Source organism: Globicephala melas, chromosome 3 (genome assembly GCF_963455315.2).
Source record: "Globicephala melas chromosome 3, mGloMel1.2, whole genome shotgun sequence".
NCBI classification, from domain to species: domain Eukaryota; kingdom Metazoa; phylum Chordata; class Mammalia; order Artiodactyla; family Delphinidae; genus Globicephala; species Globicephala melas.
In genome coordinates, this window is record NC_083316.1 from 155,997,009 (window position 1) to 156,066,872 (window position 69,864).

At 46.9% G+C, this 69,864-nt stretch overlaps 3 protein-coding genes across 6 annotated transcripts; 2 read left to right on the forward strand and 1 right to left on the reverse strand.

Moving 5' to 3' along the window:
- The first annotated feature begins 4,767 nt into the window (after positions 1-4,767).
- Positions 4,768-13,339, forward strand: ZNF692 (zinc finger protein 692). Of its 2 annotated transcripts, none has more exons than XM_030844699.2 (12): positions 4,768-4,893; positions 5,570-5,757; positions 6,040-6,071; positions 6,415-6,678; positions 7,220-7,268; positions 7,361-7,486; positions 7,829-8,050; positions 8,138-8,215; positions 8,313-8,391; positions 9,845-9,959; positions 12,619-12,718; positions 12,861-13,339. In XM_030844699.2, exons 2-12 carry the CDS (start codon positions 5,582-5,584, stop codon positions 13,156-13,158), a joined length of 1,539 nt encoding a protein of 512 aa, XP_030700559.1. In that variant the 5' UTR covers positions 4,768-4,893; positions 5,570-5,581; the 3' UTR covers positions 13,159-13,339. The 2 variants fall into 2 exon arrangements, with proteins under 2 accessions (XP_030700559.1, XP_030700563.1); XM_030844703.2 differs by lacking the exon at positions 4,768-4,893 and adding an exon at positions 4,992-5,069.
- Positions 13,340-13,839: 500 nt separating this feature from the next.
- ZNF672 (zinc finger protein 672) lies at positions 13,840-22,482 on the reverse strand. Of its 2 annotated transcripts, XM_030844704.2 has the most exons (4): positions 22,331-22,482; positions 18,525-18,680; positions 17,707-17,810; positions 13,840-16,404 (listed from the first exon to the last, which is right to left on the reverse strand). In XM_030844704.2, exon 4 carries the CDS (start codon positions 16,164-16,166, stop codon positions 14,766-14,768), a length of 1,401 nt encoding a protein of 466 aa, XP_030700564.1. In that variant the 5' UTR covers positions 16,167-16,404; positions 17,707-17,810; positions 18,525-18,680; positions 22,331-22,482; the 3' UTR covers positions 13,840-14,765. The 2 variants fall into 2 exon arrangements, with proteins under 2 accessions (XP_030700564.1, XP_030700565.1); XM_030844705.2 differs by lacking the exon at positions 22,331-22,482 and having other exon boundaries at positions 18,525-21,917.
- An 8,595-nt stretch (positions 22,483-31,077) lies between these two features.
- Positions 31,078-45,491, forward strand: SH3BP5L (SH3 binding domain protein 5 like). Of its 2 annotated transcripts, none has more exons than XM_030844795.3 (7): positions 31,078-31,249; positions 31,956-32,570; positions 37,597-37,659; positions 37,829-37,957; positions 39,435-39,596; positions 41,057-41,230; positions 41,797-45,491. In XM_030844795.3, exons 2-7 carry the CDS (start codon positions 32,388-32,390, stop codon positions 42,241-42,243), a joined length of 1,158 nt encoding a protein of 385 aa, XP_030700655.1. In that variant the 5' UTR covers positions 31,078-31,249; positions 31,956-32,387; the 3' UTR covers positions 42,244-45,491. The 2 variants fall into 2 exon arrangements, with proteins under 2 accessions (XP_030700655.1, XP_030700654.1); XM_030844794.3 differs by lacking the exon at positions 31,078-31,249 and adding an exon at positions 31,401-31,510.
- The last annotated feature ends 24,373 nt before the right edge of the window (positions 45,492-69,864 follow it).

Here is a 69,864-nt window from a genome sequence, read left to right on the forward strand (position 1 = left end):
GAATAAGAGAGAACAGAAATGAAAGGGAAGGAATAAACCCAGGAAGTGGAGCAGGATGAGAGGTAAGCAGCAGGGAGTTCTAGGTGGGGAGTCCTAGCTTGCCAGGAAATAGGAGAAAAATGTAGGGGGCCTGTGTGGGAACGGGAAGGACTCTTCCTTACCCTTCAGTCCTCATTTCAGGCTCCTCTTCCCCTAGTAAGCTTGGTTTGGGTGGCTAGTGTTTTGTCAGCACTCTCTACTTGCCCTTCTGGCTTCTTCACCTCTCATCTACATTTGAATACACAAGCAAGACAGTGCAAAGACCTGGTACAGGGGATGAAGATGACTAAGAGGAGAAATACTGAACTAGGGATGGAGGAGAGGAGACAGGACACTTCCTCTACTGGAGGAGCCCTATCTTTGTCTGAGCTTTCCTCACCCATCACATACACCCCACAAAGCAGCACATTAAGAAGCCAGGTTCTACTGAGAGCAAATCAGATTTCCCTTTATTTCCATCTTCACCAGGGGGTGAGGCATAAGGAGTGGTCCAGGTGCCTGGATTCTAACCTCCCACGTTTGCGTGGACCTTTACCGGAGCCCATGACATCCCTGCCTGATTTTAAATGTTTCTTCCTTTTCTGGGTATTTACTCTGCAAACACCTTCATTTCTTCCCCAACACACCAAAGGCCCAGGTGCACGTATCTCTGCTACAGCCTGGATGATAACCTAGTTGTATCTGTAAATCTGCGATTTTCCGCAAGCATTCGGCAGCAGGGCCTGTCCCAGGGAGACCCCAGGCGGAGCCCGCTCCTCCGGACTCGAGCGGGCAGCGCGCGGAACACCCTCCGGCCACACGCCAGGAAGGAGGACGTGCGGGCACGAAACGCAGCTCTCGCGGACAAGAGCGACGGGAGGGCGGCACGGATCTCAGCAGTCCCGGTGGCCCGACGCTCGTCTCGTAGGTCCGCGCCCTCCCGCCTGAGCCGGGTCACCTCGCGCGCTATCTGGTTGAAGAGGCCCCGTTCCACCACGTGCAGTACGACCACGGCGTCGCTGGACAGCTGCTGCTTCAGCACCTGGTACACAATGTCTCCCTGCGACCGGCGTCCTGTGCTCCGCCGCGCCCCCTGCCGCAGCGGCCGAAAGCACCCCTGCTGCTGCAACATTCCCGACGGCGAAGTCTCCCGGGAGCCGGCCTCCTTCTCCGTCATGTCCTCCGCCCTCCCGGGCTGGGACTTGGGTCTCCAGACGCAAGGCGGGCGAGCTATCCTGCCAAGAGCAGAGGCGGCCCGCGACTCTTATCTACAGTTCCGCCTCGCCCGCATGGCGTCAAGGAGAGCAGTGGCGGGCCATACTCGGGTGTGATTGTCCTCAGAACGCAGGCACCGCCCACTGATGGTCAGGGGGCGAAGACAAACGGGACAGGGCTCCTCGAGATGGTAATTGGCTGGAGAAAACAGATGCCGGACGTTGATTGGATGAGGGGGAGACAAAGGGTGGGAGGAAGGACTCGTGCATAGACTTGGGGCCTGAAAAGGTCTAATACTGTCTGTGGGTCTCATGAAATTTGGGGCATAAACTACCTGTGGAGTGCTCCTTCTCCACCTCAAATGAGCCTTCTCAGGATTTCGGATCACCGGTTTGTTACAACGCTGTAGCAGTTTGGCTCTTCTTGGACCAGGGGAGTGGAAGGTGGTTTTTCTATTTAGAGAGAAGATACTGAGAACTAAGAGGATACAGCAGTATTATTAGATATGGCTTTTCCCAAGGCAGGGGATAAGGAGGAAGCTAGGTTACCATCTGGAGTCCAGGAAAAATAAATGTCATGAGGATAAATGTAATGCCCCCCATGGATCCCGTCACCTAGCTCACAAGTTCTTCATAGGGAGACTTACGAACTTCCCGTGAAAAAAAAATTGGCAGTTTCAAGAGACTGTAAACTCTGTGTAACTCAACAGGGCTAAAGCTACAAAAAGCTCAAATTTAATCTTAACCTTTGCAATGGGGTGAAAGAATGGAACTCTTAAAGTCTCAGATTGGGCTAAGGTATCACTAAAGGCAGAGAACAAATATAGAGAATCCCCCCTTCCCCTCCATGCCAAAGAAGTTAGTGCTTCTCTTCAGGATTTATTACAAAGGATGAGGCTTGGCTCATCCCTTACTTCAATGATGTAAGAAATGGAAGAGAGGCTGAGAGAAAAAAAGAGGATTTCTTTGGAGAGGGTTACTGGAGGATTAAGGAGTTTAGAGCTTTATTATTTTGAACAGTATCAGACTGACGGAACCAAGAGTGTTCTTGGGTCTCAAATCAATAAAGGACTTTTTATTATCTAAGAGTAACCAAGAATTATGGAACTCGCTTGTGATTTCATCCATGGGACAGAGAAATCAGGATTTTGCAGATGTCTAGTAAGGGACCATGAAGGGAAAGAATAAAGTCTTTTTTTCTGTTTGTCCCCTGTGGAGTCCTGTTCTTTTGATTAATGAAAGATCATCATTAATTAGTAAAGTATCTGGAATAAGGTGGGTGATCTTTCTTCCAAACTTATACTGGGCAGACAAATATCATGTTGAGTCATTGGTACCACAATGCAAGAGTATGATATCGGCAGGACATAGTGGCTTCATCCTAAAGGGTAGCTTATGATCGGACAGCATGTCATTTGGGCTGTTTAGGCCACAGAGGAGAAGCTTGGGATAGCCGACAATCATCATATACGAACAACAAACACACAAGCAAATAAGTTCCTAAACTGATTTCAGAGAACTATGAGTGCTATGACGGAGAAGGAAGAAGACACAGTGGGGCAGAGAATGACAAAAAGGATCTGAGTAGGTGATCTTGGAGCTAAGATTTACGTAAGAAGGAAACAACACCATGAAGAGCTGGGGAGTGGATGATCCGGAGAGAAGGAACTCCCTCCAGCATGCTTGGTACATTTGAGAAATAGCAAAAAAGTGGGAATAGTAGGACGGAGTGGACAAAGTGAGGAAAGGTGGGGTGGCCGAGAAGCAGCCAAGGGCCAGACCACACAGGCCTTGAGGCCATAATAAGGGTTTGGGATTGTACTGGTAAACATGAAAGGTTTTAAGCAGGAGATTTGCTCCTTCCTGCTTTGTGAGGGTGAGAGTGAAAGAAGCAGATCAATCTGGCAAACACTTTGCAGATGTGATTATTTTAGGATATTGAGTTGGAGAGATTATTTGGATTATCTAGGTCAGTCCAAATACCTTCACAAATGTCCCTATAAAAGAGAAGCAGAGGGAGATTTGATACAGACAAAAGAGGAGGTAGCAATGTGACCAGGGAGACAGAGATTGGAGTGATGTGGCCACAGGCCTGATAATGCCAGGTCATCATTAGAAGCTACAAGAGGCAAGGAAAGGATTTTCCCCTAGAACCTTTGCCGGAAATATGGCCCGGATGACAGCTTGATACGAACTTCCGGCCTCCATAACTATGAGTGAAAAAATGTCTGCTGTTTTTAGCCACCAAGTTTGTGGTGATGTTACAGCAACCACAGAAAACTAATACAGGTGACTTGGAGTAAGGTTTTAGCAGTGTAGAGGGCCAGAAGTGATTGGATTCAAGATATATTTTTACAGATAGTATCAGCAGGACTAGCTGATGTATCAATATATGGTGTTGGTATTACAGAAGAGTCAAGGATCATTCCCAGGTTTTTGTTCTGAACAAGTGGGTGGATGATGGCAACATTTACTGAGATAGGAGACGGGCAAGGATTGTTAAGTGTTATGTGTTAGCCACACTCATGTTTGAGAAAATATCAATTAGCTTTTGTCACTGCTCTCTATGTGCCAGGCACTGTTCTAGTTCTTAACTCAATTATCAGTGTAAAGTGGGCAGTTAGATATGAGTCTGGAGCTGAAAGAAGGCTAGGCTGGAAATATAAACTGGGAGTCATCAGTGTACTGTATTTAAAGCCATGGGGCCAAATACATCAAACAAGAAGAAATATGAGAGAGGACTTTTTCCAGGGCCAAAGCCCAAACCAGAGGACACTCAATCTGTTTTGCCTAGACAGTGGATAAAGATCCAGCAAAGAAAAGGAGGAGCCGATGAGGAGGGAGGAAAACCAGGAGCGTGTGAAGTGACAGAAGCCAACCTGTAGTGGAGGTTGGGGCGTTGCATGGAGGGAAATATCTACATTGTCAGATGTTGCTCTAGGGGTAGAGAGGCAGAGAACTGACCGCTGCCTTTAGCAAAGTGGCTATCCCAAGTGGCCTTGACAAGCGCCATTCCAGTGGCTCGGTGGAGAGAAAAGCTCCATGCGAGTCAACTGAAGAGGGAATGAAATGCGGAATAGTCCGCTGCAAATCTAGGCAACTTTTCGGATGACTTTTGACGGGAAACAGAGGGAATGGGCCGTAGGTGGTGGTTGCCTTGGGGGTCTGGAGAGGGCTCTAATTGGTTTTAAAGGTATCTGATTCTGGGGCTTCCCTGGTAAAAGTGGTTGATTCTGCAGCACGTGTTTGCTTCTTGGTGGCAATTGGGTGGGGGCGGGGGAAACGAAGGTGAAGTACAAAGTAGGAACAACTGCAGAAGCCACGTCCCTGGGCAGGTTGAAGGGGCTGGGGTCGGCGCACGGGAGGAGGGCTTCGCCCTACTTATTCCATTTCCCCATAACTTTGGTCACCAAGCACAGGCGGTTGCCGCGGAAGCGACCCGTCCACAGCCCCCGCAGGGCTCAGCGACAAAGCTGAACACTTTGTGTGGGAATCAAGGCTCCCAGCAGGCGTTGCGCTGGGCGGTTAGTGCGCAGGCGCGCGCAGCCAGCCTCCGACTCTCCCCTCCCCGGCAAGCCCCGGCCCCAGTTCCAAGCTGGAGCCACCGACGCGAAGGGGGACGGGTTCCTCTTAAAAGAGAAACGGAGGCGGCGCGCGCTAGGTGGGCCCCTGTCCTCCCGCCGCTCTCCGGGCCTGCGCGCGACGCTGGGGAGGCGCAGGCGCAGTCGGGATGAGGGCGGGTGGGGGCGCTCAGGTAAGGCCGGGGTGGGAGTGGGCCGCGGCGGGAGCTCTGGGCGGCCTGGGAGCTGCCTTAGGAATTGGCCCATCCGACGCAGTGTGAGTGTTCAGTGGGGCGGCCCGAGACGGAGTGGGCCCCAGACCCCCCCTTCCCCGCCCTCCTGTCCCGGCTCCACCCACAACGACCCAACTATGAGGAGCTCTCCCAATGCACACGACCTCTCCTTCCCTCATCAACCAGTGAAGACCCATGCCCTTTTGAAGATGAAACTGTTACCTTACCCTCTGCCCCTTCCTAGTCGAAATTTCCTTACCCATAGCTCCAGTTCTTCACGTCAGTGGGCCCAGGATCAGGCCATTCTGACTTTGATGCAGTACCCCTGCCTCCCACCCCCAAGATACCCACCCCATAGCGCTAATTTACACGCCCTGTAATGGAAGCAGAAGTGGTTTGGACCCAGTGGCAGCGAATGCTATTGCAGTGGTTTAGTTCTGCCCCAATTCACCGTTGAGGAAACTGAGGCCCCAGCGGTGGGTGGAACCGGGGCCTCTGGCCTCGGATCAGGTCGGCCCACACGCGTGTCTCCCCGACCCCGCAGGCCCTGGTACTCATGGCTGCCTCCCCTGCGGACGCATCCCGCAGGCGGCGAGAGAAGCGGCGGCAGCTGGACGCGCGCCGCAGCAAGTGCCGCATCCGCCTGGGCGGCCACATGGAACAGTGGTGCCTCCTCAAGGAGCAGCTGGGCTTCTCCCTGCACTCGCAGCTGGCCAAGTTCCTGTTGGACCGGTTAGGGGCCGGGTCAAGGGTTCTGGCGGAGGGCACCCAGGCTGCAACACCCAGCACCCTACCCGCCCCCTTTCCCCCACATCAAGTGCTGGCCTGCTGCTCCTTCCCACTGGCAGATTTATCACTTCAGCAGTAAGGCCAGTGTGATTTGTGGCCTCCCAGGGTCTCCCCCCACCTCTTGGTCCAGGAGAATAGGGGACCCCGTAAGTGTGTGAATGCCCAGAGCTGAGGGCAGTTGGCCACATGGGCCCCCACCTGACCTGCCTCTTGTCCCCCTGGCAGGTACACTTCTTCAGGCTGCGTGCTTTGTGCAGGTGGGTAGGGAATGGCTAGGGGTAGAGGATTAGGAGCCAGAGAGAGAATAGGGGCAACAAGGAGTTGTGTGACCCAGAAACACCCTCCCTAAGGGGATTGGATAAGAGGGAGCCTTGAGTGAGTTTGGGAAGAGATGGGGGAGTTGGGGAGCCCAAGGAGGCAGCCTGTGGAGAAGGGAGCAATATCTCAGAACACTGGGGTTTGGGCTCTGAAGAATGGTAAACTGGATTAGGGACCAGGGTTGCCCAGGGGGTGGGGGTACAGGGCTGTCTGAGTGTGGATCTCCAGGATGAGAGGAGAGGACCTCCCAGCTCACCCTGACTGTTGCCTTCACTGCTCTAGGTCCTGAGCCTGTGGCCCCCAAGGGTCTGCAGTATCTGGTGCTCCTGTCTCATGCTCACAGTCGAGAGTGCAGCCTGGTGCCTGGGCTGCGGGGACCTGGGGGCCGAGATGGGGGGCTTGTGTGGGAGTGCTCAGCCGGCCACACCTTCTCCTGGGGCCCCTCTTCAGGCCCCACATCTCCAGAGGAGCCCAATCCGGTCCCCCTTGCAAGTACTGGCCAGAGAAGCTGGTGCCCAGAAGCCAGGAGTGGGCCAGAGCCCGCAGGTAGGCTGGGGGAAAGAAGAGTTATGGAGAAAAAGGAGGGAAAAGTGTTCTTGTCCCTGTAGCTCAGAACCCCATTCTTTAAAAATGATCCTTTCTCCGTGGAAAAACTCTATGGTGACAAGGAAATACATCCTCAAATATACTTTTAGGTATGAAAAGCAAAATACAGAATTGGATGTATGGTATATTACCGTTGGTGGAAAAATAAGAGGAGAAAGGAAAATATTTGTATGTACTTATGAATGTATAGGATATTTCTGGAAGGGCATGTAGGAAACCAGGTTACCTGTAGGAGGAATGAGGTGGCTGGGGTATAGTATTGGAAAGGAGACTTTTCACATGGTTCAAAGAAAAAACCCTGTTTTTTGAACCATGTGAATGTACCATCTCTAAAATAAAACAGCCCCTCCCACTCCAGTAGCCTCTGCCCCCTCTTCCTCCTTCCTAAGAGTCTTCCTACCACTTCAGACCTTAGAACTCCACCTGTCCTCATCCCTCCAATACAGGGTTCCTTCCCCTTTGACCCTACCTATGCCAACAGGTTTGGAATCTAAGCATGATGAGAGGACTGAGGAGGCCAGGTTGCCCAGGTGAGTTTGGGGTTGGGGGGGACAAGATAGACCTGGGTGGACAATGGGAGTGAGGGAGCACGACCTCCTGCTTGCCTTCCTTGGACCTGCAGAGAGGTGGGACCCCCGCCAGAGGCCTTCCCATCCCTAGGAGAAGAAGACGGGGAAGAGGAAGATGAGGATGAAGAGGAGATGCTCAGTGATGCCAGCCCATGGACCTACAGCTCCTCCCCAGATGAGCAAGTTGGGGCTGAGGGAGGGTGCTGAGCAGAGCAGGAGGAGGGAGGGGGTGACTGGCTGGGGAACCCAGAGCTCTGCAGACTTGAGGGAGGGGCTTGTTGGTGGAGAGGGCAGGGTAGGCTTTGGAAAAGGCAGAAAGAACTAGAGGCTTTGGATTGGGTGGAAAGGAAGTTAGGCTCTGGGGGAAAATGAAAGCTGAAAGTAGGTATGAACAGGGAGCCTGTGGTAGGGGTAGGGTTGTTCTGAGTTTGGGATCTTTGCAGTTTAGGGGTTGGGGTTGGGCTGGGGCTGGCTGAGAATCCAGGGAGATAATGCCTTCCTCTTCTTCATTCTCCTTTCAGCAGTGAGCCAGATGCTCCCAGACCACCCCCTTCCCCTGTCACCCATGCACTTAAGGATGGGGAGATACCCCCGGCCCCTGCAGCTGTCCCAACTCCTCTTGCTTCGCCATCCTCATCAGCATCCTCATTGGGTTCTGGAGCTCCTCTGCCTGTGGAAGTCAGGATACAGCCAGAGCTCAGTGGGACCCCTCAAGCAGACCAGCAGACTGAGCCCCTGGCCAGGTAACCTGATGGCTGAGACAGAGGGCAGGGGCATCCTGGGACATGGCCCTCCCTCGAGGCCCTCTGCTCCCTCTTTGCTGCCCGTAGCCCTGGGAGTCAGGCTCAGTCTGCTCTGGCCTCGGCATGGGATGAGGACACTGCTCAGATCGGCCCCAAGAGAATTAGGTAGGACTGGGGGAAGTGGCTCTGGGTGGGGAAGGGAGCGGAGCGAGGTGGAGGAGAGCCTGCACAAGTCCTCATGCTTCCTATTCTCCTCCCCCAGGAAAGCTGCCAAAAGAGAGCTGCTGCCCTGTGACTTCCCTGGCTGCGGAAGGATCTTCTCAAACCGGCAGTATTTGAATGTGAGGATGTGAGGGGTACAGGTTGGGTTCTGTGTAGCCTCATGGGTGGAGGAGAAGGGCTGAAGGAAAAGCTGAGGCAAAGAAGCCTAGGGTGTGGGGGGAGTTCAGAGCCAGGGAGAGAAGAGTTGGGATGGACGTGCAGAGCTTGCCTATAGTTAATAATCACTAATCCAGATGACCGGTAGATAAGGCAGAAAACCAAGCCCCAGGTGCGCAGCTGCTGCCCACTACTGCTTGTTACACAGGCCCTCTGATGACCACATGGAGATGATGGTGGCATTCCTCAGGCTTTTGGGGTGCTAGTGACTATTCTAAGCACTTGATATGTGTCAAGTCTTTTGATCTTCTCGGCATTCCTATGAAGTGGGTGCTGGTACTACTCCTGCTTTGCAGATGAGGAAACCAAGGAAAACAGAAATGCCAAGCGTTGCCCAAGGCTTCTCAGCTAGTGTGTCATGGTGTTCGGTTCCTCACTCCATCGGGCTGCCTCGCCCTGCTGTCTCATGTGGGTGGTCCTCACTCCAGGAGGATTAGGGGACAGACCTGTCCCCAGCCTCACTGCAGGAGAGGTTTGAGGCACAGAGAGAGAAGAGTCCCAGTCCCACACTCAGCCAGAGCCCTCACAGGGCTCTGAGGCCGGGAGAGGACCCAGACCCGAGGGATGGTGAAGCCTGGGTGGATGGGATTTGGGAGAGGGGGAAGGTCCCCAAGTGGTGGTGAAGCTCTGGGCTTCTGAGAAGAACATTCAGCAGGGCTGGTCAGACATACTTGAGTCTATTAATGGAGGAGACTGAAGTAGCCCCCAGCAGCAGTTTAATTATGGGAAAATAGGATTATGGAGAAAGGGAAAGCGCATGCAACTTAGTGAGCCAGGAGGTGAAATTAGACCAGATAAAAAGAGAAATATTTCCCAGAAATACTTGGGGAGTTAAGGTTGAAGAACACACTATCCTTAAAAGTGTTCCAGGTTGAGAAGGAGTGTGTGTGTGTGTGTGTGCTTCCAAAGCAGATTTAGGAGAAAATGATATAATCCCATGGTGAGCTATTAATAAAAAGTAGGCCATCTGAGTGATATTGTTGTACATTGATATTGATATCAAGGAGAATAATCATACCCACCAAAAAATGTGTTCCCATCCCTGGCAGATGGCAAATCCATAGTTAGGGAACCAAGAGTGTCACCAGAAGTGCACTTTTTTCAAGGACCTGGGCATTGCAAGGTGAGGTTGTGACAAAGAGGTGAGATAATGGAACTTGAGGGCAGGATAGGGTGAGGGCAGAGTTTGGGGTCAGGAAGGGATGGGATTGGGGTGCTTATGTATAGGTGAGGACTGGCCAGGATGATATGAGCTGGCGGTGACAAGGAGAACTGTTGTGGGAGACGGCAGAAGAACCTGCCTGCTGGGTCAGCTCTGGTGGTTGCCCTGAGGAAACCATGTGCTTCCTCCCCTAGCACCACAAGAAGTACCAGCACATCCACCAAAAGTCCTTCTCCTGCCCAGAGCCGGCCTGTGGGAAGTCCTTCAACTTTAAGAAACACCTGAAGGAGCATGTGAAGCTGCACAGTGGTGAGTGGTGGAAATGCATCCTCACCTGCCCCTGTGGGTCCCTTCCCCTCCCCCTGTGGGTCCCTTCCCCTCCCTCTGTGAGTCCCTTCCCCTCCCCCATGAGGCCAGTCATCTCCTATCTGCAGGTCTTGTCACACTGCTCTGGGATAACTCTCACTCACACACTCATCCTGCACTCTCTGTGTGTTTAGATCCTCCCTGCTTGAAACTGTTCTAGGTGCTGGGCTACAGCAGTGAATAAAGCAGGCAGTACTCACCTAAGATGTCCACTCTAGTGAAGGGCTACAAAGAGCTGTGAAAGGTGCTTTGAGCAAAGACCTAAGTGAAGGGAGGAATGGAGGCTTCGCCACATCCACATGAGAGGCAGCACATGAGAGGACCCTAAACTGGCATCTGCGGGCATGTTCCAGGAATGGAGAGGAGGCCAGGAGATTAGAAAGGAAGGAAGAGAGGTCAGATAGGTGGTAGGGGCCTTCAAGACCACCATCGGTTGGCAAATGTGACGGGCACCAGTGCGGTGGAGGGAGGGACAGAACTGATTTTAAAAGGAGCATTGTGGCTGCCATGTGGAGAATAGGGGATAGCAGGAATGTGCAGTGCACAGTGATAGTGACCTAGACAGTCAAGTTGATGAGAAGTGGCTGGAGACTGACAAGAGAGTGAAGTTGGAGCCAGGGCTACTGTGGGAAGAACAGATTGTCCATGGGTAGGACTGTGGAGTCAGGGGTGACTTGGAGGGTTCCAGCCTGAGCCAACTGGGCAGAAGGTGATGTGACTTCCTGAAAGTGAGGGAGAAGCAGGCCTCAGAAAAGGCACATGACATTTGATTTGGGACATGCTACTTAGGTATCCCAGAAAACGTGAATCTCGTGTTCAGGGGAGATGTTGGGCAAGAAAAAAGTGTTCATCATGAGCATATGGGTGGTGTTTAGAGCCATGGGTGGAGTGTTCCTACAGGGAGAGAGTGAACATAGGTAGAGAAGAGGTCTGAGCAGGGCAGGTAGGAAGGGCAGCTGCAGAGGTGCTGTTGGGGCAGGTGAAGAGAGCGGTATCTGAGGAGCCAAGTGGAGAAAGTGCTCCAGGGAGGAGGGAGGGGTGAGATGTGCCGGTGCTGCAGAGCTGAGTGAGATGAGGATGCGCACAGGCCACCAGGCAGGGCCATGGGAAGCCATCCTTGACCAGATGACAAAATGGCATGTGACAAGGGAGATGACAGCCAGAATGGACTGGGTTCAGAGCAGAGACGAGCTAAGGAAGTGTAGACAGCAAGTATGGACAACTCTTCAGAGTTCTACTGTGAAGACAAGCAGAGAAATAGGTGTAAGTTGGAGGGCTGTGAGCCTGAGCACAGAGATGGGAATGATCCCACAGAGAGGAAAGGCTTGCTGATGCCAGGGTGGGTTGAGCAACCTTAAGTCGTTGAGGAGGGGTGTATCTGAGCACAGCTGGAGGGCAGCCACAGGGAAGCAGGGACTATTCACATATATGGGCACAGAAGCAAGTTGGCTGGTAGATTAGGTGGGGGGAGGATGTGGGCATTCTCTCCTGGCTCCTCTTCTTGGTGACTTATAAAACGAGGTCACTGCTGAGTGAGGTTGGTAGAAAGAGGAGGTCATGTGGAAAATGCCCTTCTGAACTCTAGAAAGTGGGAGAGTGAACTGACCAAGGAGATGCAGAGGCATTGTGTGTGTGCGGCGGGGGTGAGGCTTGACACTTGTAGTTGTGTATGAAAGTAGAGCTCAAAGTGGGGTGAGGGTGGGGTGTTGTAGGTTGTGTTTCCGCCCCCCTTGGCGTACGTGTGCCGGCCTGGATCAGGCCAAGGGTTGTATTTATCCTGAGTTGGGCTTTAACCAAGCAGGCACAGCTGAGGAAGAGCGGGACAGGTGAGTTGGTAGTGTGAGTGGAGGAAGGCTACAAAGATGCCCTGGAAATGAACTGGGCAAAGAGAGGGGAGGGGGACAGTGGGAAGGCAGTGGGCTGCTGGACCGGCAGCCTGGAACTGTGGGATAACTGTAACAGGACAAGGTAGGGGGCCCTGGCCGGAACTGGGATGTCTGAAATTGTGATTTCAAGGTGGTGCAGTGATGGGGCATGACCTGGGAATGGTGGCTGAGAAGGGTTGTGGGGGGCGGCCAGGTCAGTGAAGGTCAGGGAACAGGGGAGGGGAGTGCGGGACATGTAGAAAACAAACTGACAGCAGTGGTGATGGCTGAGGAGAGGGCCTGGAGCCAGAGCTGTGTGGAGTGCAGGAGCGTGACGGGGATGAAGGCTGTAGGGGTGTGTGTGGTCTGATGGCAGGGTATACAGAGCAGCAGTGGTACAGAGGTCTACAGGATGCCATGAAAAGCAAGGCTACCTCCTCTGCTGCAGGAGGTGTAAGAGAAAAACCACAGCAGGCCTGTGAGAACTGCTGGAGATGGGCGATGGGCAGGTGCTGTTAGAGCTGGCAGGGGGGCAGGTTCAGGGAGGAAGGAGAGGGGATTGGCTCTTGACACCCACAGGGCATCTGACAGGTCACACGGCACTGTTGGGGGGTGGTGGGAGGAGTGAGATATGCAGGCTGAATAGGGACAGTACTCCTTTGGGGGACAGTGGGGGTGGACCAAGGAAGGGCCTCAGCTTGGGGATGGATGCTGGGCTGTCCCCCATGTGCCCACAGATACCCGAGACTACATTTGTGAGTTCTGCGCCCGGTCTTTCCGCACCAGCAGCAACTTGGTCATCCACCGGCGCATCCACACTGGAGAGAAACCCCTGCAGTGAGTGTGGGGAAGAGAGCCCAGGGTGGTGGGAAATGGGGAGGTGCTGGCAGGACATCGGGGCAGTTGGGACCAGGAGGAACCCCTGGGGAAGTCAAGATGGGCTGAGGCCCGTTTCTTCCCCCTGCTGTCCCTGGCTCAGGTGTGAGATCTGCGGGTTCACCTGCCGCCAGAAGGCGTCCCTGAATTGGCATCGGCGCAAGCATGCAGAGACGGTGGCTGCCTTGCGATTCCCCTGTGAGTTCTGCGGCAAGCGCTTCGAGAAGCCAGACAGTGTCACAGCTCACCGCAGCAAAAGCCACCCCGCCTTGCTCCTGGCCCCACAAGAATTAGCTGGTCCATTGGAGTCCTGTTCCAGCATCTCTGCCCCTGCATCCCTGGGGACCGACGAGGGAGCCAGGCCCTCTCTGGCTCCTCAGGCTCCCACACTGCTCCCTTAGCAGTGAGCACTCCCCAGAATTTGGGGAGCCAGGGACTGGAAAGGAGCAAGAAGGGCCAGATGACTGGGCCCTGGGGACTAGGGTGATGGGGAGTGCAGGGCAGGGGCAAGACTGTGCTCTAGGGGAGCCAGGCTACTTTAGTCTTCCTAAAGGACAGAATAAACCCAGTATTTTACATGGACGTGTGTGAGCAGAGCAGCAGAGCGAGTGTTTTGGCACCTGAGGTATAGGAATCTTGATTCCTTTGGAAGCAGGCTCTCCTGGAATGTGCCTGAGTGCACCCTAAGTGCAGGCCTTATTCTTCTCTCTGCAGACCCCCACCTGCACCCACCCTGAAGACCCAGCTTTCTTTCCCAATTCGCTTTGGCACTCCTTCCACTCTTGCATTCAAGCAAGGCACTAGGTAATTCCAGAGGGTTGGGCTGGAGTAGGATTAGAGGTATGTGTTCCTGGGCCACATTTGTACTCTCCACTAACCAAGAGAACCAAATGTATAGGGGCCCCTAAAGAGTCTTGCCTTCCAGTGCAAAACTGAGGGGCCTATATGTGCAAGATTGCTGAGCTAGCTTGGGAAGAGACCAGAGACCTTGGAATTTTGAAAGGGCCTGTCTCTTGGGTGACTCCTGAAGTCTGCAAATACAGCAGCCTCAGGTTTGACAAAGGGAGCTCTTGGCATCTGGAACTCAAATAATTCTTTATTTCACCACCTGCAAGCAAAAAAATCGCCGGCCAATTACAGGGAATTTTCATCCCTGCACTGTGGCCTCTGTGGAGCTCAGTTTCCTCATGGCTGCAAGCTTAATTTGTGTATAGCGTTCTTACTGCACTTGGCAGTGCCCAGCTTTGTGGACCCATGTGGTCTTGACTCAGGTCCCAGGGTTGATGTCCCCCACCTGGAGAACACTGTCCTGAGAGGCACCTTGATCTGTACACCAACAGGTCTGTCCCATGGGACAGGTGGGCAGCCACGCTGAGAGCTCCTGCCCACCTTTACATGGTGTGAAGCACTTCTCCGGGTGCTTCTGGCGTGGAGATATCTTTCAGTGAAGTGAGCTTTCCCACTATCTCTCCACAAATTTCCCATCTCTCAGAAGCTGAGGGAGAAAGCAGCAGAGAGACTAACAGTCAAGTGAAAGGAAGAGTCAAGAAAACCACAGGGCCTGTGACTCCAGCCACATCTGTGGTCATTAACTGAAGAGGCAGTACACCAAAAGTATCTAGAAAGAAGAGGTAGAGGACACTCAGGCTGGAAAAAGGAGATGGGACAAGAGAAGACAGGATGCTGATGGGAAAACAGGAAACACCTGAGAGCACAGCAGCAGGGATGGGACACACCAATACTTGGGCGCTCTCCCACGTGTGGGGTCTGAGAGGTTCCCCCTGCACCTACATCTCAGAGGGGGAGAAGGACGGACAGAGAACAGGCAAAGAGCTGACAGGGGAAGCAGGTGTAGGGGTGCAGCGAGAGGCCAGGTGAAGTGCTACCAACAGAGATGGAGAAAGGTAATATGCCACGCTGTCTTTCCACAGAACTCCATCTGCGAGTTGTCCCACCCATCCCTATGGCACTATGAAAGTGCTTATCAAGCCCACTCCGGAGAAGACTCTCAGCAAGTCTTTCTCAACTGAGACACAAAAAGCCCTGGCTTTTCCTGTCCTGCTTGCCCAGCAAAGATGAGGGCAGTGCCCGCCTTGGCCTCAGTGGCAGCGGCAGCTGTAGCTGCGGCGGCGCGAGCACGTGTGTGGGCCCGCTGGTGTTGCGACAGGGAGCGGCTGTGGCTGAAACACTTGCCACACTCCGCACATTCCGCCGGCCGCTCGCCCAGGTGCGTTTTGCGGTGCAGTGCCAGCTTGGAGCCCACACTGAAGGCTTTGCCACACTCAGGGCACTTGTGGGGCTTGTGGCCGGCATGGTTGCGCCGGTGCACGTTGAGGTTGGACACGCACGTGAAGTGCTTGCCGCACAACTCACAGCGGTAGGGCTTCTCGCCTGTGTGTGTGCGCCTGTGCTTTGTGAGGTCCGAGCGGTCGCTGAAGCAGCGGCCACACTCGGTACAGGGGAAGGGCCTCTCGCCTGTGTGGATGCGCTGGTGCACCACAAGGTCGGAGCGCTGCCCGAAGCCCTTGCCACACGTGGCGCATGCGTGTGGCCGCTCTCCCTGGTGGCTGCGCCGATGGCGCAGCAGCGTGGAGCTCTCACTGAAGCGGCGCCCGCAGTCGCTGCAGGCGTAGGGCTTCTCGCCCGTGTGCGTGCGCTGATGGCGCACCAGGGTGGCGCTCTCCAAGAAGCCCTTGCCGCACTCTGGGCATTTGAAAGGTTTCTCACCCGAGTGCGTCTGCAGGTGTCGCGTTAGTGTGGAGCTCTTGCCAAAGCTCTTGCCACACATACTACATTGGTGTGCGTCCGAAGTGCCTGGCTGCCGAAGTGTGGAGTCACCAGGGCTCCTGGCCGTGTGGACACGCAAATGGCTCCGAAGTCCCGCACCGCTGCGGAAGGCCCGCGGGCACTGAGTGCAGCGATGGAGCGTGTCAGCGGGCACGGCCGGTGTCCCCCATGGGTGTGCCCGTGCCTGGTGGAAGCGCAGTGCGCTCTGGCGGAAGGCACGAGGGCACAGCGGACAGCGGCGGGGCAGCTCAGGAGGGTGCCAGTGGCGCCTGTGCAGCAGCAGAGCCGGGAGGTGTGGGAAGCAGCGGCCGCAAGCTCGGCAGCGGCAGGAGCGGCTGCGCCGCCTGTGCGCGCTCTGGTGTAGGTCAAGGCGGCCGCTGTGATGGAAGCTCTGGCCACACTCATTGCAGATGTAGAGCGTCTGGCCCGCATGAGCACGTCGGTGCGCACGGAGGTCTGCGGCCTGTGCGCAGCGCTCGCCGCACTCTAGACAGCGGAAGCGGCTGTCGCCACCATGGGCGCGCTCATGCCGCAGCAGCACCGAACTGTAGCGGAAGCTCTTTCCACACTCACTGCACCCATAAGGCCTGCCGGCTGCTGCCTCTGAGGCAGCAGCGAGCATGATGAGGGCCAGGCCGGGCGCCCTCAGGGTGCAGCGTGCCACTCACACTCTGGAGTCCACCTCCTCCAGCTGAGAGTTATTTTCAGTTTTCTTAAGGCCTAGAAAGGGAACGGTAGCAGAGGGAAGAGAGGGAGGCCCGGAAAACTGGTCCGCGGATTCCGGGGTTCCTTCTCTCACAGCAGGTGCTGTGGCTGTTTCAGAGGTGGGCTGCAGCTAGGTTTACCATGTACCGTGAGCCCTGCAGGGAGAAGGTCACTATGAGCCCCAGCAACATCTATGACAGCTACACCTTGGGGAATGGAGGGGCAAGCACAGGCTCCCTGTTTTCTGTACCTTCCCCAGCTAGACCATCTCTGGAGTTCCATTCTCCAAGAGGAGGCAAAGCCATGGGAGTCCTAGAAATATGGGGGGGGAGGGGTCCTTGTGCCACCAGGAAGGGCAGTAGGGACTCAAGAGGGGAGCTTTCCTCCAGTACACTGTTCGGGAGGGAAGGAAGAGTGTCCAGCTTGTTTTATGACCTTAGCCCAGGGACCTAGGCCTGGAGATGCACTAGGGAACGACCAAGGAGGGATGGGAAATGAGAAGTCCCCTGGGCCTAAACCACATCAACACCTTCCTCTGAAGACCCAGGGTTTCCTGAGTAACCAGTGTGAACCCAGCCAGGCCTGGGTTGGAAGCGGTGAAGCATAAACCTATCCAGCAGCAGCCTGGGCAAAAGGCTCAGGAACGGCTGGGATCTGGGCAAGGGAAGGTATCTGAGAAAACCCAAAGTATTGCTCCTTGGCTTTGGACAGCACCTGATACACAATCATACCACATCAGTACACAGTCTCAAAGTTCTGTGGCCTAACCTTGAGAAAGCAACTCAGGACCCAGGAAAGGGGTAAAAGGAAGCATGGATAATTCACAAAGAATATTATCAAAAGTTGATGGCATTATCAAAGAAGTGATCTTCCCATTTCTAGGGAAGGCTGGGGAGAAGGAAGGGACATCCTTTCTAATTCTCAGGGCATTCAAGTTGTTTGCAAACATTCTGCAGACTTTCCTCATTGCCCCAGCTCCAGGGATCTGAGAACCTGCAGTAGCAAAGAAGCCCCTTTATGGGGATGGAATCTGCTCTGCCGTTTTCTTTATCTCAAGTGGTATCCCTGAATCCTTCTGACAAGTTGGTCCAGGTGGCTCTCTGTGAGCAGGGTCAGCATTTGTGCACAGAACCTCCTGTGCCCTTTATTTAGAGCACAAATTGGGCTGCTCTCCTCACCTGACTGGCCTCACCACTGACTGTTCCCCTCAAGACCCATGGATCTGTCCCCAGTTCAGTTCAGTGGGACACGGGAGACAGGTATAGTCACTATAAGTTATAGGCCATGTCACCCAACAGATCAGTGAGAGTAAGCAAACAAAATAGTCATCAGTCACTTTCTTATTAGCAGATGGAAACTCAAATACCCAGAGCTGTGGTTAAAACACCCCATAGATGGGGTCCTCATCTTTTGGACGCAAATAGGGTCAATTGAAAAAAGCCTTTAAAACTACAGACCTGCAGGGGTGGGCTCTGAAGCTTCTGTTCCCCTCCTTCTTGGGAAGGAGTGGTGGATATAGCATGTTCTCTCCCTGTGCCTCTGGAGCAGGATGTGCTGTGCCCTGCAGGAAGGATAAAATAAGAGGGACAATGTGAATTTAAACTGAGCAAAGGGGACAGATGCAGGTAGAAGAGAAAGAAGGAAACATTTCTTGGAAGAGAGTATTTTTAAAATGGATATTTTCAAATATAAAAAACTAACAAGAATAGTACCACAAATCACTCACTCACCTTCAGCATCTATTTACATTTTGCTATTTTGTTTCATCTATGACACTCCCCCCACCCTACCCCAGCCCATACACTATTTTTTTTTGGGGGGGGGTGTCTGGAGTATTTTAAATCCTAGACATCTTATTCAAAGAGGATGAGTTTTAAACAAAATCTGCAAGCAGGGGCAAGAGCCCCTCTGCAGACCTGAGAGCAGACTTTAGAGGGAGTTTCTTGGTTCTTCCAGAGACAGTTTTCAGCCCAGGCACTTGCTTGGGCTGCTAATTATAGCTGGTCAAATTCAAAAGAATGTTCGCCCTTGTGTGAATACAACCTTCTCTCAAGGGTCAGTGGTTGATCCCAAATGGCAAAGAGAGCAATGCTTATGTCCTAGTGAGTATTCCCCCTCACCTGAGTGTCTCTGGAGACCCTGGCACCTCTCAGGCCAAGTTTCTGGGATTACACCCTCTGCCAGGCTACTGCCTTCAAGGGCACATGCCCAAGGAAGGAAAGACAAATGCACAAATGAAAACACACACACATAAATGACATATAAACAAAGATACCATTTTGCCCCATCACAGACATGGAATAAGAGACCCTGGTCAAGGGTGCGGGTTTTGTGCTTGAGTGCCAGGGTGTATCCTTCAAGTCTCTCTTCTGTACCTCACCCCATGCTGGAGCTTGCCCTGGAAGGAAAGGGTCTATGCTTGGGAAGAAATCTGAAAGAAAAAAAAAATATTACTGTGCCAAAAGAAGAACAATTTCTAGACTGTCCTAACCATCATTTTCCTGATTGAGTTCTGAAGTTGCTATACCACCAAATTTCTTTGATTTTTGGAAAAAAATAAGTACAAGGGAGGCTTCGAAAGAGGGAAGGGGGTAATTACGTGTGAATTGATGAAAAGTCCTAATTGTTCAATACTTTAAAGTATTTTAGTAACTTTCAAGTATTTAATACTTACAAACTTATACATAATTAATAAAAGACAATTACTAAGAAGATAAGGTAATGGCAAAAATTAATATTCACAATAAATGTTTCGTATACCATGAAACTTTTTTCTTAATAGATATTGCAGGCATTTCATGCCATATCTAACTGTTCACAGGAGTGTTGGACTTAATCAGGATTTACTACATTTACTAACAATCTACTGTGAGAGAAATGTAGTTCTTTTTCTTCTGAGTTGTGTTGTTCAGTCAGTATAAAGATTTTCCTCCCTGGTTATCTCTTCTGCCAGGCCAACATTTCTGGGGCAAGTGATCATCTCACAATTCCTCCATCTTGAAGCCAGAGTTGGATAAAACTGGTCTGGGCTGCAGGAGTGGGTCTGAGGGCTGTCTCAGCTGTGCTGTCTGCTACAGTGGCCACAAGCCACATGTGGCAACTGAAACTTGAAATGTGGCTGGTCCAAAGTGAGACGTGCTATAGGTCAAATACACTCCTAACTTCAAAGACTTAGTATGAAAAAAGAATACAAAATATCTCATTAATAATGTTTAATGTTGACTATATATTGAAATAATATTTTATATATATTGGGTTAAATGAAATATAGTTTTAAAATTTATTTCACCTGTTTTTAAGAAAAGTGATGATTACAAATGTGGCTCACATTTCTGTTCTATTAGATAGTGTTTGCCAAATGGCCTTTCCAAACGCTGGAACAATGTACAAAGGGAGGCTGACCCACCTCACAGTCCCTGAAGGGGACTGCATGGGAAGAGGTCACCAACTGCCCTGACCCTTAGAGCCTCAGTAACCAGAAGATAGCCACTCTCCTCATCTCCTAAGATGTGGGGCTCTGGCCATACCCTCCAGAGGGCCCATCTGCTCTTCAGGAAAGTGAATATCCGTACTGCCATCTAGGAGACCTGGTTGGGACTTGGGGTTATAACTCATGCAAAGCCTATCACTGCTGCTCTCCAGTTATTACTAGCATCAATATGGAATGGCTCTCATATGTTTCTGTGTATGTACCCCTTTCATCCTCCCAGTAGTCCTTTGAGGTGGGTACTACTGGTTACCCCTGTGTGACTTGAGGTTCCCCTGTGGTGCAAGCTCATCCAGAGCCACAAGGATGGCAGGTGGGTCCAGGGACAGGAAGGGGATGGTAGGCTGGGAGGCCCGTCTCGGGCTCTCCCCGATAGTCCCCAACCCTTCCTGGCCCTGGCCAGCTGGCAGCAGTGCAGCAGGAAGCCCCTGGCGGCCCCAGGGACCACCATGGGACCGGGGCTCACTCTGTGTACTCTGCGGTGGATTCCTTTGCGGTCCTGGTAGAGGAAAGGAAACGGTCAGCCTAAGAAGTGGTTTGGGGAGCAGTAGCTGCATTCGGGAGAGAAGATTCTTCTGCTGGCCTCTCTATATATACTTAACCCCCACCCTGGTCCCAGTCCTGAAGTCTGTTGCCCAGCCCTAATGACAATGTAGTCTCCAGGACTCTGAGACACCCCTAGAGGCTGCTGAAATTTACATCCATCTAGAAGCAAATAACCCACTTCTCACTGTTGGGAGGAGGAGGGGGGAGGAACTGGATGGATGGAATCGTTTCCCTGACCCTCTGGAGCCTGCTTTGGGGCCTTTCCACTTGTAGTTCTTTCTACCTGAAAGCCCTTTCTCCTCCTTCATTCAGGGCTCTGCTCCAATAATCCCTCCTCAGAGAAGCCCTACTGAGCACCTTCACTCCTCCAAAACAGTGATTCCCAATCTACTCTGGAAAGGTTTCGGTCTCTTTTCTAGGTGAGCATGGGGTATGAAATCCAGAGCACCAGAATGGCCAGTCCTCACTTCCCTTTTTCCCATAACAGAAACAAGGTCCAGTACTTTAAAAGACATTGCCCCTTCCGGCTTCGGATCCAGTCTGACATGTTCAAGGAGTTGGTGGAAACAGGAATGACAGCTCCCTCCCCATTCCAAGTACCCAAGCCCGATCATGATCCAAACAGATTCTTTTGCAAGGTTTTTTCACAAAGATTTTCCTGTGAAATCTGGGAAGTGTGGAGAATGTATGTATGTTAACAGGGAGAGAACATAGTAGGATAGATTATTCTCTATGTTCCTTTCACACATGGGCAAGACTACAGCCCAGAAGAGCCAGAGGAGCCCAGAACTGGGATAAGGAAGGGACTATATGGTACTTTTGCACTCTTCCTATAGGCCTAGCAAGAAGTTGGGCACACATAAGGCATCTAATACTTTTTTTAAATGATGTATTAATCTGGAATACAATTCTTTCAAACGTTAGGTTCCTGGAGGAGAGGGCGTCTCTCTAGTCATCTTATCCTCCACAGCCCTATCCACTGCATATACTGCAAATACTCTGGCTTGGTTTACTAAGTCCTTAACTGCAACCTGTGTAGGAGACCGGAGAGGCAAGTGTCCAAATTCTGGGTCTTCCATTACCAGCTGTGTGACCTTGGACAGGGGACCTGGGGTGTCTAACACTCCTGCCTGAGAAAACTCAGTGAAGGAAGCTGCGGTCATGTTTCCTATGAAAAGAGGGAAGGTGTTAAGTCTGAGAACTGCAGTTGCCGAGTTTTTAGGATTTACTCTCCCCAGGTAAATTTTATGGAACCCTGAAAAAGAGGTCTGACTCTTACCACCTAAGCATCCTAAACGTTCTGCAAGACCTTTTTTAAGTCTTTTCCCCCCGACCCACCCCCCAAAAGAACACTACTTAACAGGATTAGAGCAGTGTGGGGCTTTCGTAGACCCTCCCCACACACCGGCAGCTTCGAGAGTAAGTAGTGACATTGGTTACTCATTTTAAGACTTGGTGCCTAGTACTTAACGGGAGCTGAGCACAACTATTCGAGGAATGAGGAACGCCCCACAGGAGCAGGTCGCCTTCCCTGGCCCTCCCGCAGCGCAGCCAATCCCGGGTGCATCAGTCAGTTTTCGTCACGAGTTACTGGTCAGATTCTCCTTGCACGAAACTTCCCACCCCGGGCCCACCCCAGCTCTTCACACTTGGCGCCAGCCCACGCGAAGGGCAAGACAGGGCACCAAAAACGTAGTGGAGAGTAGGGAGCGTTTAACATCGACCGAGCCCAGAGGCTGCCGCTGCCCTTTTAAACTGACTCAGCCTGGCGATGTCCGCATCGTGGGGCCGCCAGCCACGAAGGTCACCAAGGGAGGACTGGCGAGTACATACGGAGGGCAAGGCCTGGGAGGAGCAGGCCGCGAGGCAGCGGCGGGCGTGCGCCGGCCAATCGCTTGCTCCGCTGCGGCGCCGCGTCACTCGTTGCCGGGGCGTCGTTCTCGACGGCTGCAAACCCTAGTCGCCCGGAGCGGAGGGAAGAAGCCGGGCGCAAGTTGGGGACCACTGCCCGGCGCTAACCCTCCCTCCCGGCCCTTCGGTCCCCTCACCGGTCGCCGACTGGATCCTCGGACACCGCGCGGCTCGCACTCAGCTGGCTCGCCGACCCCAGCCTGCCGCACTGCGGGACTGGGGCGGGGAAAGGAGGGAAGGACCTGGCGGAGCGCGGGGCCGCCGAGTGGGGGGAGCTGGGAGGTGCCTCGGGATTGGGGGTCACGCTCCAGCCCCGCTCTCCCGGTTTAGCCAGTGGTGTGCCTCATGAGGGCCACGTCACCGGTTGCTGGGAGGACTAGGAGACGTAAGAAGGCTCCACTAAAGGTTCAGCCTCGCCTGCCCAAGCTAGAATTCCCAGTAAGGGGGCGGAGCTAAAAGGCGGAGCCTAGGGAGACTCCGGTCCCGCCTCCCTCCCTTGTCAAGGCCCCGCCTTCTTCCCAGGCTTAACCAGTCTCTGCCTCCTCCTTTGTCCACGTCCCCTCCCCGGGTCTCTTCCACCCCAATCAGAGGAAAAGGCGCTGACCCACGTGCACCGCCTCAGCATCCAGTGGCTGGGTCCAAATGCCCTGTATGGCCTTCCTGCGGCTCACAGGCGCCCGCTGGGTCGCCAAAGGGGGTCCCCGCGGGTGCTACAGCCGGGGATACGGATGCCCGGCGCTGTGTGGCCTTGGGGGCCACCCGCCCGAACAGTCCCGGCAGTAAGTTAGTGACTTCTTACATTGAGACCAGACTTCATACCTATTACCTTAATCCTCGCCACAGCTCTGCCAAGGAGGCACCCACAAATTAATGACCTTTCCAGGGTCGCACTGCCAGGGTTGGGGGTACTCCTGGCCTGCTTGCCAATTGTCTCTACAAGATCTTACTGGCTGAGCTCTCTGTGCAATGTCTTGTTCCACTGAGATGTGCTGTTAGTGTTGGTTTCCGGAAACGCTTTGGGGAATGTGACTATCGCCTCTTCAGGGCTGCCTATCAGACTCTGGATGATGGCTCTCAGGACCATTGTTTACCATTTCTAATCTTCCTTTCAAGGTCACTTAGTACCACACATCCTGCCACTCATCCAGAGCTTCGACCCCTCTTCTCTGCTCAGGGGTTCCCTAAATCAGTGTACACTTAGATCCCTCAGACCTTCCCCTTGCTTTTTTATAAACTAAACAAACCCATGCATAAGCACACATATTAAGAAATGGAATATTTCCAGAACCCCAGAAAACCCTTTGGCCCACTTCTTGTCTCTACTCCCACAGAAAGGGTAACCATAATCCTGACACCATAAATTAGTTTGGGCTAATTTATAGTTTTGACTTTATATACACGGAATCATACTATATGTACTCTTTTTGAGTCTGATACTTTTGCTTAACTTTACATATGTAAGGTTTATTCGTATTGTTGAGTGTGGTTGTAGTTAGTTCATTTTTGTTGCTGTATAGTATTCCATTGTGTGACTATACCATACTTTACCTGTTTTACTGAATAAATACAGCTGATGGACATTTGGGTTGTTTCTAGTTTGGGGCTTGTATTAGTTTCCTAGGGCTGTTGTAACAAAGTACTACAAACTGAGTGACTTAAGCAACAGAAGTTTATTTTCTCACAGTTCTGGAGTCTAGAAGTCTGAGCTCAAGTGTCAGCAGGGTTGGTTCTTTTGGAAGGATATGAGGAAGAATCTAATCCATGCTTCTCCTCCTAGCTTGTGGTGGTTTTGGAATGCAATTGAACTCTGCTTTGAAATCCACACATTCTTAACAGTTTAGTCAAATGCCATCTCCATAAACCTGGAGATGCCTATGCTAGAATGTGCTTTTCTCCCCCATAGTTTAAGGGAGGGGCTTTGCCCTACTCATAAACAATGCCCTGAAGCATGAGCACAGTACCTGCTCATCACAGATACTCAATGAATGTCTGCTGATCCATGTATAGCATCATGGTGTAAGGAGTACAAGTCTGGCAGCAGGAGGCAAGTAAGTGGAAAACAGACACAGGATGCAGGCCTAGGGTGATGACAGCCTGAACCAGAAAGGAATGGAGGTGGGAGATGTAGGTACATTTTAAGGTAGCATTGTGTAGAGCAGTGGTCCCCAACCTTTTTGGCACCAGGGAACTGTTTCGTGGAAGACAGTTTTTCCACAGACCAGGGTGGGGGGTGGGGGACAGTTTCGGGGTGATTAAAGAGCATTACATTTATTGTGCACATTATTTCTATTATTATTACATTGTAATATATAATGAAATAATTATACAACTCACCATAATGCAGAATCAGTGGGAGCCCTGAGCTTGTTTTCCTGCAACTAGATGGTCCCATCTGGGGGCAATGGGAGACAGTGACACCCGAAGTGTGTTGCTTATGTCCAGCCTACTCCGTAATCTCATTTTGGTCGCTGTCACTGCAGAAAACCCTGCTTCACAAAGATAGGATGCTGGAAATGGAATCAGGCTTTTCAGTGCTTTTGTGGCAATCTCAGGATATTCGGCCTTGACTTTAATCCAGAATGTATGGAGATTTGAAGTTGTCTCAAACATACTTTTAAGGGCACTGTCACTTGCGATCTCAAGCAGTTTATCCTCTTCTAGCATGAAGTTGATTCACCTGGCTTATTCACAAATGGGTCGAGGATCCATTCCTTCCCAGTTCGGGGATCTTTTGTGGTTGGGAAGTAATGCACAAACTCTTCTGAAAGCTGAGATAGGTGATCATGCACCAGCTGGGAGAAAGAAGGCCCTGGCTCAGTCTCTTTCAAAAATCTCTGCTGATGTTTAAATGTCAAAAATCCCAATGTTCACTCATTGCCCCCTTAATTCCAGTTTGGCTTTGAATGCAGCCACTTTATCTGCTGACTTGAACACAGTTGTCGTTCTCCCCTGAAGTGACAGATTGAGTTCACTGAGCAGGTTGAATATGTCACACAAGTAAGCAAGTTTTGCAACCCATTCTGTGTCACTGAAATGTGCTGCCAGTGGTGACTGTTTTTCTAAAAATCTCTGGAGCAGCTCTCATAACTCAAAAACTCTGGCCAGTGATCTACCTTTAGAAGCCATCTCACTTCTCTGTATAAGAGAAGACGTGTGTGCTCTGCGTCCATCTCCTCACAGAGCTACATGAAGAGATGTGAGTTAAGGGCATGTACTTTAATGTGGTTGATGATTTTAATCACATCCTGAAAAACGTTAAGTCCAGGTGACATTTTTCAGCTAGCCAGCATTTTTCTATGGATGACACAGTGTGTAGACTCACATTCAGAAGCAAACTCTTTGACCCAGGTAGTGAAACCAGAAAGCCATCCAGTCATGGCAGCTGCTCCGTCCGTGCATATACCAACACAAAATGACCAATTCAGTTTTCCTGATATGTAATCATTCAAAGACTTGAATAGTTCTGCAGCTGTGGTGTTGGCTAGCAACAAAAGTGCACATAACATATCCTGATGCACATCCTCCTGAAAAATACATTGCACAAAAACAAGCATTATTGCCTTGTTGTCAACATCAGTAGACCTGTCAACCTGGATTGGGTACCACGGTGACTCATTACCCCTAACAATTGTGCCTCAATATCTTCTGCTACTTCATCAATTCGTCTAGTTATGGTGCTAGCCAAAAGAGGAACACGTGCCACCTTTCGAACTGCAGGGTCTCCTAAAAGTTCACAGCAAATGTCCTTAGCAGCAGGCAGGATCAACTCTTCACCGATAGTAAAAGACTTCTCAGCTTTAGCAATGCAGTTAGCCACTAAGAATGATGCTCTCAGTGTAGACACATTTGATGAAGTGGTGGCCTTCAATAATTGCTTCTGTTCTTCGTGTTCACATTTTTTTCTCTTGAAAAACCCCAAAGGCTTGTCTTTTAATGCAGGGTGCTTGGTCTTCATGTGGCAAAGCAGTTTTGAAGGTTTCATGGCTTCGCTGCATAGCCAGTCGCCACATATTATACAAAGCGGGCTTGGAGAATGTGAATCACCTGTTGCAATGAACCCATAATTTAAGTAGGACTCCTGGTATTTTCTTTTAAATGCAGCTTTCTTTTTGTTGGCGTCTTAGAGTCTTCTGCTGTCCCATCATTGGGTCTTTCCCCCTTTTCAAAGAAGCTCTCCAGCGACATTTGTTTTTTACTCATTTTGGCTAGGGTTAGCTTGTGGGCTTACCAAAACATGACTGAGACAAGTGTGGGAAAGAGGCGCGGATGGAAGTGGTAAATAAAATAATGGGCGGGCCATGCGTGGACTGAAATGTGTCCTATTCTGACTTAAAGTCTGCCAGCAGATGCAGCTGTACAATTGAAGTACATCAACTCACTTGCCACTATAAAGCCTGCCACCAGATGCAGCTTAATTGTCACTTGCCACTCACTGATAGGGTTTTGATATGAGTCTGCAAGCAATTGACTTATTGTGGTCTCTGTGCAGTCAAACCTCTGTTAATGATAATCTGTATTTGCAGCCATCCCCCAGCGCTAGCATCACTCCCTCAGCTCCACCTCAGATCATCAGGCATTAGATTCTCATAAGGAGCACGCAACTTATATCCCTCACATGCGCAGTTCACAGAAGGGTTCACGGTCCTATAAAAATCTAATGCTACCGCTGATCTGACAGAAGGCGGAGCTCAGGTGGTAATGCAAGCGATGGGGAGCGGCTGTAAATACAGATGAAGCTTTGCTTGCTTGCCTGCCACTCACCTCCTGCCATTTGGCCCAGTTCCTAACAGGCACGGACCAGTACTGGTCCGTGGCCCGGGGTTTGGGGACCCCTGGTGTAAAGGATGACTGGTTGAGGATAATTCCAAAGCTTTTCAAGCCAGATGAATGGACTAATTAGGATATTTCTGGACTCACTGTTCGGTATTGATGTCATGCATTTAAGTGACATTGGCCAGTCCCAGAGGAGTGACTAGGATGGTGATAGATACATCACATAACTGAATGGGCTGAGAATATTTAACCTGGAAAAGAGAAATTTGTACATGATGACTGTACACAAGGTTTGACACACATGTGAAAGAGGGCTCGATTACAGAACTTTCTTTTGTGTAGCTATGGAGGGGAGAACTCAAACCATGAAGAGAAAATACAGGAAGGTGTATTTTTGTTTCTTATGGGAGTCATTATAGAGGGGAATGATAATTGGAACAGTAATAATGAGTGTAGTGAGAGAAAGTTAGAAGGTCAAGAGTAAAGTTATGGGCATATTTGACAACTTGAAAATATTGGATCCCAATGGTTGTCTTTCTCCACAAATCTACATCAATAACTAACTCCCAACATGGTTCCATAAATATTCAAGATATTTATGGAGGGCCTACTATATGCCAGGTAGTGTTCCAGGCATCGGCGAATACAGCTATGAACTGCCATATGAATTTCCCTAAAATAAGCTCTGGCTGTGTCGTACTCCTGCTCAAAAACTGTCAAAGGTTTTTATTAACCACTAAATGAAGTTTACTCTCCTGATACGATATTAAGTCCCTTTTTCACCTGTTCCAACCTGCCTTTCCAGTCTGTTCTCTCCAACTCTCCACTAAACTGGATCAAGTTATTTAACCTCTAGCTCCTTAATTGTAAAATGGAGGTACAATATACCTCAGTTTGTTGTCATGAGGATCAAATGAATAGATATAAACTGCTCAGAACAGTGCCCGTACAAGATAAGCACTGCATAAGTGTTTGCTTTTTTTATTGTCAAATGACATGAGCAAGTCAGGGAAAATAATTTACTTCTGGAAAACCCAGTAGATTTAACAAGGGTAGAAATAATTCTGGCATTTGAGTAAAGGCTGTCCCTTTTATCAACCTTTATTGGTAGACTCTATTTCTGGGAGCAGCAAGTATTCAATCAGATCTTTTTAAAAACAGCTTTACTGAGGTATAATTGACATACAAAATTTCAGATATTGAAATGTAAAGTTTGAAAACTTCTGACAAACGTATACACAAATCAAATCTTCCTAACAATCAAGATAGAAAATACATCCCACAAGTTTCTGTGTGCTACTTTGTAATCTCTCCTACCACTCCCCTAGGCAACTACTGATCTGCTTTCTATCACTATACACTAGTCAACTAATATGTTTAATGAGCAACTGATGGTGGTATTTATTAAATATTTGACTGATAGTAGGAAAAAACCCATAAAAGGTAGTTTCTACTGGTAGAAAAAAACAAACTAATAAAGGTAGCTTTTAAACATGAAGATAACAGAGTTTTTGTATGAAGAAATTAAGTTACTAATAAAAGAGATGAGTTGTGATGCTACCTAGTAATTGGTGATGTTACTAACATCTTTATATGGCTTTCATATTTTTATATTTCATTCATTCGTCAACAGGGGTTGGTTGGTTGTTTATTTGTGTCAGGGACTGGAAGGCGGTACACTTGTGGTGGGGAGAACATTGATATTGTGCTGTCCAATATATTAGTCACCAGCCATGTATGGCTAACTTAACTTAAAATTTTAGTTCCTCAGTTGCACTAGCCACATTTTAAGCTCTCAAGCACCCCTCACATGGCTAGTGGCTACCATATTGAACAGTGTGGTTACAGAAATTAGCATCATTGCTCAAAGTTCTATTCTACAGAGCTAATTTAGAAGATTCTTGAGGTATATTATCTACAGGGGAGGTGAGGAAGGTCTAAGCTGAAGCAATGGCAATGAAATGGAGAGGAGGGATCTCTCTGAGATACTTAATGTGATGCAGAGTGAAGACAGTGGGATTCATTTAGGATGTCTTCTAGGTTTCTCATTGGAGTAAATAGGTTGATGATTAGAACCATTCACCAACAAAGTAAATATAGAAGCAGCAGCAGGATTTGGGAAAAGGGGATGAAATCAGATTTGTACACAATGAGTGAGAGGCAGCCATGGACTGGCCAGTGGTCTGAGAAGCTTCTGGATCTCAGAATGTGATCTGTGGGGATTCTGGGTAGAGACAGAGGTCCAAGGAACGAGCAGTAGCCATGGGTAGGAGTCAGAGCCATGCACTTGGTAGAGGGCTTTCAGAGAAATTAGGCTGCATGAGGTAAGAGGCTAGCATCAGGGCCTGGGAAGCACTGACATTTAGGGCAGGGTTTTCAAACTGTGAGTGGCTCATGAAATCAACAGAATAGGTCTCCACCAGCATTAAAAATAATAGTATAGCAAATATTAATACGGTTTGCATATTGAGTAAAGATCTTTTCCTGAAACTTCTGTTATGAATATATTTACATACATATATGTATACTAGGTTGCAAGGTAAAACATATTTCTGAGTTGTGATTAGTTTGAATATCGCCAATTTATAAAATGAGCACCACAGACTATAAGTTACATGCTGCTAGTTCCTGGCATGTAGCAGACACTCAGTAAACACACTGTATGAAGGAATTAACCAACAGGTCAGAGAAGTAAGAGGAAACCCAGGACAAGGGTGACTCAGAAGCTAACCTCTTGCTACCTGAAACATTATCCAAACTCAGCAGAAAAACCGCTGGGGATATTACAGTCTATACATGATGAGATCACTTTTGCTCTTGGTGAGTGAGAGTTAACCCTGGGGGAGGCCAGTGGAGACATCAGGGAGGCTACTGAACCTCAGGATGTGATCTAGGAGCAGTCTGGGCATTACATGTATTTAAGATGTTTTCCCACCAAATGCAACAGATATGTGACAACTTGAAGCTCATGCCTGCTAAGGAATGAATGCACAGGCAAAAGACGCTGTGGGACAAAATATAAGGATAATAGATATTGTAGTAGTGCTGAACAGGAAAGGTTTAGAAAATTCAGGTTAGGGTACACAGAAGATGGTAGGTTAAATAGAACCATTACAGTGAAACTCCAGTTTTGCAAAATTAATGAGACTGGTAGATAACAAATAAGTAGTTTCTGATTTCTGTATGTAATTTTCATGGTTTTTGTACAGCACCTTAATAACAAAAAGGAATGTGATATGTCTGAGGCATCATTATCCATCAGATCTGTCTACTTAGAACTGTTAGGGTCTCGCTGATTCACTGGAGAAAAATCACTTCTGGAATTTAAAAAATAAAATTTCCAATTTTGTTGAAAAACATCTTTTAAATCATAATATATTAAACATCTTTTAAATCATAATATATTAAAAAATATATTTGGCTCTACTTCTTTAAAAAATTTGTTTTTTTTCCCTGATGTGGTTATTCATGGGGCAAGGGGATGTAGGGAGGAGTTCCAAAGGGAAGAAGGAAAAATTCAGTCCATTTGACTTGTTCACCTCAGAGGAAGTTAGGTCTTTTGCAAAAATAAAACATCCATCCTGAAGCCTTCCCCTTAGGCCTCTCCTGGCGACACTCAGAAGTGATGACTTTAGGTCAGGTCCTTTCATTGATACACAAAGCCATGTAAACAAACTCCTCCTCCTCGCGGGCTTTTGAGCAGCGTGCACGAGAGCACTGAGTTCAGACTAACGAAACTTCTAAACAGTGTTCATGGGGTAATCAGTGACCCCACTGCAATGACGTTCAGTGGGACAGGGCCTGGCTCGGGAAGGGGCTGGCGAAGTGCAGCGCTGGGGCCATGGGGGGGACGCCGGCAGGAGAGATTTACCTATCAGAGCTGCCGTTTAGACCCCGTTACGAACTAAGGGCACCGCTGACTTCACTTGAGTGAGGACAGTCATTCCTGGAAAACTACCCCTCGTCCCAGCAGCACAGTCCGCTCGCGCCTGCCTTGAACGACGATGACTGATACGGCCGGAAACTCACAGGCCCACAAGCCCACTTCCGACTTCCGGGGCAAGGCCGGAAGTGACTTTGGGTGTAACCAGAACCCAGCGCCGTAAAGTAAGATGGCAGCAATCTCTTTGAGACGATTGTCCAATCTCCGTTTTATTTCTAGCACTTCCTTATTCACCAGGGATTCTCGACTTCCATTACCCACCCTAGTTTTTCTCAGCACAACCCTCTCATATTTCAATGTCATTTATCAGTGGTGGAGGATGGGCCGGAGGCAACGTAAGGTGAGCGTCAGCGCCGTGAGGCACCATTTCGTACGGAAACTGAAGGCTGGGCGGGGATGAGTGCTGAGGATATCCAGATGTGGCCTGGTTAGCGGGCGAGCGTGAGGGGGAGGGGCGAGAGGGCAAGAGGGCGTTGCTACAGGATGATGTATTTCCGTTTCCTCGCGGCCTTGTTGTACTTGGTTGGACAGGCTTGTTGCGGGAGGGCGGGGGAAGATTGTTCGCAGTGGAGAAGGTCCGCGCAAGGGAAGGTAAACTGAGGTAATGCCGAGAAGAGGGGCGCCTTTGCGCCCGGCTGCGTAGGAGGTCTGGGGCTAGGGTCCTTGGGATTTAGGAAGAGCGGGGTTGGAGATGGGAGGCTCGGATTGTCCACAGGGTTAGAGAGAGAAGAGGAGGTGGGGTGGGGCTGGGGGTTACAAGGTGATTTGCAGTGCTGGGTGGGGGTGGAATGGGGCGGCCAGAACAGAAGCGGGGAGGGTTGGAGGAGACGGTGGAGAGAATGAGAGTGCGGAGGGAAGTCTGGAAGGCGCTGGTGGGGGAGGGGCTGGGGCCGAGAGCCTGGAACGCGGGAAAGAAGTTGAGGGGGTTGGTCGGAATGTGGGGGTGTGAGAGGAAGGGAGCCGGGTTCTTCGGAGGCTGAGGGGTTGGAAGGGGCTGGTGGCCGACGTTCGAATGCTGACCATGTACTTGGCCTTTGTTTCCCCAGCAACTCCCCAGAGACTCTCATCCAGCAGCCTCTGCTCAGGCCCAGCCTACTCTCCAGTTGCCACCACAGCCTGGAGGCGCCTGCCTCCGCCCTCCCGAATGGTGCTCCTCCTCGCAGGCCTCGGCCCAGGATCCAGGCCCCCTTTGCCTCCTGCCTCGGAGCTGTTGCTCCGGGTCTCTTCTGGTGGACTCCCCGTGACGGGGAGGGAAGGACTTTTGCACATACAAGGCTATAGCTCTTGGGACCCCACCGGCAACTTGAATCTCGGCCTCTAACCCAGTGTGAGGTTCTTCCTGTGCCCTCTTTTTCCACCCTTTGAGAAGAGAAACCCTTCTTCTTGCCACCCAGAGCCCAGGAAGCCCCAAGCTGGGGCCCTGGTCCCAGCATGTCAGTCCTCTTTTTTGTATAGGGCTGTGCCCTCTCCCCATCAGCATGGCTGAACTCAGGCAGGTTCCAGGGGGACGGGAGACCCCACAGGGGGAGCTTCGGCCTGAGGTTGTAGAGGATGAAGTCCCACGGAGCCCAGTTGCAGAGGAGCCTGGAGGAGGTGGAAGCAACAGCAGTGAAGCCAAATTGTCCCCAAGAGAAGAAGAAGAACTGGATCCTAGAATACAGGTCAGAAGACTGAGCTGGGGGAGAGATAGGGAGATTAGATTCCAGCTTTTCTGAAGAGCTGTCAGATAAATGAGGGGTTAGACTTACTCTTTTCCCAGTGCACGGGCAGGAAAGGAAAACAAGTTTGTCAACAAATCATTGCAGTATAGCGTGACAAGCGTGAAAAGAGTGTGAGTACAGAGAAAGACCCGGCCTGAGTGCCTGGGGTGTGTTGCTGAAGGCTTCACTGATGAAGTGAAGTGACGAATTGGCAATAGATGCAGGAAGCACACTTTAGGTCAGTAGAGAGTAGAACTGTTGTTTCTTTTCCAAATAAGCAAAGGGGCTGTTGGCTCAGAGATGTAGCATGAGTGGGATGTGAGAGAAGATGGCTTTGAGATCGGGAGGCAGTTTTGAATCTTTTCCTCTCTCCTGCTTTCTCATCAGTGCCTCCCAGGGACATTCATATTTGTGAGAGGTGAGACCTTTCATGTCTTATAAAGGTGGCATCAGGCTTAGGCCTGTAAGGAAATCTGATGTGTTCAGAACGTTGTATCAATTGTGGTCAGTCCTTAATAATACAGATTTCTGGCTCTGAGGATGCTGGGTCAGTCAAATGAATGGAAGAGCTGATTTGTTGCCTTGGAGCATTTACAGGCTACTTGGTAGAAGGGCAGAACTTTGTGAAGGAGACCTCAGAGCAGTGGGGGAGGAGGACAGGTGCCATGTGTAGTAGATGCATGGCCAAATGAGGCTGGATCTCAGTGTTTCTGGGCAGTGGCAGGGAAGGGCTTCCTGGAGAAGCTGTTTGGACAGGTGAGGGCCAGGGTGCTCCTGTGTGTCTGGGGCCTGAGTCTGCCATTTGGTATGGTAGCATCTCCAGGATTCTGACGTGGAGGTGACTCACACCTCTGTAGGTGAGCAAGAGCATCCCGGGGCTCTCATTCCTGGGCTTCTCTGTCAACAGACCTTTATTAGATTACTTCAGTGAGTCACGGAGATTTCAAAGCTCATCCTAGCATCTTCCTGCTCTCTCTTGGTGGGGTTTCCCAGGATGTGTGTGGAGAAACCGTGTCTGTGCTTATAGTGGAGCAGTAATGAGCCATTTGTTTACTGACATGAGTTAGTAATTTATTTCTGCTGTGTTTCATGGGCACTGTATTGAGAACAGCTCAATTTCTCCTGCTAGTTCTTTATAGATTTGTTGTCCACTGAGGAAACAAGTTGTGAAAAAAGCATTGGGCTGAGATTCAAGCAGCCTCTGGCCGGATGATTTGTGATTTTCATGTAAGTTATGTAACCTTTCCAAGCCTCAGTTTCTTCATCTGTAAAGTGAAGGGTTGGTCTAGCCGATTTGCTCAACTCATTTCTGCTCTGCTCTGACATAGTGCTATGATTCTTTTCTTTCACAAACTCTTTTGCCTGTCTTCTTTTTTTTTTTGCCTGTCTTTGATGAAAGTTCATAGGCTGTGCTTTGAGAAAGAGACCTCTGTCTGTTTGTCAGGGAGGAGGGCCTGGTTGTCGTCCTTCATACTCCCCTCTGCAACATTCCTTGCCCCCTTCCAGAGGAGAATCCACTGCAGTTTCTTTGCTCAGTCGCTCCTGTGTATTTTTCCATTGCCTACACAGGCAAAGGTGGTAGTATGAAAAGGCAGCTTTCATGTTGTGCTGTCCAGTAAAGTAGCCACTAGTTGCTTGTGGATACTTAAATCAACTAGGAATAAATAAAAATTAAAAATGCAGTTCCCCAGGTGCTGTTGGCAGTTGCAGATGTAGAACATTTCCATCATCACAGACAGTTCTGTTGTATGAGCTCTGTGAGGGTTGGAGACTACTGAGCAGCAGTAAGATTCACCTCGCCTTCAGTGAGCTTGCAGTGTTACTGGAGCAAGAGGGGCAGGCGGACCTTAGTCTCTCTTGCTAAACTGGAGGGCACATTGTGGAATGTTGTGGGCTACGTAGGGAGGCAAGGTCATGTTGTAGAGGCCTCCCTCGCTGATGAAGCTGGGCCAGTGCTCTGACCTCAGCAGGCATTCAGCATCTTCTTGCCATGTGGGAGAGGCAGCTTGGTGTGAGGGGTACCTTTCATGGAGGAGGCCGGTGGCATTCAGACCTTCTGGGTTTGGGCTCTTCTGGATGAGAAAGACATTGGGGTATGTGTCTTTTGAGTTTCTTTTTATTGTTGACAGTGTACAAGATCATGTTATCCTGATACTATATTTCAGCACTTTGAATGGATCAGTGCATTCAGTCCATCAGAGCCTACCAGGGAACTTTAAAAGCACCCATTCCTGAGCTGTGCCCAGATATGTGAATTCTCCTTCTGGGTGGGGCGAGAAGTGCTTCTAATTGTGGCCTGTGAGAGTCCACTGATCCAAGGATATCCCAAAGGTGGAGACCCTATTCAGGTATTTTCTCAACTACCAGAAATGGTCCCTTAGGGCAAGGCTCTTTCTGATGTGGGGGGTGGAGAGTCTTGGCAGGCAGGCAGCTTGTGCCTCCTTGTCTGGTGGGATCCTTCTGGAAGTTGGAGGGAAGCCAGGTAGAGGCCAGCTCTAGGCCTGCGTGGAGTGTGCTGCCCCCCAGGGAAGTCCACTGGATGTGTCTCTGTGTCTTGACCTCAGCATACTTCTCTGAGGCCTCCAGCCTGGTCCTCAGCTTTCTGAGAGAGACAGAGTCCCAGTGGCAGGAAGGAATAAAGGAGGGTTGTACTAGGATGGGCCTGGGTCTCCTCTCCTATGACTTTTCTCAGCCCCCTTTATGATGGCACATTCTTTCCTCAGGTAAGTAGATGTGTTCACTCACCTGCTTCTCCTCAGAGTGACTCTGCAATCTCTGCGTCGTCTGACGTGTCGGTTTAGCTTTCTCTGGGCAGTCATTTTTACCTTATTTCTGAGTCTTTGGGTCAGGTATCACGCTGGCCCTGCTGATGACTGTGGGCTTGAGTGTTTTTCTTTTTAATTGAGATATAGTTGATTTATAATCTTATGTAAGTTCCAGGTGTACAACATAGTGATTCACAGTTTATGAGATTATACTCCATTTTGGGCTTGAGTGTTTTAATGGCTTGCACAAGTTGGGCAGGAACATCTGTAGCCCAAGCGCCCGTGCCTTTGACTCAGTGGCCTGGCATCGTTGGAATGCGCCCGGTGTGCTCTGAGGAGGCCGCCCTCCCTGCTGGCTGCAGGCTCACTGATGGATGATGTACGCTGACTCAGACTTCATCCTCCTTGAATTCCATTTCAGCCGGGTGCCAGGAGTCCCCTGGTGGAGCAGGCCAAATGGAATGTGTTGCCAACGGCCCAAAACAGAGCCCTGGCTGCTTGTTGGCTTCCTGCTCTGCTTTGCCCTGGGTCTGCCTCAGCCGGGCTGCCCCCATCCCCCACCCCCTTGCCCACCTTGCCCTCCAGCCTGCTCTGCTCCCCAGTCTCTTTGTCCTGCTAGAAAGAGCTTTGTGACTCCGCGGGGCAGACCTCAGAGTCAACAGGAGGCCTTTTTTTAAATTGCTGGAGGTGCTTCGTGGATATGAGTTTCTGTATCGAAAGACATGCCTGCTTCTGTGGGCCAATAGCCAGAGCCTTTCACATGCCTGGATTTGTTATATGTTTCTTTCTTTGTGTTCTACCTTATACTGTAATTAGAGCACACAACTTGGTTTCTTAGATTCTTACTTGCTGACTCAAGTTTTTTAGGGCTGGAGATGGGGTATAGCAATGGACTAAAGGGGGATCACACACTGGGTTGTTGGAAGGGCCAAATGAGGTGTGAGAGCAGTGATGGCAGTGTCACTCACTACCAAGTGCAGGTTGTGTCTGGGCCATGGGCAGTAAGCAGACACCATGCTGGCTACTGCTGGCCTGTCCAGGGGCTGCAGGGCTCCTGGAGGAGGATCCTGTAGCCGAGCATCAGGCATCTCTCTGGGTATTGCTCCTCCTCAGGAGTGTCATTGGCTCACTGGACCCCAGGAACTTGACCAAGGGGAGGGGAGGATACTCAAGGCCAGCACCCTCCCTGCTCTCTGCCACTGAAAGGCCTGGGTGGCTTGCTTCTTTTGCCAGCCCTGGGACCAGTGAGGCGTTCAAGCCAGCGTGTCTGGTGACTTCTTCCTGAGCCTCTCTGTCCCTCCCTCCCACAGGATCTACCTGGGGTCCTGTCACCACTGCCCAAGCAGGCCTAGAGGCCTCTTGAACCATGCATTCTTCTCTAATCTTGACCTTAATTGTCCACGAAGCCCTAATGATTTTGCATCCTATATTTCCCTGGGGTCTGCCCTCTCCTCTCTCACCTGGAGAACTAGAGACAGCCTCCACTTTTGTCTCCCTGGCCCCTCCAAGCTTTCCCTACATTGCCCATCTCTGCCTTCCTAAACCACCAGGTGGCATTAGTCTCTGAGGGGTTCCCCCTGCCATTGGGAGAAGCCCTAGTATCCTGTCCCTGTGCCACAGCCCCTCTGGCTTCTCACCCAATAATCTGCCTTCCCTGGGCACCTGCTCTCCTTTTGATTCCCAGCCCCTACCATGCCCACCCCTCACGTGGCTCCTCACACCACTGAGGGCCTGTTGCTTACTTATTGGGCCGGAGCTGCCACCTCTTTGTGTTCTGAATCCTCAGGTCTCATGGTGCTGAACTGTGATAAGTGTGTAGTAAAAGTATGCTGAGTGAATGGCCCAGCGGGTTTGTTCTCTCTGGGACAGAGACCGTTAGCTCTGAAGGAGACTCCTGGCTGGAGTACGAGGAGGAGGTGGTGCAGTCTGATGGAGAGAGCACAGGCTTGTTGCCACTTTGCTGTGTGCATAGGAGTTTTCCATACTCTGAACCTCAATTTTCTCATCTTTAAAATGGGGGTTTAGAGGTGGAATTGTGAGGATTACAGGAGGCTATATATTATTCTGTCTCTGACAGGAGGCATTTGACAATGACCTCCTGCTGCATTTCTTCACTTCCCTGGTTGGCTGGGCTTTTCCTCTGTGTACTGTGCTCCTGCCCTGCCTGGTTCATGTGAGGCTGCTTACTTCCACTGCTCTAACTTTCTGCTCCTCTCTGGCAGGAGGAGCTGGAGCATCTGAACCAGGCCAGTGAGGAGATCAACCAGGTGGAGCTGCAGCTGGATGTGAGTGTTGCTCCTTTTCCACACACTCCTGGGCTGGTACCAAAGGTGTTTTCATCATTTTCCCTCCTCTTTCAGTACAGTGGCAGGGGAAGAGGCATGTATGGAAAACAAGAGGGGCTGGGACCCACACGCATGCCTCCCTCTGCCCATGTCCCTATCCTTTTGCCAGGAAGCCAGGACCACCTACCGGAGGATCCTGCAGGAGTCAGCAAGGAAGCTCAACACGCAGGGCTCCCACTTGGGGAGCTGCATCGAGAAGGCCCGGCCCTACTATGAGGCTCGGCGGCTGGCTAAGGAGGTATGACCCACATTCTGAGGTAGGGGCCGCATGCAGAGCCTGGCCCTGTACTCTTCTATCTCTGTATGGGGTGTGAGATAGATCACCATTCTTTTCCTCTTCTGTTCTCCTTGGTTCATGTCTCTCTTTTCTTTGTTTGCTCCTCCACCCCATTACCCATTTCCTTCTTTTTAAATTTCTCTTTGCGCAAATAATGTGGGCTCACTATTGGAAGGCTGTAATTGTAACCTGTAACTATAAAACAAGGTAGGAGAAGAAAACCGATATTTCCCCAAATCCAACCATGTGCATGTTTCATGATTTTTGTACCTGGGATTTGTTTAGTCAAGTATGGTAAGGTGACAGACACAGAGACAGCTGCCTTCAAAGAAGAATTTATGACTTAACAGTTCCTAAGAGAAAAGGACCTGCCACATCATGCAGGGCTACATGGGGAAGTACCTGAGTGGGTGAGGAGGCAGAAAATGTGAGGGGAAAGCTTGTCTTAGAGCTTTTATTGTAGAGCCTTTATTGTGGTTTTTATGGGAAGGAATGGGTAGGGCAGGGTAGGCAACTTTGAGCCAATTTAAGATTGGCTAGTTTGAATAATTGAGGCAGGTTCTGGGCTATAGGGTGGTCTCTAGTTTTCTGGTCCTGGCCCTTCAGTGATTTAGGGCAGAGGAAATACTGGCTTGCTGTGTGATAGATGGGCTTTGGATTGGTTGGTTTGCATATGAAAAGTGTGCTCACATTCCTAGGAGTGTGTCTGTAGGAATTAGCCAGCCCTAGGAGAGCCAGCAAGGCCTCCAAGATATCAAAGCATCATAAAACATAGAAAATAAAAAACGTGATTAATATAGCACAAATAATTCCTTTAATTTTTTTTTGTATATATCCTGCCAATATGTACAATTTTTATTCCTTTATTATATTAGGACATGTTTCCATGTCAAGAAATACCCATACTTGCCATTATTTTTAAGGGCTTCTTAATATTTCTTTATATTAGATGTACTGTTATTCGTTTAACCAGTTCTCTGTAACTGAAAACTTAGGTTTGTTTCCAGTTTTTTGTTTGGTAAATATGGTTGTGATGATATCTCCAAGCACTTGTCTGGTTATTTCATTCAATTTACCTGCTGGACTGGAGTTGATGGTCTCAACCATCAACTAACCACCTTCCCACTAAAGGTAGTGGATCTTTCTTTGTTCTCCCTAGGGCAAAAGGCCAGCAGCCTTCGAGAGCGCTGGATTTACACACTCACCCTCCACTGCAGTATCCTTCTTTTTCTACATATATTTCTTCTCTGAGCTATATCCTTGCAACATATTCTTCATAGAATTTTACTTCCTCAGCATTTATTCTTAGTGCAGTTTGGGAAGTGAAGCCAACATTGCAGTGGGCCTTCCTCCTTCTCTTGTCCTTGCCCAGGGCGGGTCTCCATGGGCAGCCAGGGGTCCTTTGAGGCTCCCTATCCTGATGGTCCTTTCCCTCCAGGCCCAGCAGGAGACACAGAAGGCAGCACTGCGGTATGAGCGGGCTGTGAGCATGCACAACGCTGCCCGGGAGATGGTGTTTGTGGCTGAGCAGGGCGTCATGGCTGACAAGAACCGGCTGGACCCCACGTGGCAGGAGATGCTCAACCACGCCACCTGCAAGGTGAGCCAGGCAGTGCCAGTAGGTCCCTCCTGCCAGTTCCTTTCCTTTCCCTGCATCCTGTCACCTTCCTTAATCCTTTCTCTCCTGCACTCCAGACTTCCCTCCGTTTTGATTCTGTTTCAGGCAAAATCTGGTCCTTGCTCTCTGCCTGTTTGGCCTCCAGTGTATCCCATATACACTTCCTTCTGACTTAGAATGTCTTTCTGGGTTCTTCTTGAACCTTTGCCTCCAGATGTGTGACTAACCCAAATAGTTCATTCCTGCTGATTGCTCTGGATTCAACACTCTTTTGTTATGTTTAGCTGTGACCCCTTGCTTCTATTAGCTGAATGTTCTCCCTTTCTTGCTTTTGAGCTCTGCCAGTGTACCTTGGTTTTTGAAGTACGATTTGTGTATTATTTTCAAGCTACTCTATGGCTACCAGGGAATGGGAGGACCCCTGGCATCAGCTCTAGTCTGCCACCTTCACCTTGTAAAGGGCAAGTGTCTTAGTCTATTAGGGCTGTTACAATAAAATAACAGACTGGGTGGTTTAAACAACAGATGTTTATTTTTCACAGTTCTGGAGGCTAGGAAGTTCAAGATCAAGGCATAGGCAGATTTGGTGTCTGCAGCGGGCCTGCTTCCTGGTTCCCAGATGGCCAGCTGTCTTTTCACTGTGTTCTCACATGGCCGAAGGGGCTAGGGAGCTCTCCAAGGCCTCTTTTATAAGGAAACTAATTCCATTTGTGAGAGCTCCCACCTCTTGACCTAATCATCTCTCAGAGGGCCCACCTTCAGGGTTAGGATTTCAACATAAGAATTTTGGGGGGGTAGAAACATTTAGTCTGTAGCAGTACGTGTCAGCTCCTGAGGAGTAGTCATGTCTTGAGGTTCTTTGTGTGCTCCTTAGTCCAGGCCCATGGCCTCACGCAGAGCAGGAGCTCCACTTCCACTCTGGAACTCACACAGAGGAGAGCATGATACCGAGGGAGGGGTTGTTGAAACTGTGTGTAGGCGGGGTCAGCCCCTTGGTCCTGGTAGATGAGGTGGCTGGAGCCCTTGCCTGCTACCTGCTCAGGCACAGAAACCTGGAGAACTCAATGCAGAGCTGTGGCTCCCCACAGTGAGGCTCCTCCCTTCCCCCAGCCCTAGCCCCCAGCACTGAGGGCTCTCTGAGGACCATGGCTGTGGCAGATGTGCTCACAGGTGGACATTCCCTACACGCTCACAAGTGGTCCAGAGGGCCCCGGCACCTCTTGGTAGCAACGAACCTGAGAGGCGGTTGGTACAGGTAACAGTAGGCAGGTACAAGGACTCACTGTTCTCTTTTGTGTCTTGGGAGCTCAGTGCTCTCTCCAGGCTCTGCAGTGGGGGATCTCCCCCAGGGTAACATTTGGAGTGGCAGCCTGAGCAGGCTATAGGGGCAGGAGGGTGGGACCGAGTTCAGTGATGTGTGCCCTCCATCCCACCTGGGCCAGGTGAATGAGGCCGAGGAGGAGCGGCTTCGTGGTGAGCGGGAACACCAGCGGGTGACGCGGCTGTGCCAGCAGGCTGAGGCTCGGGTTCAGGCCCTGCAGAAGACCCTCCGGCGGGCCATTGGCAAGAGCCGCCCCTACTTCGAGCTCAAGGCCCAGTTCAGCCAGATCCTGGAGGTAGCTGAGTGGGAGAGGGGGAGGGTGAGTGGACGGAGGATGGGGGAGGGGGCAGGCATAGAAAGGGAGGGCAGGTAGAGGGGACACCAGTCTGCTTTTCTGGGCCATCCACCAGGCCAGTGCGGAGGAACAGGTGTGCTCAGAATGACCCCGCAGGAGTGGGAGGTGGGGTTAGGGAGTGAGTGCTGGCCGAGAAGGGAGGTGAAGGACAAAAGGTGAGAATTGGGGGAGACCGGGGAGAATGGGGCAAAGGAATCGGCCAGATAGGGAAAGGGAACAATGGGGAGAAGGGGAAGAGCGGGTGGGAATGAAGACCTGGGAGGAAGGCCCCGGAAGGTCAGGCAGGAGCAGGGAAGGTTGCTGGGGAAGGAGGACCCCAGGAGGAGGAGGAGTGGAGAGAGGCTGGGTGGAGCACTGCAGATTAGTGGTTGGTGGTGAGCAGAGCCGAGGGCCTGGGACGGGAGACCCCAGTGCAGAATTCTGAGTGGGCCTGACAGGACTTGGCAGCTCCAGGGGCTTCGGATAGTTGCCCAGAGGGTCACCTGACTCTGACCCTCCCTCTGCAGGAGCACAAGGCCAAGGTGACAGAGCTGGAGCAGCAGGTAGCCCAGGCCAAGACCCGCTACTCAGTCGCCCTGCGCAACCTGGAGCAGATCAGCGAGCAGATTCATGCGCGGCGCCGGGGCCAGCTCCCTCACCCCGCGGGCCAGCTGCGCTCTTCCCCAGTGGGGGCCGAGGCCGGGCCTGATGGTGGCGAGGATGGGGACAGCGGGATCATCGAGGGGGCCGAGGGCGGGGGGCTGGAGGAGGGTGTCAGCCTGGGGCCTGGCCCTGCCCCCGACACGGACACGCTGAGCCTGCTGAGCCTGCGCACTGTGGCTTCAGACCTGCAGAAGTGCGACTCCGTGGAGCACCTGCGGGGCCTCTCGGACCACGCCAGTCTGGATGGCCAGGAGCTGGGTCCCCGGAGTGGGGGTCGTAACGGCCGCCACCAGCGCAGTATCAGCCTGTAGCCCTGTGCTCAGGGTGGCTGGTGCAGTCTTAACCACCACTGGCCCATGGAGGGCCCTGCAGGCTCCTAGCTCCCTCTCCTCGGGCCCTCGCTTCCCCCAGAGAGGTCAGGTTGGCTGTGTCTTGAGTCTGTCCTGTCTTCCTCACCCTGCCCTGCCCCCGACAGGTGGCAGCTCTCTTTGCCTTACCCTTTCAGAAGGCTTGTCTTTGGCTCTCACATCTCCCTTCCGCCTGCTGGCCCCTCACAGTCTGATACTGTTTGCTGCCCTCTTTTTGACTTCTTCCATCTGTCTGGTTTTTCCCCTCAGGGAAATTTGTCTAGAAGGCACAGGGACACCATCAGAGAAGGTGGGTGCTGGACCTGGGTCCTGGCATCTTGGCCCCCCCAAGCTTGAGTGAATGGACGGGTGCCCCTCCCACCTACCCATCTCCCGAGTGGTCCCGAGTGGCAGGGATGCTGCCGAGCCCTCCTAGCAGCCCAGCGCCCCAGTCCTCTGTCCCAGCCTGCCTGTGTGTAACATGTAAGATGCACTGTGGGACTGTGTGACTCTGGAAGACACCACCCATCCCTTTAGTGCTCCCTCCTCATGACCTAAGCCACAAGCAGGACTTGAGGGATACTGGTGTCAGGGAAGGTGAAACCCAATCTCATCATTGATAAAGGGGGCACCACCAACTCCAAACAGACTCCCGTGTGTGTGGTGTTTCCCCAGCTTGGCTGGGTCCTTAACATTGCCAAGGTGCTAGTGAGTCCATGTTGGGGGATGGAGATGTAGTGAGGTCCTGATGGCTGAAGGCCTTGCCATTCCTGCTGTGGAGTTAGGTTAATTTACTTTTTCTGGGTAGAGGATGCTGAACCAAATCTCAGCATCCTCCTGCAGGGTAGAGTTGGGGAACTTGGTGCTCAATTGCTCTCCCTCGCTCTTCCCCAAACCAAACAGTACCTAGTCCATGATCCCTTGGGGGGGTGCTCAGGTTTGGCTGCAGAGCCTCCACTGATATGGGGAAGGTTTGGCCTGGGGTGAGGGAACCCGCCCTCCATAGGGAGCTGCTTCAGGTGTCTGGTGGTACTCCTGTGCTGCGTGGGGCGGGGGAAAGGTAGGGAAGCCACACTGGATCTAGGTGCCTTGGGAGCACCAATCCTCCTGTCCCACCCCAGGAGGGCTGAGAGCTGGACTCTGGACAGGAGAACTTGTGCCTAGGCCTGTGTGCTGCTGCCGTTGACTGGGGGAGGAGCAGGCCTTCGAATAGAAGGTGTCTCCCTGTCCCAGGGTTGAGGCAGTTTGGTCATGATGAGAACTGCCAGGTTTGAGGTGGCCATGGGGGGAGGGAAGAAGGGGGAGGACGTGGGCGTGCGTGCGTGCATGCATGTGCCTGTGTGTATGGGGGAAAAGGGTCTGCCCCTGATTTTATTTAAATAAAATAGTTTATGTAACAGTAATGTTTATTGTCCCTTTCAGGGAGGGAAGAGGAGAAAGGGGTGAGGATGGAGAGTGGGAAGGAACAGGGTGAAGTGGGATGCTCTTTTGATGGGGTAGTCAGAGGTCTCTTGGGAGGTGAAGGTTGAGATGGATCAAACCCAGGCAATGAGAGGAGGGAAGGCTTATGGCCACAGGGCTGGGGTGAACGCGCACCAAGTCGGTGGTGCCCTGCAACCCCCTACCCTTCCAGCTTACCCGCCAAGGAGGGCTCTGCAGGGTGGAGTGGGTGTTGTCAGCCACTGGTGGTGCAGACAAGATGATGGTGCCAATCCTGGATGTGAGCATGAAGAAAGGGGAGGGACAAGTAGCGTTGTGGGATTTAGCAAATATACAGGATGCCCAGCTAAACTTGAATTTCAGAAAAACGGTTTTTGGCCCCTGCAGTGTTAAGGACATACTTAGATACTAAGTTGTTTGTCATCTATCTGAAATTAAAATTTAACATAGATAAAAGGTGACTCCCAAGTCAGGGCTTGACCTGTTGGTGGATCAGGAGGGGTTTGAATACATTTGGACCCACTGCCTGTGAAACATCTGGTGGAATCAGGTTGGGGAAGAGATGAGAACTTCAGGAGCTGAGGAAGTGGAGAGTGAAGGCTCTCGACGCCAAAATACTTCCTTTATCACTGGAAAAGCTGCTGTGACTGTATGTGTGGTCTGTGTCCTTGGGCAAGTGGGCTTTCTGAGATGATTCCCCAGGGTCATACTTCCCTACCCAGTCTGTGGCAGTGTGGAACCTGTAAGGCTCCTGGTGCAAAGGAACCCTAGAAAAGAAGGGCAGGCTGTGCCCACCCAATTTCTCCATGCAGAATCACCTACCAGAAAAGGCAATAGTGGAGAGAGAACATGAGGGTTGGCGCTAATGGCTAACCATGGCAAATGTGCCCCCTAGCCCTATCGTAACAATAGTGGATTGCACTCACCCAGTGTATCTCACATGCCAGGCATATGCATCGATCCATTTAGTACCCATAACAATATTATGGGGTAGGTAGCACCACAGTTGCTTTTTTCCAGGTAAGAATACAGGCATAGTAGGGGTGCCCATTCTGCTCTTAGCCTTGTAGGAGGTAATGGAGGCAGTTGGACTCTAGAGTCTAAACTCTTCAGCCCTTGAGTGAAGCCCCTCACAGGAGCTAGAGGTGAGAAAGTAGAGGGAGTGTGTGTAGTCAGCTCTTAGGAAGTTTTACTGGGAAGGGGAGCTGAGAAATAACAGGATGGTCAAGGAATTTTAAAGTAAGCAAGAGATGGTCAAGTTATGGGGGATGTGGAGTCTCTTCTCCCCATGTCATATGTCCTAGTGGTAATGACTTCTTTTGAGCTATGTCCCCCTCAAGTGAGCAGCTGGGCCTCAGTCTCCCTGGCACCCAGCTCACGCCCAGCACCTAATAGATGCTCAGAAAACGCTTTTGCATCTCCCTTCTCCCTGCGCCGATCCAAATCTATACCAGATTATAGGTTGTCCCTGACCTATGATAGTTTGACTTGATGTTTTGACTTTACAATGATGAGAAAGCAGTACACATTCAGTAGAAACCGTACTTCACATTTTGAATTTTGATCTTTTCCTTGGCTAGTGATATGAGGTACAATACTCATGATGCTGAGCAGCGACAGCAAGCTGTAGCTCCCAGTCAGCCACACGATCATGAGGGTAAACGACTGATGCACTTAGGACCATTCTATACTCATACAGCCATTCTGTTTTTCAGTTTTCAGTACAGTATTCAATAAACTATGAGATATTCAACACTTTATTATAAAACAAGCTTTGTGTTAGATGTTTTTGCCCAACAGTAGGTTAATGTAAGTGTTCTGAGCACATTTAAGGTAGTTTAGGCGAAGCTATGATGTTCAGTAGGTTAGGTGTATTAAGTGCATTTAAAAAAAATATTTATTTAGACGCGCTGGGTCTTAGTTGTGGCACACGGGATCTTTGTTGCGGCTTGCAGGATCTTTAGTTGCGGCATGTGAACTCTTAGTTGCAGCAGGTGGGATCTAGTTCTGTGACCAGGGATTGAACCCAGGCCCCCTGCATTGGGAGCGCGGAGTTGTAGCCACTGGACCACCAGGGAAGTCCCCTAAGTGCATTTTTGACTTAGGGTATTTTCAACTTACAATGGGTTTGTCAGGATGTATCCCCATTGTAAATCTAGGAAGATCTGTACTTCGTTAGTACTGCAGTTAGGAGATAAGATCTGTATCCACAGTCCTAGGAACTCCATGTCTCCAAGTGGGGAGTTCCCAAGTTTCTCTATGCTTCAATTTTATGACCTGTATGATGAGAAAATCTACATGTGCGTAGCACAATGCCAGGTTGATAGCCACAATGATGCATGTTAGCAGTTCTCTGAAGCTTCAGAAGGCAGTGAAGTTCATGAAAGGAGGCCTCGTCCCATCTTGTGCTAAACAAGGAGGCTGTTTATAAAGACCCCACTGAGGGCTGGGTTTCCCTCTTTGGATATGATTTTGGAAGTCTTCCTGACTCTGCCTTGTGCGTGGAGGGGAGATGGGCTTCTAGTGCTGTCATGGTCCTGCTCTGTCGGCAGGGGGCAGCAACCACCAGAAAGCAGGCGAAGTGAGATCTGGGTCTCCGGCTCTGTGGGCTTTACTGTGTTAGTCCTGCAGGACTACGAGGTTCACCTCTTGGACACTGGGCAGCAGGGCCTGGGAGCATGGTGGGGTACGGGTTAGGGTGCATACTCCAGAGTTGAACCCTGTCTGTCCCGACACAGACAGGGGCTTCTTGCCTCCCTGCATGTCACTGGAACCATCAGCTGTGTGAAAGCTGGGCCAGGTCTGCTGGGGCTGGTGTCATTTGAGACCAGATGTTCTGTGCCAGTGGTGTGCCCTGTCTCTTCAGAGCTCACTTCTTTATTGTCCTCGCTAGTATCCTATCCCTTTCCCTTCCTCACCCTCCTTCCATTTTCCCCTCTTGGGAAATCCCACTGGCTTCTCCCTACCACCACTCCTGAGCCCCAGACTACCACCCTGTGCCATAGCCTGAACGAAGGACACCAGGGGACCATTTCACTGGCTGGCGAAAATATGTGTGGTTTATTAAGAAATATTTACCAGGATCTTTCAGATTGCAAAACACCGTGGTAGGGCTTGCTAGGAAGACCAGAAAATATAATGCCGTGGGTGGGACATCCAGGTAAGGAGCACGGGGGTGCACATAGCTAATGGGTGATGCAGGGCAGTAAAAAAATAGATAACTAAAGAGGGATGCAATCAAGAGGGCTCTGGGAGGTTATTTGAGCTGGGGATACTCTCTGAAGCTCTGAACCAGCCCCTGGCCTTAAGCTAGAGAGGTGGTAGCAGGAATCCCAGTTCCTCTCCTGCCCCCGCCCCCCGTGACCCCCACCTCCAAGTCCTCCTGTCCCCATGCTTCACTCTTCTGAAATCTGGCATGAGTTCTTCTAGCCAGAGCCTGTGTCTGCCCGATCTCGGTGTTCTCAGGGCCTGGCATGTGGCACTCTCCACCAAACATCTGCCCACAGACTTGCTTTCACTTGTGCTACTCTTGACACAAGTTTCCCCCCTGCTTAACCTGTTAGACTTCTGCCTGTGGCTTGAGGCCCAGCTCATGTGGAATTTTGACCAAAGGCCTTTCTGGTTCCCCAGCTCTCCAGCCAGGTCTGAATTAATCCTACCACCCAAGTTCCCCAAGGCTCATTTGACTTATTGTGGGGCTGGCCCAATGTCACCCTTGGGGTCTTCCCTGACTCCATCTTACTCAACACCTAACATGGTACAATAGACATTGTGACTATATGTCACTTAATACAGTGACTCTATGTCATGTATGCATGTATGGTCTAAAGTGGGACACTTGAGGGAATTCCCTGGTGGTCCAGTGGTTAGGACTCCGAGCTTCCACTGCAGGGGGTATAGGTTTGATTCTTGGTTGGGGAACTAAGATCTTGCAAGCTGCGCGGCCAAAAAAAAAAAAAGTACACTTGAGTGTGAAAGGGGACAGATGTAACTCAGGACTGAAACGCACTGACCACACTATCCAGAGGGCTGTCATTGACCTGCCTCTGCCACAAGGGGGTTGTGTGCACATTGGATGAGCCACTCAGCTCCTCTGGGCTTTGGTGTTCCAGTCTGCAAGAAGTGGGGCTGAACTGGGTAGATAACCTCTGAATGTTATCTAAAACACTAAAATTATATGGCCAGTGGAGGAGGTTGGGGCCTGTCAGGTGTTTTGGTGGAGAATGTGAGATAGTGGATGTGTTTGGGGTCAGAGCATGAGCACACCAAGGCTAGGGTTGATTAGGGCCCAGCCCAGAGGCAGTGGAGGGCTGCTGGACATTACTGCTTTGGGCATGAGGTGATGACTGTCCACTGTGGTCAAGGAATTTGGAATGCTGGGCAGTGGTTTCTCCCTCCTGATGGCAGGCAGGTGGTGGTCACGACACAGCAGGGATATACCAGCTTATTCATCAGCATAGCTGGGAAGAGGTGGTGGCAAAATGAGTTTCTTTCCCATTTAGGACAGAGGAACATTTTCATCTAGGCTGGAATGAAGATCAGGGCCATGGAGTTTGGCAAAAGAAGACAAACCCTTCCTTAGTTGCTGCTTCATCTCACATGCCTTGTGTGCCACCATGTTCCTTTTCCCCTCTCCTTATGATTTCCATGATAACATGCAGAAGGGACGGGTTCTCTCCACATCCAACAAGAGGGAATTTCAGTCATGCCTTCTCCAGAGGTGATGCAGGAATTCTTACAAGTGTTGGGGGGACTGGGGGGAGGAGTGAGGGAGTAGTGGAAGCTCCTGGCATGAAGGGCTTCCTGGCAGGAGGCTCTTAGGGCCTGCTGCTATTTAGGGGAGAATGAGAGGCCCTCACTTAACATCACCTCTCTCTCCTCCTTCTAACCTCAGTGTTGCCGCTGTGGTTTCAGCCTCACACTCTCCTCAGAGAGAGAGGCCAGGATCCCACCTGCCCCTGCACCCCAGGGTGGGAGTGTGAATTCCCACTCTCCTCCCATTTGGCCTTCTTCCAGCTGATCCTTACCCAACCTCTGTTTCCATGTTGCACAGGATTTCCAAAGCCTTGAATCACAAGCTATTGCTTCTCTCTCAAACAGTTGCACTTAGCAGAGGGACTGTGGCTACCCAGTAGGAAGGGACCTGTCAATAACAAGAAAGTCATGAGGCCTTAGAGGAAAGCTATGTCTTCACAGAACCAACAAAAACCAAACTCAGGGTTAAAAAGAGAAAAAAAAAATGCAGCCAGGTATTTAGTTAACCAGCCATCTTAGGTATACTATTCATTTTTGCTCTGAATTGAATTATTTTTTTTAAATCTATTTTAAAGACACATCCAGAGAGTATGTGACAGGCAAAAAGGCAGAATCTGAAAGACAGGAAAATTGATCTGGACACATACATGGAAAGGGATAAGAGGAAACACTGCAACTAGAGAAATCACAGGAATTGGAGAAAGTGAAAGAAGTGTAGTAGAAGAGAGTAAGAGAGATGTAAAGATAGCTGTGTGCACTCAGCTGGGGGAGGGACCACAAGGATAAGAAGAGGAAATCGGGCTTCCCTGGTGGCGCAGTGGTTGAGAGTCCACCTACCGATGCAGGGCACGCGGGTTCGTGCCCCGGTGCGGGAAGATCCCACGTTCCGCAGAGCGGGTGGGCCCGTGAGTCATGGCCGCTGAGCCTGCGCGTCGGGAACCTGTGCTCCGCAGCGGGAGAGGCCACAACAGTGAGAGGCCCGAGTACTGCAAAAAAAAAAAAAAAAAAAAAGAGGAAATCACCCCCAGGTGACTGAGCTAGTAGCAAAGTTGGTGCTTAGAGGTGCCTGGACATTAATTGAGCCAAGTCAGATTTATAGCCCTCCCTTATCTTGACCTGTCTTAAGGTTCATAGGGGTGGGACCATTCCTGGCGCTGCCTACCTTCTGTAGCCGTCTGCTGGCCAGAGGTTTGTGGCTCTGACGTCAGGGAAATTACTGATAAATCTTGTCTTAGACATGCACCACCCTCCATTGGCTCCAAAAGTGTTTGATATCAGTAATAGAAAACCAGATCCTGTGAGTTGTTAAAAAGCAAAATTCAACTGAGTAAATTTTAAAGACCTTATTCAATGATTCATGAATCATCATTCATGAATCATGATTCAGGCATCATCCCATGTAGCAGATGGAAAGGAGCTCCAAGGAGCTGTACAAATGAAAGACTTTTATAGGCAGAAGGGAGCAGGAATAAGGAAGACATATTAGCAAAAAATGGAATGGTTGTGACAAGGTCACCTTCCTTTAGGGGCTGCAGAGGTCTATCAGGCGGATTACTTCACTAGTGCTGACCAGGTAATTCCTGGTTGGTTTAAAAGTCCATTCCTGGGAGAGGCCAAAACTACTTTAAGTCCTTGGGGTTTAGCATAAGTGACTATATTTTGGGCCTGTTGTCTTGCTTTTAATAGAGTGAATTCAAGACATAGGCCGGGCCCATGGAAGACATAGGGGAGAGGGGGGCGCCATCCTAGGAAATTCTTGAATTCTTTCCTGGAAATAGCTATCCTATTACCAGGTAGCAGAGGACCAAGGGGAATGTGCCTTAGGACAAGCCCAAGGACCTCTTGGCAGCTCTGCACCATTAATTCTGTGAGGATCTGTGTGCCTGGAACCCAGCCAAAGCTGAATAAGCCTCTCTAATCAAAATATTGTTGTTTTCTTGAGGACTTGTGGGTTCTGAGAATTTTGTGCTTCTTTGTGGGATATACCCTTTCAGTTATGAGCATGAAAATCTCAGTGCAATGAGGACAGAAGAAATATTTGCTTCTCACCCATCCTTCATCTTAAACATGGCTCAATAGGGAAGCATCGCCCAGAGAATCTGGCCCAGAGAAGATTCTTCTAGAACACTGGTTCCTAAAGTATATCCTTCAGACCAGCAATATAAACATCACCTGAAACTTGTTATAAATGCACATTCTCAGGCCCCACCACCTTACACTAACCCCACCACTCCAGAGGTACTGGATCAGAAATTCTGGGGTGGCACCAAGGACCTGCTTAACAAGCCCTCCAGGTGATTCTGATGCTCACTGGAGTCTGAGAATAGGCAGGTATAGGGGATGTGGGAAATGCATACGGGGCACCTAAGACTTGCACTTCATTCACTTTTTATTTGCCAAAGTGAGTTACTTGGCCTAACTTCAAAGGAGTGGGAAGTGCAATTTACAATGTGCCCTGGAAGAGGGAGTTCTGGGTATTTTAGGCCATAGATAGCGTTAAATAACGAAAATTAAACCGAGTAAATTTTCAAGATCTAATTGGCTTTATTGAACAAGTCATGAATCAGGCATCATCTCATCTAGCAAGTAGAAAGGAGCTCCAAGATTGGAAGAACTAATATTGTTAAAATGGCCATACTACCTAAAGCAATCTACAACTTTAATGAGATCCCTATCAAATTACCCATGACATTTTTCATAGAACTAGAACAAATAATCCTAAAATTTACATGGAACCATAAAAGACCCAGAATTGCCAAAGCAATCCTAAAGAAAAAGAACAAAGCAGGAAGCATAACCCTCCCAGATTCCAGACAATACTACAAAGCAACAGTAATCAAAACAGTGTAGTATTGGCACAAAAACAGACATATGGAACAGTGGAACAGAACAGAGAGCCCAGAAATAAACCCGCACATCTATGGACAATTAATCTTTGACAAAGAAAGCAAGAATACGCAATGGAGAAAAGACAGTCTCTTCAGCAAGTGGTGTTGGGAAAGCTGGACAGTGACATGTAAATCAATGATGTTTGAACACACCCTCTCACCATACACAAAAATAAACTCAAAATGGGTTAAAGACTTAAATATAAGACATGACACCATGAAACTCCTAGAAGAGAACATAGGCAAAACATTCTCTGACATCAATCGTAGCAATGTTTTCTTAGGTCAGTCTAAGAAAACTTCTATCGCTACTTCCAAGGCGATAGAAATAAAAGCAAAAATAAATAAATGGGACGTAATAAAACATAAGCTTTTGCATAGCAAAGGAAACCATAAACAAAAGGAAAAGACAACATACAGGCTGGGAGAAAATATTTGCAAACAGTGAGACTGGCAAGGGCTTAATTTCCAAAATATACAAACAGCTCACATAACTCAATAACAAAAAAAAACAACCCAGTCAAAAAATGGGCAGAACACCTAAACAGACATTTCTCCAAGAAGACATACAGATGGCCAATAGGCACATGAAAAGATGTTCAACATCACTAATTATTAGAGAAATGCAAATCAAAACTACGATGAGGTACCACCTCACACCAGTCAAAATGGCCATCATTAAAAAGTCTACAAATAATAAATGCTGGAGCGGGTGTGGAGAAAAGGGAATCCTCCTACACTGTTGGTGGGAATGTGAATTGGTGCAGCCACTTTGGAAAAAAGTATGGAGGTTCCTCAAAAAACTAAAAATAGAGTTGCCATCTCATCCAGCAATCCCACTCCTGGGCATATACCCAGACAAAACTATAATTCAAAAAGATACCTGCACCACAATGTTCATAGCAGCTGTATTTACAATAGCCAAGACATGGAAGCAACCTAAGTGTCCACTGACAGATGAATGGATAAAGAAGATGTGGTGTATATATATATATATATATATATATATATATATATATGTATATGTATATATATACACACACACACAATGGAATACTACTCAGCCATAAAAAAGAATGAAATAATGTCATTTGCAGCAACCTAGAGATTATCATACTAAGTGAAGTAAGTCAGAAAAAGAAAGACAAATACCATATATCACTTATGTGTGGAATCATGACACAAATGAACTTATCTACAAAGCAGAAACAGACTCATAGACATAGAACAGAACAGACTTATGGTTGCCAAGGGGGAGGGGGTTGGGGAAGGGATGGATTGGGAGTTTTGGATTAGCAGATGCAAACTATCATATATATATATATATATATATATAATATATATGATAAATATATATATATAATTGAATCACTTTGCCGTATGCCAGAAACTAACACATTGTAAATCAACTATACTTCAATGAAATATATTTTAAAAAACATTACAAAATTTAAAAAGAATGGAGCTCCAAGGAGCCGTACAAAATGGAAAGCTTTTATAGACAGAAGGGGGAAGTGATAAGGAAAGAGCAGATTACGTCTTCCTTTTGGAGATGGAAAGGGTGTGTGTGGCAGATCACCTCTTTGGTGCTGATCAGAAAATTCCAAACTGACTGGTTAAGACTACATTCCTGGGGAAGGTTGAAACTGCAATTAGGTTAGGTATTAAGCCATGGTTTGGTGATGTGGGCTTAGCACAAGTGACTCCATTTTAGGCCTGTTTTTTTTAACTGTAGGAAAAAACAGTAGCCTTGAACATTATCAGGGGAGGTGGCAGAAGCTTGGCTTTGCTCTTTCTATTTTCATAATGCATTTCTGAAAAATAGGGCCTTTGGAGCATAAGCACAGTGTCATTATAATTTCGTGGTTTTATCTATTAGGCCAAATTAAAGCTTCCCCAATTACCTCATAAATGCCCCATTTACAGTGGGTGGTCTTCAGGGTCCAAACATTGCACTGGGGATGTTAAGTGGCTTTAGTGTGGTCTGTGTCTCTGAGGTTGTCATTTCCACGGATCAAGTGGGGACATTATTAACACACTGTGGAAAAAAATTTTCCACAGTATTTTATGGCAAGACAAGAAAAATTTAAACAACAAATTTTCTCTGCCCTTTGGCCTCTTCTCTCCTCTCTTTGTGCATTGTGTGTCTGCGTTATGCATCAACCAAACCTCTCCCATTGGCAGAAATACCTGCTCAACCCTAAAGAGCAACATTCTCCTAGCATCAACAAGACAACTGCTTAAAAGATAAACCACCTTCTTGATTTTGTAAGGGGTCACATGACCCACTACTTCATACTTGCAGATTTGGATTGTGTAAACTGTCGATAATACGTCATTTGATATACAGCCCTCTGTCTCAAAAAACTTATATAAATGTGCTTTGACTTCTATTGGGCAGAGCAGTTCTCAGAGCTTTCTGAGATGCTGTTCCTAGGTTATAATCCTCAATTCGGCTCAAATAAAACTTTCCATTTCTTTCATAGACTGACTGATTAAGTTTTTGTCGACAACACAGATTCTGACTTAGTGGGTCTGGGGCCAGAGTGTCTGTGTCACACTTGGAAGAGTGAGGCCTTAAGTCCTTTCCAGAGCCCTATTGCAATGCATGCAACAAAATTCCTGCTAGCAAGGAGCTTCCACCTAGCTGTGCACCATACTACATGGTTTATGTTATTAAAAAGACCCAGGCCTGGGGAATATATCTGTGGACAAAGAATGTCACCTGCCATTTCAGTAAACAAAATATGTTGTGGACATAAAGTCATCAGCCACTGCAGCTGCCCTGAAGGTACACCCTGAGGGGAACTGGAGAAAAACAGAACAGTTAAGGTGCATATCAAAGGAATAATTTCAATGAGCACAGACTTTTGCATCTTCCCATATACAGAAAAGCAGTAAAATCATTAACTTGAGATGTCTGTTTTTTGTAATTAGCAGTAATATTTTGATGTCCGACTACATTTTTTTTTTTTTTCCAGCAAAAACTCCTATATATCCTGGCTCTTTCCTTACCTCTTTGGAACAGTTCCTCAGAGCTGTCTGAGAGGCTATATCTGGGGCTTAAAGTCCTCAGTAAGTCTGCCAAATAAATCATAATTCTCAGCTTTTAGGTTGTGCATTTTTTTCAGTCAACATATTGATTTTGGCTTTTGTGGTATTGTGATTTATAAAATATATAGATATACATTGGTCTTCCTCCTGTTCCTGGCACAGAGCCCCTAAAACTCTTGGAATTTCCTAAATGATAAGAGCTATAAACGTGTCTTTCATTATATTGATGAGGTGACTTTTGGAAAGCCTCTAGGTAACTCAAGGCTGGGGGCCGGTTGCCAGGAGAACCAACCATGTGATTAAAGAGTTGGAACTCTTAGTCCACCCCCACCCCCAGTCTTCTAGGAGAAGAGAGGGACTAGAGATTGATTGAGTTCAATCATCAGTGGCAAACCATGTCTATGTAAAGAATCCTCCATAAAAACCAAACAATGTTTGGAGAGCTTCCACGTTGGTGAACATGTGGAACTTTGGGGAGAATGGAGATTCCAGAGAGCATGGAAGCCTGCACCCCTTCCCACATACCTTGCCCTATGCATCTCTTCCATTGGCATTTCCTGAGTTATATCCTTTTCTAATCCAGTAAGTAAAATATTTATGTGTTCTGTGAGCTACTCTAGCACATTAATCAAGCCCAAGGAGGGGCCATGGAAACCCATCTATAGCTGATAGGTCAAAAGCATGGGTGACAACTTGGACTTAGGATTGGTGTCTGAAAAGGAGGTGGGGGCAGTTTTGTAGGACTGAGCTCTTAACCCGTGGGACCTGGTGCTATCTTCAGGTAGATCGTGTCAGAATTGAGTTAATTCCTTAGTGATGTTGGAGAAAATACATATCAGAGAGACTTCCCTGGTGGTCCAGTGGTTAAGACTCCATGCTCCCAATGCAGGGTGCCCGGGTTCAATCCCTGGTCATGGAACTAGATCCCTCATGCTGCAACGAAGATCCCTCATGTGGCAACACAGATTCCACATACTGAAACTAAGACCTGGTGCAGCTAAATAAATAAATATTTCTTTAAAAAAAGAAAGAAAATACATATCAGAGGTTTGTTCCTCTAGAAATTATATTTTGATTTAGAAGAAACCTAAAATTTTCAAAATAAACTGATATATTAATAAAATTCTTAGAACCATATTGATTCATTAAATAACTAAAAAAAAAACCCCAATTTCTCGAATATATAGCAATATACTATTATTAAGATCCCTATCCTAGAAGACTTCTAATTTCAACTCAGACATGTAGAGAACTTGGAGTTCTTACAGGCCTATCCATACACCAAGAAAAAGCTGGACAAACTGAAAATCAATGACTTTTCTTGGACTCATCAGAGAACTGAGTTTCAGAGAAAATTGCCAACCCCAAATCTGGAGAGACAGGCAAATCAGAGGACATAGCCAAGATCTGTCAACCTGGAAGGCACTGGAGCCATAACCTGGTAGAAACACTTATATGGTATTTTTGATGAATTGCCTGAGTTTGAGTGTGGATCAGTGTGAGATTGAGAAACTCCTGGAGCCACAATCTCAGGGGACCCCTTACTCTTGCGGGCTTCACCTCCAGAAATCCCAAGAGGTTTGCCCAGGGCATTCTACATAACAGACTACTATCCAGGGAAAACACATTACCAGAGCTTATTCCACCAGGGGAAGGGCATTTTTCCAACCCCAGCCCTTTCTAGTTTTCCTATCTCAGCTAAGGAGGGAGGGTTTTGAAGCTATAAAAGAAGAAACATTTGTGAAGGTCACAGGCTCACTAAAAGATTAAAATTTAATTGGAAGATTATAGAATGCTCCTCCTCCCCACACCTTGCTACCACACCAATGTGCTCCAATATACTATTTGTGAATTACAGTTAAAAGAGCTACAAGACAAATGCTGTCTCTGAGGAGGAATACTTAGGGAAGCCCAAAGTAATAAAGGTCACAAAAACAATGAAACTAGTGGAATTTGAAGCCTCTAGTATCTATAAATTTAGAATGCATTAAACAAAGCCCAACTCCAAAGCTCAAATCCTAGTCAGGTTAATTCAAGTCCTCATACTAAAGGATTTACCTCAGTTCCTATTACTGGATAAAACATTTTAAGATTTCTACAAAATGTTACATATCATGCAAAAGGCAAAAAAAGAAAAAAACAGTCTAAAGGGACAAAATAAGCATCAGACCAGACTCATATGTTGAAATTATCAGAGAATTTAAAATAACTATTATTAACACATTAAGGGCTCTAGTGCAAAAGGTAAACATCATGCAAGAAGAGATAGATAATGCAGAAAAAAGAGGGAAACTTAAGAAAAGATAAAAAAGAAAGGCTAGATGTGACAGAAAATCCAGGAGAAAGAATAAAAAGGGGGAGTGATGTAACAGAAATAAAGAATGGCTCCTCCGTAGTCTTGACAGGGCTGAGGGAATATGGTCTTCCTAAATTGAAATGTAACAAGAAAAAAGAATTGAAAAACATCCAGAACACCCAAGAACTGTGGGACAATTTAAAAGCATTTAACATATGAATATTTGGAATACCAGAAGAAAGAAGAGAAGGAGACTGGTGCAAAATAAGTACTTGAAGTAATAATGGCCAAGAACTTTCCAAAATCAATGGCAGACATTAAATCATAATTCCAAGAATCTCAGCATCAAACAGAATAAATACCCAAAATAACTACACTTAGGTATTATATTCAAATTGCAGAAAATCAAAGAGGAGAAAATCTTGAAAGAAGTCAGGAAAAAAGAAAACAAAAGCCAAACCAACCTACCTTGACTATAGAATTACAGCAGGCTTCTAATCAGAAACCATGCACACAAGAAGAGAGTGAAGTGAAATATTTAAAGTTTTGAAAGAAAAAAAACCTGTAGAATTCTATATCAACAAAATTATTTTTCAAAAGTGAAGGATAGATGAAGACTTTCTCAGACAACTGAAAACTGAGGTGATTCACCAGCAGACATGTTAAAAACATTTTCTCAAGGTAGAAAGAAAATGATAAAGGATAATGAAGGATAATGAAACTTGGATCTATATGAAGAAAACAAGAACACTGCAAGAGAAATAAATTAAAAGAAATCTTTTCTTGTAATTTATCTAAAATATAACAATTTGTTTAAAGTTATAAAATAGCAACAATATATTGGATGATTAAGCATATGGATAACTGTCATCCATGTTCTTGCACTATGTATAAAGTGGAACAGTGTCATTTGAATGTGGATTTAAATTATTTAAAAATGTATATTGTAAGTTCTACAGCTAATTTTTTTTTAATTTATTTTTGGCTACGTTGGGTCTTCATTGCTGTGCACAGGCTTTCTCTAGTTGCAGTGAGTGGGGAGCTACTTTTCATTGCAGTGCACGGGCTTCTCATTGCAGTAGCTTCTCTTGTTGTGGAGCATGGGCTCTAGATGCATGAGCTTCAGTAGTTGTAGCATGTGGACTCAGTAGTTGTGGCTCATAGGCTCTAGAGTGCAGGCGCAGTAGTTTTGGTACATGGGCTTAGTTGCTCTGCAGCATGTGGGATCTTCCCAGACCAGGGCTCAAACTCATGTCCCCTGCATTGGCAGGTGGATTCTTAACCACTGCACCACCAGGGAAGCCCCAACAGCTATTTTTTAAGGAAGTAGAAATGAAAGAGAAGAGATCAAATAGAATTATTTCAAATGCTCAATTTACACCAGAGAGGGCAGATAAAGAAACCTCTAGCAATGAATAGAAAAAAGTTACAAACATGGTTGATATTAATTTAAATATGTCAATAATTACTTTAAATGTGAATTATCTTAGTATGACAACTAAAAGACAAAATTATCTTTTGGATAAAAAAAAAAAAGACCCAAATATGTACTAACAAGAAACTCTTTTTAATATAAAGACCCTGATGACTTACAAAGTTAAAAGTAAAAGAGGGAGAAAGATATAGGATGCTAACACTAATCAAATGAAAGCTGGAGTAGTTATATTAATTTTAGACAAAGAGAATTTAGAACAATGAAAATTATCAAGAATAAAAAGAAGTACTATTATTAATAATGATAATGGGGTCAGTTCTCCAAGAAGACAGCAGTTTTAAACACGTATGTTACAAAAGAGTGTCAAAATGTGTGAAATGAAAACTGATAGAACTAAAAGAAATAGACAAATTCACTTTTATAGTTGAGATTCCAACACCTGCTGTCAGTAAGTGACCAATCAAGCAGGCAGGAAATCAATAAAGATATATTTGACCTGAATAGAACTATGAAGTAACTAGATCTAAGTGGCATTTTTTGAATACTCCATCCAACAACATGTCAAACTTGGGTGGAATATTCACTGAAAAAGACCACTTCTGGGTCATAAAAATTACCTTTCCAGCAACTCCACTACTGGGTATATAGCCAAAATAATTGAAAGCAGGATCTTGAAGAGATATTTGCACATCTGTTTTCAAAACAGCACTCTTCACAATAGCCAAGAGGTAGAAGCAACACAAATGTCCATTGACAGATGAATGGATAAACAAAATGTGGTATATACAATACATACAATGGAATATTACTCAGCCTTAAAAAGGACATTCTGGCACATGATACAACATGGATTAACTAAGAACATTATGCTGAGTGAAATAAGCCAGTCACAAAAGACAAATACTGTCTTATATGAGGTACCTTATGTGAGTAGACAAATTTATAGAATCAGAAAGTAGAATGGTAGTTTCCAGGAGATGGAGAGAGGAGAAAAGAGGGAGTTGTTATTGAATAGGTATAGAGTTTCAGTTTTGCAAGATGAAAAAGTTCGGAGATTTGTTGCATAGCAATGTGAATATGCTTAACAAAACTGTACTTTACACTTAGAAATGGTTAAGATGGTAACTTTTATGTTATGCACATTTTAATACTAACAAATTTGAAAGGGTAGAAATCAAAGTATAGTGAAGGAATAAGGTGCTGACCTAGATAAGTAACTTCAGAAACTCTACTCTAGTTGATAAAGCGATTTTTCATAGAGATAACAATTCCAATACTGCTATACATGTTTATATTAGAACTGAACAATTAAGAAAAAGGATGGCCAATGGTGGGAGTCCTGTTGTTGGACTAGGAGCTTACAGATAAGAAAGGGAAAGAGGCTAGTATGATCTACGTGTTAATGGAGTAGAATTTGAGACATCGGTGTGAACTCATGTTTAGCTTAATATAGGTACTGACAGTTACATATAGAAATACTTATGGATATATGTATATACATGTGTTAGTACACACACATGTATCTCCTTGTTTTGTTAGCTGAGAGAGTCTAGTAGCAATGACACGGCAGTATTAAAGCAGAATCACTCACTGGTGAGACTCTAGATCTTGGCATGTTCCTTCTGATGCATGAGATATCCTTGTGGTATAAGATGTAGAAAATGACACATACATCAGCACAAGACTCCTGGCTACATCCTCTATTCTGACCCAGCTTCCCCAGAAAATTCTCCATCCTTAAAGCAAACTGAAAGCCTTTCATGTGTACCTCACTCCCATCCCCATTGCTTTACAAGAGAAACAGCTGCCTAGATAACTTGGCACCAGCTTACAGAGGGATTCTGGGATGATAAAATGAGAAAAGCCCTTTCACCAACTCACGCAGCACCAGGTCAGGCAGGAAAAGGAAACTGCTCAGTGGGAGCTTCTTTTCACATTTTAGCTGAAGCATCCACTCTAGCAGATATCACGGAACAAAGAACTTAGAAGTCTTAGTGCAAGAAAACTTCTCATGGCTTGTAAGTGACATCTTTTAACTTCTACCAATTAAAGATAAATAAAACCTGAGGGTCAAATATCTGCAGAGAACCCTGTCATAAACATTCTGCAAGGAGGCTCCAAACTGTTGATTTTTTGTTGGTATTATTTTCCTGCTAGGTAGTGCTCTAAGTGGTTAGAGGGAAATTTAACATCTCCACTGTCATTGTGGAAGACATCCAGGAAAAATATGGGAAAAATTAGAATTTATGAGGACATTTGGGGAAAGCACCACATTTGCTGAATCCCATATATTTGGTATGTTGTGTGTTCATTTTCATTTATCTTAACTATTTTCTAATTTCTCTTTTGATTCTTCTTTGACCCATTGATTATTTAGGAGTTTGTTGTTTAATTTCCATGTATTAGTGAGTATCCCAAATTTCTTTCTGTTATTGATTTCTAATTTCATTTCATTGTGGTCAGAGAACACACCTTGTATTATTTTTAGTTCTTTAAATTTATTGAGGTTTGTTTTATGGTCTGGCATATGGTCTATCCTAGAAAATGTTCCAGTGCACTAGAGCAGAATATATATTCTGCTGTTGGTGGTGGAGTGTTCTATAGCCTATTAGGTCTAGTTGGTTTATAATGCTGTTTAAGTCTTTTCCTTCCTTGTTGATCTGTCTAGTTTTTCTATCCATTATTGAAAGTGGGGTTCAAGTAGAAGTTTCCAACTATTATTGTTGAATCATCTATTTTTACTTCATTTCTGCCATGTTTTTGGTGCTCTGTTGTTAGGTACATATGTGTTAATAATTTTTATATCTTTCTGATGGATTGACCCTTTTATCACTATAAAATGTTCCTCTGTATCCATGGTAATATATCTTGCCTTAAAACCTTTGTCTCTTATTAGTGTAGCCACTTCAGCTTTCGATTTCTGTTTGCATGATATATCATTTTGCATCCTTTTACTTTCAGTCTCTTTGTATTTTTGAATTTAAAGTATGTCTCCTCTAGACAGCATATTGCTGGATCTATTTTTTAAATTGAGGCTGATGATCTCTGCCTTTTGATTGTATTATTCAATCCAATCATTTAATTTTATTATTGATATAGTTGAATTTATATCTGCCATTTTACTTTTTGTTCTCCATATGTCTCATATCTTCTTTGTTCTTCTATTCTTTTTTACTACTTTATTTTGCATTAAGTGAATATTTTCCAATGTAGTATTTTATTTAATGAATTTTTCACTACATATTTTTCTGAATTATTTCCTAAGTTGTTGTTGTAAGGCTTCTTATATACATCTTAATTTATCAGAATCAGCTTTGTATTTGTGCTAACTTCTATTGATCATAAAAACATTACTCCTATGGAAAAACAAATACCGTATGCTAACACATATATATGGAATCTAAAAAAAAATTTTTTAAGTGGCTCTGAAGAACCTAGGGGCAGGACAGGAATAAAGACGCAGATGTAGAGAATGGACTTGCAGACACGGGGAGGGGGAAGGGTAAGATGGGATGAAGTGAGAGAGTGGCATGGACTTATATATACTACCAAATGTAAAATAGCTAGCTAGTGGGAAGCAGCTGCATAGCACAGGGAGATCAGCTTAGTGCTTTGTGACCACCTAGAGGGGTGGGATAGGGAGGGTGGGAGGGAGACACAAGAGGGAGGAGATATGGGAACATATGTATATGTATAACTGATTCACTTTGTTATAAAGCAGAAACTAACACACCATTGTAAAGCAATTATACTCCAATAAATGTTTAAAAAAACACAAAAAACATTACTCCTATGTAGTTCTATTGTGTTTTACCCTCATTTTTAGGAACTACTGTTACATGTGTCATATTGACAAGTGTTAGAAACATAAAAATACATTTATATAATTTTTACTTTGTATAACTTCATATCCTTTAAAACAGGGAAGAAATGAGAACAAGTACATATTTATGTTTTATCATTTGTTTCTCTTGATTTGTTCTTGTAGATTTGAATAGCCATCTTATTACATTTAGATATGTTATAGGCACAATAATACATTATATACATATTGTTTTTGTCTTTATTTTTTTTTAGAAAGGAAGTTTAATTAATTAATTTATTTATTTATTTTTGGCTGCGTTGCGTCTTCGTTGCTTCACAGGCTTTCTCTAGTTGTGTTGATCAGGGGCTACTCTGTTGTGGTGCATGGACTACTCATTGCAGTGACTTCTCTTGTTGTGGAGCACGGGCTCTAGGTGCTTGGGCTTCAGTAGTTGTGGCATGTGGGCTCTTGAGTGCAGGCTCAGTAGTTGTGGTGCATGGGCTTAGTTGTTCTGTGGCATGTGGGATATTCCCAGACCAGGGCTCGAACCTATGTTCCCTGCATTGGCAGGCGGATTCTTATCCACTGAGCCACCAGGGAAGTCCTACATATTGTTTTATACCGTTGCTTTTTAAATTACTTCAGAGAAAGAAAGGAAAATAAATATGCCTTTATACTTTAATAATTACATAATTACACTTACCACTGTCCTTTGCTTTTTTTGTTTTTTTGGTTTTTTTTGGATGGATTTCATTAACTGTCTGGCATCATTCACTTCCATCCTGAAGATATTTCAGTATTTCTTGTAAGGCTGGTCTGCTAGCAACAAATTCCTTCTGTTTTTGTTTATCTGGGAATGTCTTTATTTTGCCTTCATTTTTTTTTTTTTTTTGTGGTACACGGGCCTCTCACTGTTGTGGCCTCTCCCGTTGTGGAGCACAGGCTCCGGACGCGCAGGCTCAGCAGCCATGGCTCACGAGCCCAGCTGCTCCGCGGCATGTGGGATCCTCCTGGACCGGGGCACGAACCCGTGTCCCCTGCATCGGCAGGCGGACTCTCAACCACTGCGCCACCAGGGAAGCCCTTGCCTTCATCTTTGAAAAATAGCTTTATTGAATATAAAATTCTTAGTTGACAGTTGTGTTTTTTTTCTTTGAGCATTCAAATATGTTATCTCACTGCCTTCAGGCTTCTATTGCTTCTGATGAGAAGTCAGCTGGTAATCTTATTGGGATTCCCTTGTAAGTGACAAGCAGCTTTTCTCTTGCTACTTTCAAGATTTTTCCTTTATCATAGTTTTTCAGCTTTTTTTAAAATTTAATTTTTAATTTAATTTTTATTTTTTACTACTATATGTCTGTTTATGGATCTCTTTGTGTTTATCCTACTTAGAGTTTATTAGCTTCCTGTATGTGTAGATACATTTTGAAAAATAAATTCAGGAAATTCTGGGACTTCCCTGGAGGTCTAGTTGTTAAGACTCTGTGCTTCCACTGCAGGGGGCATGGCTTCGATCCCTGGTTTGGGAACTAGGATCCCACATGCCACGTGACCAAACAACCAACCAACCAACCAACAAATAAATAAATAAATTCAGAAGTTTTCAGCCATGATTGCTTTGAATATTTTTTCTGCTTCGTCCTTTCTTTTCTCTAGCTGCTCCCATTATGTGCATGCCTGTGTGCTTAATGATGACGCATATTTCTCTGCTACAGCCTTCATTTTTCTTTATTTTAAAATTGTCTCTGATATGCAGATGGCATAATCTCTATTGATCTATCTTCAATTTGCTTTCAACTTTGGCCAGTTCAAATTTACTGTTGAACCCCTCTTGTGAATTTTTTCTTTATTGGAGTATAATTTCTTTACAATGTTGAGTTAGTTTCTGCTGTACAATGAAGTGAATCAGCTATATGTGTATGTATATCCCCTCCTTCTTGGACCTCTCTCCCACCACCCTATCCCACCCATCTAGGTTGTCACAGAGCACCGAGCTGAGCTTCCAGTGATTATAGCATGTTCCCACTGTCTACCTATTTTATGCATGGTAGTGTATATATGTCAATCCTAATCTCCCAATTTATCCCACGCTCCCATTACCCCCCTGTGTCCACATGTCTGTTCTCTACATCTACATCTCTATTCCTGCCCTGCAAATAGTTTCATCTGTACCATTTTTCTAGAGTCCACATATATGCTTAAATATGAGATACTTGTTTTTCTCTTTGTGGCTTCACTCTGTATGACAGAGTGAAGGTCCATCCACATCTCTTACAAATGACCCAATTTCACTCCTTTTTAAGGCTGAGTAATATTTCATTGTATATATGTACAACATCTTCTTTATCCATTCATCTGTCATTGGACATTAGGTTGTTTCCTTGTCCTGGCTACTGTAAATAGTGCTGCAATGAACACTGGGGTACATGTGTCCTTTTGAATTATGGTTTTCTCAGGGTATATGCCCAGTAGTGGGATTGCTGGGTCATATGGTAGTTCTATTTTTAGTTTTTTAAGGAACCTCCATACTGTTCTCCATAGTGACTGTATCAATTTACATTCCCCTCAACAGTGCAAGAGTGTTCTCTTTTCTCCACAACCTCTCCAGCCTTTATTGTTTGTAGATTTTTGATGATGGCCAGTGTGAGGGGATACCTCATTGTAGTTTTGATTTACATTTCTCTAATAATTAGCAATGTTGAGCATCCTTTCATGTGCCCCTTGGCAATCTGTATGTCCTTCTTGGAAAGATGTCTATTTAGGTCTTCTGCATATTTTTTGATTGGGTTTTTTAGTGTTTTGATATTGAGCTCCATGAGCTATTTGTATATTTTGGAGATTAATCTTTTGTCTGTTGCTTCATTTGCAAATATTTTCTCCCATTCTGAGGGTTGTCTTTTCATCCTGTTTATGGTTTCCTTTGCTCTGCAAAACTTTTTAAGTTTCATTAGGTCCCATTTGTTTATTTTTGTTTTTACTCATTACTCTAAGAGGTGGGTCAAAAAGATCTTGCTGTGGTTTATGTCAAAGAGTGTTTTTCCTATGTTTTCCTCTAAGAATTTTATAGTGTCCAGTCTTACATTTAGGTCTTTAATCCATTTTGAGTTTATTTTTGTGTATGGTGTTAGGTAATGTTCTAATTTCATTCTTTTACATGTACCTGTCCAGTTTCCCCAGCACCACTTACTGAAGAGTCTGTCTTTTCTCCATTGTATGTTCTTGCCTACTTTGTCACAAATTAGGTGACAATATGTGTGTAGGTTTATCTCTGGGCTTTATATCCTGTAACCATTGATCTATATTTCTGTTTTTGTGCCAGTACCATACAATCTTGATTACTGTAGCTTTGTAATATAGTTTGAAGATGGAGTGCCTGATTCCTCCAGCTCTGTTTTTCTTTCTCAAGATTGCTTTGGCTGTTCAGGGTCTTTTGTGTTTCCATATAAGTTTTAAAAATTTTTTGTTCTAGTTCTGTGAAAAATGTCATTGGTAATTTGATAGGGATTGCATTGAATGTGTAGATTGCTTTGGGTAGTATAGTCATTTTCACAATATCAATTCTTCCAATCCAAGAGCATGGTATAACTCTACATCTGTTTGTGTCCTCTTTGATTTCTTTCATCAGTATCTTATAGTTTTCTGTATACAGTTCTTTTGCCTCCTTAGGTAGGTTTATTCCTAGGTATTTTATTCTTTGTGTTGCAATGGTAAATGGGATTGTTTCCTTAATTTTTCTTTCTGGTCTTTCATTATTATTGTATAGGAATGCAAGAGATTTCTGTGTATTAATTTTGTATCCTGCAACTTTACTAAATTCATTGATTAGCTCTAGTAGTTTTCTGGTAGTGTCTTTACGATATTCTATGTATAGTATCATGTCATCTGCAAACAGTGAAAGTTTTACTTCTTCCTTGCCAATTTGGATTCTTTTCATTTCTTTTTCATCTCTGATTGCCATGGCTACGACTCCCAAAACTATGTTGATTAATAGCAGCAAGAGCAGACATCCTTGTCTTGTTCCTGATCTTAGAAGAAATGCTTTCAGTTTTTCACCATTGAGAATCGTTTGCTGTGGGTTTGTCATATATGGCCTATATTATGTTGAAGTAGGTTCCCTCTCTGCCCATTTTCTGGAGAGTTTTTAATCATAAATCGGTGTTGAATTTTGGCAAAAGCTTTTTATGCATCTATTGAGATGATCATATGGGTTTTATTTTTCAGTTTGTTGAGATGGTGTATTACATTGATTGATTTGCATATATTGAAGAATCCTTGCATTCCTGGGACAAATCCCACTTGATAATGGTGTATGATCCTTTTAATGTGTTGTTGGATTCTGTTTGCTAGTATTTTGTTGAGGATTTTTGTGTCTACGTTCATCAGTGTTATTGTCCTGTAATTTTCTTTTTTTGTGGGTGGTGTCTTTGGTTTTGGTATCACAGTGTTCATGGCCTTGTAGAATGAATTTGGCAGTGTTCCACTCTCTGCAAGTTTTTTTTTTTTTTGCGGTACGCGGGCCTCTCACTACCGTGGCCTCTCCCGTTGCAGAGCACAGGCTCCGGACGCGCAGGCTCAGCGGCCATGGCTCACGGGCCCAGCTGCTCCGCGGCATGTGGGATCTTCCCGGACCGGGACACGAACCCGTGTCCCCTGCATCGGCAGGCGGACTCTCAACCACTGCGCCAGCAGGGAAGCCCCTCTCTGCAAGTTTTTGGAAGAGTTTGAGAATGATAGGTGTTAGCTCTTCTCTAAATGTTTGTTAGAATTCGCCTGTGAAACCATCTGGTCCTGGACTTTTGTTTGTTGGAAGATTTTTAATCACAATTTCCGTTTCATTACTTGTGATTGGTCTTTCATATTTTATATTTTTTCCTGGTTCAGTCTTGGGAGGTGGTACTTTTTAAATAATTTGTCCATTTCTTCCATGTTGTCCATTTTATTGGCATATAGTTGCTTGTAGTAGTCTCTTATGATCCTTTGTGTTTCTGCAGTTTCAGTCATAACTTTTCCTTTTTCACTTCTAATTTTATTAATTTGACTCCTCTCCCTTTTTTTCTTGATGATTGTTTCTAAAGGTTTATCAGTTTTGTTTATTTTCTCAGAGAACCAGCTTTTAGTTTTATTGATCTTTGCTATTGTTTTCTTTGTTTCCATTTCATTTATTTCTGCTGTGATCTTTATGATTTCCTCCCTTCTGCTAATTTTGGGTTTTGTTTGTTTTTCTTTCCCTAGTTGCTTTAGGTGGAAGTTTAGGTTGTTTATTTGAGATTTTTCTTGTTTCTTGAGGTAGGATTATATTGCTATAAACGTCCCTCTTAGAACTGTTTTGCTGCATCCCATAGGTTTTGGGTTGTCAAGTTTTCATTGTCATTTGTTTCTATGTATTTTTTAAATTTCCTCTTTGATTTCTTCAGTGATATCTTGGTTATTTAGTGGCACACTGTTTAACCTCCATGTATTTGTGTTTTTTACAGTTTTTTTTTCCCTGTAATTGATATATAGTCTCATAGTGTTGTGGTCGAAAAGATACTTGATATGATTTCAATTTTCTTAAATTTTCCAAGGCTTGATTTGTGACCCAAGATGTGGTCTATCCTGGAGAATATTCTGTGTGCACTTGAGAAGAAAGCAGTATTCTGCTGCTTTCAGATAGAATGTCCTGTAAATCAGGGGTCTTTATTTTAAAGTCTACCTTGTCTGATATGAGCACTGCTATACTTGCCTTCTTTTGATTCCCAATTGCAGGGAATATCTTTTTCCATCCCTACACTTTCAGTTTCTATGTGTCCCTAGGTCTGAAATGCATCTCTTGTAGACAGCATATGTATGGGTCTTGTTTTTGTATCCATTCAGCTAGTTTGTGTCTTTTTGTTGGAGCACTTAATCCATTTACATTCAAGGTTATTATTGATATGTATGTTCCTATTACCATTTTCTTAATTGCTTTGGGTTTGTTTTCTTAGGTCTTTTTCTTCTCTTGTGTTTCCTGCCTAGAGAAGTTCGTTTAGCATTTGTTGTAAAGCTGGTTTTGTGGTGCTGAGTTCTCTTAGCTTTTGCTTTCCTGTAAAGTTTTTGATTTCTCCATCAAATCTGAGATCTTGCTGGGTTGAGTAATCTTGGTTGTAGGTTTTCCCCTTTCATCACTTTAAGTATGTCCTGCCACTCCTTTCTGGCCTGCAGAATTTCTGCTGAAACATCAGCTGATAACCTTTTGGGGATTCCTTTGTAGGTTATTTGTTGCTTTTCTCTTGCTGCTTTTAATATTTTTTCTTTGTATTTACTTTTTGTGAGTTTGATTAACATGTGTCTTGGTGTGTTTCTCCTTGGCTTTATCCTGTATGGGACTCTCTGCACTTCCTGGACTTGGGTGGCTATTTCCCCTTGTTAGGGAAGTTTTCAACTCTAATCTCTTCAAATATTTTCTCAGGCCCTTTCTCTTTCTCTTCTTCTTCTGAGAACCCTATAATTCGAATGTTGGTGCGTTTTATGTTGTCCCAGTGGTCTCTGAGACTGTCCTCATTTCTTTTCATTCTTTTTTCCTTATTCTGCTCCTTGGCAATTATTTCCACCATTCTGTCTTCCAGCTCACTTATTCGTTCTTCTGCCTCAGTTATTCTGCTATTGATTCCTTCTAGTGTGTTTTTCATTTCAGTTATTGTGTTGTTCATCTCTGTTTGTTTGTTCTTTAGTTCTTCTAGATCTTTGTTAAACATTTCTTGTATCTTCTCAATCTGTGCCTCTATTCTATTTCTGAGACCTTGGATCATGTTTACTATCATTACTCTGAATTCTTTTTCAGGTAGGTTGCCTATTTCCTCTTCATCTCGTGTGATTTTACCTTGCTGCTTCATCTGCAACATCTTTCTCTGTCATTTCATTTTTTGTAACCTACTGTGTTTACAGTCTCCTTTCCACAGGCTGCAGGGTTGTTGTTCCTCTTGCTTCTGTTATCTGCCCCTTGGTGAATGAGGTTGGTCCAGGGGCTTGTGTAGGCTTGCTGGTGTCAGGGACTGGTGTCTGCACTCTGGTGGTTAGAGCTGAGTCATTTTCCTCTGATTGTCAGGGCCACGTCAGGTGATGTGTTTTGGGGTGTCTGTGAGTTTAGTACAACTCTAGGCAGCCTGTCTGCTGATGGGAGGTTCTGTGTTCCTGTCTAGCTAGTTGTTTGGTGTGAGGTATCCAGCACAGAAACCTTCAGGCAGTTGGGTGGAGCCAGGCCTTGGTGTTGATATGGAGGCCTCCGGGAGCACACACACTGATTAATGTTCCCTGGGCCTGGGAATTTTCTGACGTTCTAGCCTCCTGGACTTGGTGCTTCCACACTGGAGGCCTAGGCCTGACCCCTGCCTGGGGAACCAAGAGCCTCAAAGCTGCACATTGTGGCCAGAGAAAAATGAAAGAAAAGAAAAGAAGAAGAAAAAAGGAAAAGAAAAAAGAACTGAAAAGAAAACAAACAGAGAAACAAAACCGAAGACAAATAGCAAAAACCAAAGCAAACAAACAGCAGCAACAACACAACACACACACAGAGAAAAAAAATGAGAACAAACAAACAAACAAAAGAATTAAAAAATAAGAATGGTCAATATGGACTAAACTAACAAAACAAAAAATGAAAAATAACACAAAAACAGAATGCAAACAAAAACAAGCAAAGAACGCATAAAATATACACATAAAAACCATTAAAAGAAGAAAAAATAAAGCAAGAAACATAGAACAAAACAAGAAAAAAACACAAAACAACGAAAAATAAAGTAAAAATAGAAAAATAAATAATATATATTAAAAATAATAAATATATAAAAAATAAATATAAAAACTATTAAAAGCAACAACGCCAGCAACTGAACAAAATGAGACAAACAAAAAAATAATTGTAATAAGAATATTTTTCTGGGCCTCTTTGGTC

Bases quoted from the DNA above. Each gene is read 5' to 3' on its own strand.
- ZNF692 (XM_030844699.2), top strand. From the start codon at position 5,582: ATGGCTGCCTCCCCTGCGGACGCATCCCGCAGGCGGCGAGAGAAGCGG. The intron at 5,758-6,039 runs GTTAGGGGCCGG...TCCCCCTGGCAG, and splicing joins GCCAAGTTCCTGTTGGACCG to GTACACTTCTTCAGGCTGCG. The intron at 7,487-7,828 runs GCAAGTTGGGGC...TTCTCCTTTCAG, and splicing joins TACAGCTCCTCCCCAGATGA to CAGTGAGCCAGATGCTCCCA.
- ZNF672 (XM_030844704.2), bottom strand. From the start codon at position 16,166: ATGCTCGCTGCTGCCTCAGAGGCAGCAGCCGGCAGGCCTTATGGGTGC.
- SH3BP5L (XM_030844795.3), top strand. From the start codon at position 32,388: ATGGCTGAACTCAGGCAGGTTCCAGGGGGACGGGAGACCCCACAGGGG. The intron at 37,660-37,828 runs GTGAGTGTTGCT...TCCTTTTGCCAG, and splicing joins AGGTGGAGCTGCAGCTGGAT to GAAGCCAGGACCACCTACCG. The intron at 41,231-41,796 runs GTAGCTGAGTGG...CTCCCTCTGCAG, and splicing joins AGTTCAGCCAGATCCTGGAG to GAGCACAAGGCCAAGGTGAC.